At 50.1% G+C, this 52,784-nt stretch overlaps 1 protein-coding gene across 1 annotated transcript; it reads right to left on the reverse strand.

The window, feature by feature from the left end:
- Positions 1–23,721: 23,721 nt before the first annotated feature.
- LOC129052687 (small ribosomal subunit protein uS8-like) lies at positions 23,722–24,134 on the reverse strand (the record flags this gene model as incomplete). The annotated part of the gene is made up of 1 exon (XM_054543578.2): positions 23,722–24,134. A coding segment is annotated over one exon (372 nt), but the record flags the coding sequence as incomplete, so codon positions are not given.
- Positions 24,135–52,784: the final 28,650 nt, after the last annotated feature.

The raw sequence follows: 52,784 nt of genomic DNA on the forward strand, positions 1-52,784 counted from the left end.
ATTTTTGAGATGGAGTCTTGCTCTGTCGCCCAGGCTGGAGGGCAGTGGCACCATCTCGGCTCACTGCAAGCTCCGCCTCCTGGGTTCACACCATTCTCCTGCCTCAGCCTCCCGAGTAGCTGGGACTACAGGTGCCCACCACCACACTTGGCTAATTTTTTGTATTTTTAGTAGAGACAGGGTTTCACCATGTTAACCAGGATGGTCTCGATCTCCTGACCTCATGATCCGCCTGCCTCGGCCTCCCAAAGTGCTGGGATTACATGCATGAGCCACCCTGCCCAGCCACACCTGGCCAATTTTTATATTTTTAGTAGAGACGGGGTTTCACCATGTTGGTCAGGCTGGTCTCGAACTCCTGACCTCGTGATCCTCCCACCTTGGCCTCCCAAAGTGCTGGGATTACAGGCGTGAGCCACCGCACCCAGCCATCATTGCATATTTTGTTCACCTTACATTGCTGAAGTGGGAGTTTCAGTTTCCACTGGGAAGCTTTAACAGAAAATGGGTAAATCAAAACGGTGGAGATATTGGAACACTCATATATTGCTGGTGGGATTGTAAAAAAGTGCAGCCACTTTGGAAAACACTGTGGCAGTTCCTGAAAATATTAAACATAGAGGCCAGCTGGGCGTGGTGGCTCACACCTATAATCCCAGCACTTTGGGAGGCCGAGGTGGGTGGATCACTTGAGGTCAGGAGTTCAAGACTAGCCGGGCCAACATTGTGAAACCCTGTCTCTACTAAAAATAGAAAAATTAGCCAGGCGCGATGGTGCAACCTCAGCTACTCGAGAGGCTGAGGTGGGAGGATCACCTGAACCCAGGTCATGGAGGTTGCAGTGAGCTGAGATCCTGCTGCTACGCTCCAGCGTGGGCGACAGAGCAAGACTCTATCTAAAAAACAAACAAACAAACATACACAAAAAAAAAACCCTTAAACATAGAGTTACCTTATCACCTAGAAATTTTTTTTTTTGAAACGGAGTTTCGCTCTTGTTGCCCAGGCTGGAGTGTGGCTCACTGCAACCACTGCCTCCTGGGTTCAAACGATTCTCCTGCCTCAGCCTCCCGAGTAGCACCCGCCACTATGCCCAGCTAATTTTTTGTATTTTTAGTAGAGATAAGGTTTCACTATGTTGGCCAGACTGGTCTTGAACTACTGACCTCAGGTGATCCACCCACCTTGGCCTCTCAAAGGGCTGGGATTACAGGCATGAGCCACTGTGCCATGCTGACCTTTTTTTTTTTTTTCTTTTTTTGAGCCAGAGTGGGCTCTGTCGCTCAGGCTGGAGTGCAGTTGTACAATCTTGGTTCACTGCAACCTCTGCCTCCAGGGTTCATGCCATTCTCCTGCCTCCAGAGTAGCTGGGACTACAGGCACCCACCACCTCACCTGGCCGTGCCTGGCTAATGTTTGTATTTTTAGTAGAGATGGGGTTTCCCCATACTGGCCAGGCTGGTCTCGAACTCCTGATCTTGTGATCCTCCCAGCTCAGCCTCCAAAGTGGTGGGATTACAGGCATCAGCCACCACACACGGCAGCACCCAGCTAATTTTTTGTGTGTTTTTTGTAGAGACGAGGTTTCTCTATGTTGGCCAGGCTGGTCTCGAACTCTTCGCCCTCCCAAAGTGCTGGGATTACAGGCATGAACCACCGCACCCAGCCTTATCACCTAGAAATTCCTACTCCGAGGTAGAAGAATCTGCCAAAGAGAGATGGAACCATATGCCTACAAAAAACTTGTATATAAATGTATATGAATGAGTGTTCACAGCAGTGCTATTCATAATAGTGAAAACATGGAAAACAATGTCCATGAACTGAAGAATGGATAAACAAAATGTGTCATATCCATATAATGGAGTATTATTTGACAATAAAAAAGAATGAAGTGATTATACATGGTAATACACACATGAACCTTGAAAGCGTCATGCTAAGTGGAAGAAGTCAGGCCGGGTGCGGTGGCTCCGGCCTGTAATTCCAGCACTTTGGGAGACCAAGGCAGGCAGATCACCTGAGGTCAGGAGTTCGAGACCACCCGGGCCAACACGGTGAAATCCTGTCTCTACTATAAATACAAAAATCAGCCAGGCGTGGTGGTGCGTGCCTGTAGTTCCAGCTACTCGGGAGCCTGAGGCGCTGAGCAGCGCTTGAACTGGGGAGGCGGAGATTGCAGTGAGCTGAGATCATACCACTGCACTACAGCCTAGGCAACAGAGTGAGACACTGTCTCAAAAAAAAAAAAAAAGAAGTGGAAGAAGTCAACCACAAAAGGCCACGTATTGTATAATTCAATTTATTTATTTATTTATTACTATTATCATTATCATTTTTTGAGATGGAGTCTCCCTCTGTCGCCCAGGCTGGAGTGCAGTGGTGCAATCTCAGCTCACTGCAACCTCCACCTCCTGGGTCCAAAAAAAAAGAAGTGGAAGAAGTTAACCACAAAAGGCCACGTATTGTATAATTCAATTTATTTATTAATTAATTATTATTATCATTATCATTTTTTGAGATGGAGTCTCCCTCTGTCACCCAGGCTGGAGTGCAGTGGTGCAATCTCAGCTCACTGCAACCTCCACCTCCTGGGTCCAAGCGATTCTCCTGCTTTAGCCTTATGAGTAGCTGGGATTACAGGCACTCACCACCATGTCCAGCTAATTTTTGTAATTTTAGTAGAGACAGGGTTTCACCATGTTGGCCAGGCTAGTCTCAAACTCCTGACTTCAGGTGATCCACCCGCCTCTGCATCCCAAAGTACTGGGATAAAGGAGTGAGCCACCGTGCCCGGCCTGAGCACAGCCTCATCTCAGTGTGGCCCAGCACAGCACCCGAAGCCAAGCTTGGCATGTTTGACTTGGTGTGGGAGTGTCTCTCAGACTCTTCTCTTCAAGGTTGCATTTTTAACATTTGGCCTTATATTACTTCTGTGTGGCAAAGGACTTCATGGTCATAATATACGCCTTGCTGGGCGGTCAGGCCATGTATGTGGTGTTAAATTCATTCCAAGATAGGGAAGCCAACATCCAAAGCTGTTTCAGCAGCCCAGCCGAGCTGAGTGCTAATGGAATCAGGTGACATCACAGGATTTCAGCAATTTAGAGCAAATGCAATTTGACCCCCCAGTGCAAAGCAGTTGGGATAGAAGGGTATGCATCCTGGGTCTGGTACCCAAACACCTGGGTTTGAATCTTAGTTCCACTACCTACTAGCTGAGTGAAAATTAAATAAGGTTATGTCTTTTAAAACCTAGCACAGTGGCCAGGCACAGTGGCTCACGCCTGTAATCCTAGCACTTTGGGAGGCCGAGTGGGCGGATCATAAGGTCAGGAGATGGAGAACATCTTGGCCAACATGATGAAACCCCATCTCTACTAAAAATACAAAAATTAGCCGGGTGTGGTGGCGTGCACCTGTAGTCCCAGCTATTCGGGAGGCTGAGGCAGGAGAATTGCTTGAACCTGGGAGGTGGAGGTTGCAGTGAGCCAAGATTGCGCCACTGCACTCTACCCTGGGCAACAAAGGCAAAACTCCATCTCAAAAAACAAAACAAAACAAAAACCCTAGCACAAAATCAGTGCCATACATACTGATATTATTGGGGTAGGGGGGGCAGTTGTTTGGTTGGTGTTTTGGTTTTGCAATGGGGTCTCACTCTGTCGCCCAGGCTGGAGTGCAGTGGTGTGATCACAGTTCATTGCAGCCTCAACCTCCTGGGCTCAAGCAATCTTCCCACCTCAGCTTCCTGAGTAGCTGGGACTAGAGGTGCATGTCACCATGCCCAGCTTACTTTATTTTATCGTTGTAGTGACAGGGTCTCCCTGTGTTGCTCAGGCTGGATGGTGTTTTATTGTTGGGTAGAAAAGAGTGCTGGACTGGGGTCTCAGCTTTGCTATTTCCCTGCTGTGTGATCTTAAACTAGTCATTTCTCAACTCTGGGCCTGTTTCTTCATCTGTCAAAAGACCATAATGTGATAGGCCCCATCTAACTAACAAGGTTGGTTTGATGAGGCTTATCTGGCAAAATGTGTGGGGAAAACACTAGAGAAACTCAACGGGCTTACACGGTTATGTTGGGCAACGTGGCAAGAGAGTGACTTGCAAGATTCTGGAGATGAGGGAAGGCTCTGAGCAATGCTGAGGCTCCCGACAGAGGGGCAAAGACCCCAGCAGGCAGAGTGATTGAGGAAGTACTGCTCTTGCCCAAGAGAAACCCCTCCACCTCAAAGTCATTCAACCAAAGGAAATGGAGACAAAACCACAAAGCACCGTTGGGCAAGACAGGGAGGTGCCAGCAAGTGGGGCAAGAGGCTCACAGCTGAGTGCCTCCTGGTAAACAGGCTGCAAAGGGGTCATGCTGCTGGAGGCAAGATGCAGGGGATAGAGGTAGCCCTACTGTCATTGCTGATGCCCAGGTTTAAGGTGGCTCCCAGGGGCTGGGGATTCCTCCTGTGCTTACAGTCCCTCCCCCCTTCAGTGGCTTCCCACGGTCTTCAAGAACGACAATAGCAGCTAACATTTATATAGCACATAGGATGTCCCAGGCACTTTCTGAAAACACTTCCATGTATTCACTCCTGTAATCCTTGCAACAACCCTATGAGGTAGGACTTAGATTCTCCATGTTACAAATGAGGTCACTGACACACAGGCTGAGTGACTTGCACAAGATCACAGAGCTTGTAAGTGGCAGAGCCAGGCTTCAAGCCATGGCCATCTGCCTCTAGGACCCACTTTTATTTATTTATTTATTTTTTGGAGATGGACTCTCACTCTGTTGCCCAGGCTAGAGTGCATGATCTCGGCTCTCTGCAACCTCTACCTCCTGCGCTCCAACGATTCTCGCACCTCAGCCTGCCAAGTAGCTGAGATGACAAGCGCCCACCGCCACACCTGGTTAATTTTTGTATTTTTAGTAGAGACGAGGTTTCACTCTGTTGGCCAGGCTGGTCCCGAACTCCTGACCACAGGTAATCCACCCACCTTGGCTTCCCAAAGTGCTGGGATTACAGGCCTGAGCCACCGCACCCAGCCCCCAGGACCCACTTTCTTGGCAACTCCTCTGCTTTTTAGCCTTGAGATGGGGATGGCTGGTCAGAGCCTGGCCTGAGAGCCAAGTAGCAAAGGGATTAGGGATAGGTGTGGTTTTTAGGACCTTCATAATAATAATAATAGTAATAGTCATAAGAACTACTAATCCAGCTGTCCTTGTTGATGGCATCAGTCCAGCATGGGCACTGGAGGTCTGAGGGCTCAGGGCCACCCAGCGATTCCATGTGTGTGGCCTAATTACTTACATTCGAATAGCAACCCTCAGGGCAAACCACTCGTGCCAGACTCTGTAGTGGGTGCTTTACCCATAGCAGCGTCAAAAACAGCATTTTGGCTGGGCATGGTGGTTCAAGCCTGTAATCCCAGCACTTTAGGAGGCTGAGGCTGGCAGATCACTTGAGGTCAGGAATTCGAGACCAGCCTGGCAGATGTGGTAAAACCCCATCTCTACTAAAAATACAAAAATTAGCCGGGCGTGTTGGTGCACACCTGTAATCCCAACAATTTGAGAGGCTGAGGCAGTCAGATCACCTGAGGTCAGGAGTTTGAGACCAGCCTGGCCAACATGGTGAAACCCTGTCTCTACTAAAAATACAAAAATTAGCTGGGCATGGTAGTCTGTGCCTGTAATTCCAGCTACTCAGGAGGTTGAGGCACAAGAATCACTTGAACCTAGAGGAGGCAGAGGCTGCAGTGAGCTGAGATCATGCCACTGCACTCCAGCCCAGGCAACAGAGTGAGACTCTGCCTCAAATAATAATAATAATAATAATAATAGGCTGGGCATAGTGGCTCATGCCTATAATTCCAGCACTTTGGGAGGCTGAGGCAGGCAGATCATCTGAGGTCAGGAGTTCGAGACCAGCCTGACAAACATGGTGAAACCCTGTTTCTATTAAAAATACAAAAATTAGCCGGGCATGGTGGTGTATGCCTGTAATCCCAGCTACTTGGGAGGCTGAGGCAGGAGAATTGCTTGAACCTGGGAGGTGGAGGTTGCAGTGAGCTGAGTTCACACCACTGCACTCCAGCCTGGGCAACAAGAGTGAAACTCTGTCTCAAAAAAAAAAAAGAAAGAAAAATGGTGGCTCTTAATATCATTGTCCCTACAATACACCAGCAAGCTGGGCTTTATAACCCTACTAAAAGGGTAGAAACTGAGATTCAGGGAGACGAAGTGGCTCCTAAAGTCACAATGACAGGGACCAAAACCGGGACCAGAACCCACAGCCAGGTTCTCTTTCCTGAAATCCCCCGCTGCCTCCCTAGAGAACTCTAGCTCACTGGATGTGGCTTCTAAACCCTTTGCTAACTGGTTACAGCTCAGTCATCTGGGTAGAGACCAGGCTGGCCGCTCCTAGAGAATCTAAGACGTCTGGACCAGTGACCACCTCCTCTCCCCTCCTCCACTGTCCAATTTAATTTCATGTCCATTTTCTGGGCACTGAGTAGGCACATGGCTATTCCTCCTGCTCTCCCTCAAGCAGGAGCACAGTTGTCCCAGATACTATATGGCACCCTCCCTTATTTCACTGAGGACACTTTTAAAATGTCACCTCCACAAAGACGCCATCGCTAAAGCCCTATTCCAAATGAAAACCAATGTCACTCACTAGAGCTGACCTTTTTCCCTGTTTTGTTGTTGTTGTTGTTTTTGTTTTGTTTTGTTTTTTTCAGTTGGAGTCTCACTCTTGTTGCCCAGGCTAGAGTGCAGTGGCGAGATCTCGGCTCACTGCAACCTCTGCCTCCTGGGTCCAGGCGATTCTCCTGGCTCAGCCTCCTGAGTAGCTGGGATTACAGGCGCCTGCCACTAGGCCTGGCTAATTTTTGTATTTTAGTAAAGACAAGGTTTCACCATGTTGGCCAGGCTGGTCTCAAACTCCTGACCTCAGGTGATCTGCCTCCTCAGTGTCCCAAAATGCTGGGATTACATGTGTGAGCCAACGCACCCAGCCCCTTCCCCTGCTTTAGTTTTCTTCATGTCCTTGCCACGGCCTGACAAATTGCACACTGTGTTGCTTTATCCGTTTACTCTTTGTCTTCACTAAAACATAAACTCCAGGAGGGCAGGAACTTTTAAGGTTAGTCCCCTGCCCTATCTCCAGTGCCTAGAACAGCCCTGCATTTAATAAATGTTTGTTGATGGGCCGGGCGTGGTGGCTCACGCCTGTAATCCCAGCACTTTGGGAAGCCGAGGCAGGCAGATCACAAGGTCAGATCGAGACCATCCTGGCTAACATAGTGAAACCCTGTCTCTACTAAAAATTACAAAAATAATAATACTTTTAAAAATAAAAACAAAAAATGTTTGTTGAATCAATAAATGACACTGAGCCAAGGCTGTGAAGCTGTGCTGACGAACCATCTGGGACTGTAGGGGACTGTCTTGGTGACATTCTAAGAAGTACTCTTACACAAGTACAAACTAATTGTCCTGGAAGTACAGGGAAGGCAGAGATCAGTTCTGACCTCCGGGCAAGGACAAGGAGGCCTCTGAGTGATCCCTTTAGGCTGGGTGAAACTTCAAAGGTGGCACTATAATGAGAGAGAGAATCTCATGTGGAAGGAATGGCAAGGGCAGTCAAGGGCAAAGCTGTTTCCAGGGGCAGGAAACCGGGTTAGGGAGACCAACCCATGTGGCTTTGGGTTTAGGTTTGATGAGCAAGTGAGGAGAAGGCTAGGGCAGGTTGCAGAGGGCTTTGAATGCCAGGCTGTTTGGAGTTTACAAATCTCTGATAGTGTCCTAAGAAGAGCAATCTGTATCTATGCATCATCAATATCTATATCTATCCATATACACATAATAAAAACACACGTGTGTTTATTTATTTGAGACAAGGTCTCACTCTATTGCCCAGGCTGGAGTGCAGTGGTGCAATCTCAGCTCACTGCAACCTCCGCCTCCCAGGTTCAAGCGATTCTCTTGCCTCAGCCGCCCAAGCAGCTGGGATTAGAGGCGCATGCCACCACGCCTGGCTAATTTTTTTTTAGTAGAGACGGGGGTTTGCCATGTTGGCCAGGCTGCTCTCGAACTCCTGGCCTCAAGTGATCCGCCAGCCTCGGCCTCCCACAGTGCTGGGATTACAGGCGTGAGCCACCGCGCCCGGCCTTTTAATGTATTATAGCCTTTTAATAGGCTCCCATGATTCAGTTGGGGCATAAAAGGTTTTACATTGAATATCTCCTTTCCACTTGTATTCTCACGGCCCCCGCCAGGGAAATTTGCCCACCCAGAGAAGTAACCAGCGTCGTTATGTTTTGCGTCCTGCTCCAGCCGATTCATGTTTACAGCGAGTCCCTCACACCCGCCGTTTCAGGTTACACGGGCGGTGCGGCGGAGAGCGCGGCGGCGCGGTGAGCGCGGTGGCCCCTGCCCAGCCCCACTCGCCACAGCCAGGTAGCCCCTCCACCCTTCCTGCCCGGAAGTCCTGCGTGCTCCACCCAAGGACAGGTGGGTTCGCCAGGGCTCGCCCACTTCCGTCTCATTAGCCTATCGAATACGTTATGCAAATTGACACCCGTCCCCGCGCCTCACGACAACCAATGATTACGGAGGCGCCACAGGTCGCCCAGGTTCCAGTTCTCAGGATGCTCCCGGAGCTCTGCCACGTTTCTGCTGCGGCAGGAAGAACTGAAATTGCAGGAGCCGGAGAAACAAGCAGCCATCAAGACTGCTGAAGCGAGGCCTACGGCCCTGTAATCACACAGGCTCAGGCTTCACGGAAGCTGGAGGCCATGTCGCCTGATCCCCGGGCTGACCCCTTCCCTCCCTCCGCGTAATTCCTGCCAAGCTCCAGGTGCCCGGTGCCCACGTAGTCTCGGTGAACGCAGAGAAATCACTGCAGATGTAGCCACGCTTCTATGAGTTAAGGACGCGGCGTCCGCAGGAGAGCCAAGGCCTCGCTGCTGGGGGTCAGAGCCTCTCAGAGAACAAGAGGCAAATTCATGTTCTGCCTCCACCACTTGTTAGCTATGCGACTTTGGGCAATCCGCGTCACCTTTCTAAGCCTCATTTTCCTCATCTGGAAAACAGGAGTAATAACACTGCCCTCCCAGCTGCGATATGAGGACCAATGGCTAGTCAAATGGAAAACACGAGGGTCTTTGCAAGCCATTGTGCTTGGTGGTTGGTTAAGAGTATCACTTGGATTAGACAGATTTGAATTCAAATCCTGCTTTTCCCAGTTACTTGTGTTCCAACCTTAGGCAAATCACTTACTTTATCCTCTGATTCTCATTTTCTTCAACTGTAAAGAATTCCATGGGCTGTTGTTAGGATTAAATGAGTTACGGTTTATTGATTGAGACAGGATCTCTGTCACCCAGGCTGGAGTGCAGTGGCACAAACACAGCTCACTGCAGCCTCAACCTCCCAAGCTCAAGTGATCCCCAAGTAGCTGGAACTACAGGCATGCACCACCACACCTGGCTAATTTTTTTCTTATTTTTGTAGAAATTGGGTCTTACTAGCCGGGCACAGTGGCTCACGCCTGTAATCCCAGCACTTTAGGAGGCCAAGGCGGGCAGATCACGAGGTCAGGAGATTGAGACCATCCTGGCTAACACGGTGAAACCCCGTCTCTACTAAAAATACAAAAAAAAGAAAAAAAAATTAGCTGGGTGTGGTGGTGGGCACCTGTAGTCCCAGCTACTGGGGAGGCTGAGGCAGGAGAAAGGCGTGAACCCGGGAGGCAGAGCTTGCAGTGAGCCGAGATCGAACCACTGCACTCCAGCCTGGGAGACAGAGCGAGACTCCGTCTCAAAAAAAAAAAAAAAAGAAAAACAAAGAGAAATTGGGTTCTTACTGTGTTCCCCAGGCTGGTGTTGAACTCCTGGGTTGAAGCAATCCTCCCACCTAAGCCCCACAAAGTACTGGGATTACAAGTATGAGCCACTGTGCCCAGCCTGAGTTAAGGTTTTCAAGGCACTTGGCACAAAGCCAGGCCACGTGTGATAGCAGAACCATGGCACCTCCTGGAACCTGGTTTCATCTCATCAGCTGTCTTCTGGATACAATATTGTTTGCCCTGCCTGCCACATAGGATTGTCATGAGTTGTAAATGACTTATGACACGTTTATAAACAGAAAAACATTACACCAATGTTAGTTAGTGGTATGGTGAGGCAGCCAGCACACTAGAAAAAGCATGACCTTGGCCCCGGCTGGGCCTTTTATTTACTGTGTGACCTTGGACGGATGATTTCACCTGCTGAATTGGTATTATGAGAATATATTCTTTTTTACCTAGCCTGGGCAACAAAGCAAGACCTTGTCTCTACCAAAAAATTTTTAAAAAATTAGCTGGGCATGGTGGCATGCACCTGTAGTCCCAGCTACTTGGGAGACTGAGGTGGGAGGATCGCTTGAGCCTGGGAGTTGGCGGCTGCAGTGAGCTATAATCACACCTCCACACACTAGTCTGAGTGAGAGTGAGACCTTGTCTCAAAATACATATATACACACACACACACACACACATCACATATATACATACATATATACATATATATTCTTTTTAGAGACATAAAATTTAAATTTAAATATAATACATTATTTAAAACATAATAAGTAACAAAAAGGCTGGGCACAGTGGCTCACACCTGTAATCCCAGCACTTTGGGAGGCCGAGGTGGGTGGATCACAAGGTCAGGAGATTGAGACCATCCTGGACAACAGGGTGAAACCCCATCTCTATTAAAAATACAAAAATTAGCTGGGCATGGTGGTGTGTGCTTTGTAGTCCCAACTACTCGGGAGGCTGAGGCAGGGGAATCGCTTGAACCCGGGAGGCGGAGGTTGCAGTGAGCTGATATCGTGCCACCACACTCCAGCCTAGTGACAGAGGAAGACTCCATCTCAAAAAAAAAAAAAAGCAATAAAAATATATAATCTGAAATAATTTTTCAACTTCATAGGTCGAGGCCTCCTCTCCTGGGGTAAGGAGAAGCCCAAATGCGAAGTTTACCCTGTTGTCTACATGCTAGAATTTACCATGGAAAACCAGAGTCATGGTTTTTCCTAAGATCAATGGGGAAAATGTCCAAACCCTAACAAGGGTCACCTCTGAATGGAGTGGCCACTCATTGCTGTCAGCATTCTCAAAGCTGCTCTGAAGTCATGATCCATGGAGGGAAATGACCTCGGTTTGGAAGCCCTCGGGCTGGAGTTCCTCAGCATCAGAGGTATCCGGGGACTCTGGGTGAGTCACTCCTCCCCCGTGGACTTGCCCTTCAATCTTGATGAGGATGCACACCTCATTAAGGAGCAATAGCTCTCCCCTCACCTTAATGCCTTACATGGGGATGGAGTAGCCCCGGGCCATCCTGCCAATCCACTGTGAGACTTCTCCAGCTGTCCTAGGATGCCTCTGGCCTCGGACAGCCTTCCTGTTCTTCCTACTCTGGGGCCCACAGTCTGATCCTGACCCCCACCATTCTTCACTGCAGACTCTCATCCAGCTGGAGAAAGGAGGGGTGGGAGAATGCCAAGGCCCAAGCCCACTTTCTCTGCTGTGCCCACCGTCACATCTTCGCTGTGTGTGGCAAATGCCCCTGTAGTACAGGGCCTGCTGTACAAATCATTCATCAAGGCAGGAGAGAGAGAGACTGACATCTGGGGTATAGGCTTTTAACTACCTCATCCTGGAAGTGACATATGTCACTTTCACTGCCATATCATTAGCCAGACCTAGCCACAGGCCCACCCATGAAAGGATACAGGGGCCAGGCACAGTGCCTCATGCCCGTAATGCCAGCACTTTTGGAGGCAGAGGCTGGCAGATCACCTGAGGTCAGGAGTTCAAAACCAGCCTGGCCAACATGGCAAAAAACCATCTCTACTAAATATACAAAAATCAGCTGGGGTGGTGGCAGGCGCCTGTAGTCCCAGCTACTTGGGAGGCTGAGGCAGGAGAATCACTTGAACCTGGGAAGGGGAGGTTGCAGTGAGCGGAGATCATGCCATTGCACTCCAGCCTGGTGACAGAGTGAGACTCTGTCTCAAAAAAAAAAAAAAAAAAAAAAAAGCTGGGCTCAGTGGCTCACGCCTGTAATCCCAGCACTTTGGGAGGCTGAGGCAGGCAGATCATGAGGTCAGGAGATCGAGACTATCCTGGCTAACACAGTGAAACCCCATCTCTACTGAAAATACAAAAAATTAGCCGGGCGTGGTGGCGGGCGCCTGTAGTCCCAGCTACTACTCGGGGAGGCTGAGGCAGGAGAATGGCATGAACCCGGGAGGCAGAGCTTGCAGTGAGCCAAGATCGCGCCACTGCACTCCAGCCTGGGTGACAGAGCGAGACTCCGCCTCAAAAAAAGAAAAAAAAGAAAGGATACAGGGCAGGGCTGGGCATTTCGTGAGCACTGTTGTCTGGTTGTCTCAGCTGAGATCTTTTTTTTTTTTTTTCGAGATGGAGTCTCGCTCTGTCGCCCAGGCTGGAGTGCAGTGACGTGATCTCAGCTCACTGCAACCTCCGCCTCCTTAGTTAAGTGATCCTCTTATCTCAGCCTCCTAAGTAGCTGGGATTACAGGCAAGTACCACCACGCCCAGTGATTTTTTTTATTTTTAGTAGAGACAGGGTTTTGCCATGATAGCCATGGTTGGTCTCAAACTTCTGACGTCAAGTGATCCACCCGCCTCGGCCTCCTAAAGTGCTGGGATTACAGGCCACCGCACCCGGCCAACAGTCAGGATCTTTCTGCTCAGCCTTTCACCCAACATTAATTGACTCCAAAATTAGAGGCCATTAGAGTGGGAAGGACCTTGGGAACCATCTCAGCCAGTGAACTCCAAAATTAAAATCACATCAGGCTAGGCACTGTGGTTTATGCCTGTAATGCCAGCACTTTGGGAGGCCGAGGTGGGCAGATCACCTGAGGTCAGGAGTTCGAGACCAGCCTGGCCAACATGGTGAAACCCCGTCTCTACTAAAAATACAAAAAATTAGCCAGCCATGGTGGCAGGCGCCTGTAATCCCAGCTACTCGGGAGGCTGAGGCAGGAGAATAGCTTGAGTCCAGGAAGCGGAGGTTGCAGTGAGCCGAGGTCGCGCTACTGCACTCCAGCTTGGGCGATGGAGTGATCATCTTAAAAAAAAAAAAAAAAAAAAGAAAAAAGAAACACAACAACAAACAAACACATCAGAATCCTCTGGGGTTGTTGTCAAAAATGCAGAGTCCTTGGTTCTACCTCAGACCAGCTGAATAAAAATGTCTAGGATGGGACCAGGGCCTCCCAGAGTGCTAGGATTACAGATGTGAGCCACCACACCCGGCTGAATTTACATTTTAAAAAGCTCACCAGACGATTTTAGCAACAGCTTGGTTTGGGACCCAGCGATAGAGTCAAACCCTCTTTTACAGATGAGAAAACCAAAGCTCAGAAAGGGTCAGTGACTTCCTTAAGGCCACGAAGAGAGTAAATGATAGAGCTTGGATCACAATCCCAGCTTCCTGGCCAGGGCTCAGAACACCTGTAGCTGTCACCTGTTGCCTCTGCCCACCCAGTGTCATACCCGTCTCCTGACAATAGCATGTCCCCTTTCCCTTTGGGGAGTCACCAGCCTCCCATACTCAACCCCCGTGAGTCAAGTTGGGCCGATCCTTTTTCTCAAGTCTGGAGTGGGCACATGACTTCGACCTAACCAATCAGGATCCCGGGAGTATGTTCCAGGATGGTCTTGAGATCAAGTCCAGAGACGGAAGTAGCCCCAGGCTGTTTGCTGGAACAAGTTAGAGAAAGAAGCTCTCTTTCTTTTTTTATTTTCTTTCTTTTTTTTTCTTTTCTTTTTTTTTTTTTTTTGAGACAGAGTTTCACTCTTGTTGCCCAGGCTGGAGTGCAATGGTGCGATCTCTGCTCACTGCAACCTCCGCCTCCCGGGTTCAAGAGATTCTCCTGCCTCAGCCTCCTGAGTAGCCGGGCTTACAGGCATGCGCTACCACGCCCGGCTAATTTTGTATTTTTAGTAGAGACAGGGTTTCTCCATGTTGGTCAGGCTGGTCTCAAGCTCCCGACCTTAGGTGATCCACTCTCCTCAGCTTCCCAAAGTGCTAGGACTATAGGCATGAGCCACCAAGCCAGGTCTTTTTTCTTTTTTTTCTTTTCTTTTCTTTTCTTTTTTTTTTTTTTTGATACAGAGTTTCACACTGTTTCCTGGGCTGGAGTGCAGTGGCGCGATCTTGGCTCACTGCAACCTGCGCCTCCCAGGTTCAAGCGATTCTCCTGCCTCAGCCTCCGGAGTAGCTGAGATTACAGGTGCCCAACACCACGCCCAGCTAATTTTTTGTATTTTTAGTAGAGATGTGGTTTCACTACGTTGGCCAGGCTGGTCTTGAACTCCTGACCTCGTGATTTGCTCACCTCAGCCTCCCAAAGTGCTGGGATTACAGGCGTGAGCCACTGTGCCTGGCCAAGATTTCTTTTTTTTTCTTTTGAGATGGAGCCTTGCTCTGTCACCCAGGCTGGAGTGCAATGGCACGATCTCAGCCTCACTGCAACCTCTGCCTCCTGGGTTCAAGCAATTCTTCCACCTCAGGCTCCCAAGTATCTGGGATTACAGGCATCCACCATCATGCCCGACTAATTTTTGTATTTTTGTAGAGATGGGGTTTCACCATGTTGGCCAGGCTGTTCTTGAACTCCTCACCTGGTCTTGAACAGGTGATCTGCCCGCCTCAGCTTCCCAAATACTGGGATTACAGTAGTGGGCCACCTCGACTGGCCAGATGCTCTCTTTCCCCTAAGGTTGCTAATTGGCCTGATGTGAGCCTGGATGGAGCAGCTGGTGGTCTTTACCTTCATGCTGGGAGAATCTGCCTGAAAATAAATCCTGCACAGAGGAGAGCAGGGCTGAGGGACAGAGTCCTGACAATATCATCTGGACTCCTGCACCCAGCTCCACCTGGACTTTTATTTATTATTATTATTTATTGCCAACCAATAAATTCCCTTTCAGTTCCCCCATGTTGGGGTTCTGCCTTTGCAACATCAAACAGCTGGGGACAGAGTGCTGGGGTTCAGAGCAGCACCGGTCAGACGCCAAGTGTCCGTTGAGGGGCTGCAGGGAAAAGTTGAGTGCAAAATGCTGATTCTGCCTTTCACAAGCCAGGGACACAGGCAGCAAGGGGTGCCTAGGACAATGTTCTAGAGCAGCATCGTAGACATCCGGGCTCTCATTTGATCTCCTCCCCAAAAAATAAGCAAAGGAAGCATAATCATCTCAGAATGATGAGGAGTCCATGGCTCAGAGAGATGAGGTCACTTGCCCAAGGCCACACAGGAAGTAGCAGAGCTGAGGTTTAGCCCAGGTGTTTTCAAGTCTCAGCCAGGGCGCTTGGTGTTCCTTTGACCACTCCCCATGGGGCTGGGTTCTGCCTGGAATCACAGCCAATGTCTGCTGAGTGCCTGCCATGTGCCGGGAACTACTGTAAGCACTTTACATGTTTTTGTCTTTGTTAGAGACAGAGTCTCACTCTGTTGTCCAGGCTGGAGTACAATGGCACGATCTCGGCTCACTACAACCTCTGCCTCCCGGATTCAAGCAGTTCTCTGTCTCAGCCTCCCCAGTAGCTGGAATTATAAGCACCCACCACCACGCCCGACTAATTTTTGTATTTTTAGGAGAGGCAGGGTTTCATCATGTTGGCCAGGCGGGTCTCAAACTCCTGACCTCAGGTGATCTGCCCGCTTTGGCCTTACAAAGTGCTGGAATTTCAGGCATGAACCACCGCACCTGGCCACTTTACCTGTTTTATTTTTTAATTTTAATTTAATTTTTTTTTTTTTTGAGACAGTGTCTCACTCTGTCACTCAGGCTGGAGTGCAGTGTCATGATCAAGACTCACTGCAGCCTTGGCCTCCCAGGCTCAGGTGATCCTCCCACCTCAGCCTCCTGAGTAGCTGGGACCATGGGTGTGCACCACCATGCCCACTAATTTTTGTATTTCTTGTAGAGACAGGGTTTTGCCATGTTGCCCAGGCTGGTACTTTATTTTATTTTATTTTATTTTATATATTTATTTATTTATTTTTTGAGAAGGAGTCTTTCTCTGTCACCAGGCTGGAGTGCAGTGGCGCGATCTCATCTCACTGCAACCTCTGCCTCCTGGGTTCAAGCGATTCTCCTGCCTCAGCCTCCCGATTAGCTGGGACTACAGGCACCTGCCACCATGCCCGGCTAATTTTTGTATTTTTAGTAGAGAGAGGGTTTCACCATGTTGGCCAGGCTGGTCTCGATCTCTTGACCTTGTGATCCACCCGCCTCAGCCTCCCAAAGTGCTGGGATTACAGGCATGAGCCACCGCGCCCCACCTGGTACTTTTATTTTTTAATAGCGACTGGGGGCCGGGCGCGGTGGCTCATGCCTGTAATCCCAGCACTTTGGGAGGCTGAGGCAGGCAGATCACGAGGTCAGGAGATGGAGACCATCCTGGCTAACACGGTGAAACCCCGTCTCTGCTAAAAATACAAAAAAAATTAGCCGGGTGTGGTGGCAGGCACCTGTAGTCCCAGCTACTCAGGAGGCTGAGGCAGGAGAATGGTGTGAACCGGGAGGCGGAGATCGCGCCACTGCACACCAGCCTGGGCGACAGAGTGAGACTCCATCTCAAAAAAAAAAAATAGCGACCGGGTGTCACTATGTTGCCTCCATTGGTCTCAAACTCCTCGGCCTCCCAAAGTGCTGGGATTGATGTAGGAGGTGGGACTCAACTCTGGAGGCGGGGCTCACACATTGAACCAAATCAAGGACTAGCTGGGCTGGGTGCTGTGGCTCAAGCCTGTAATTAATCCCAGCACTTTGGGAGGCCGAGGCGGGTGGATCACGAGATCAGAAGTTCAAGACCAGCCTGGCCAACATGGTGACACCCCATCTCTACTAAAAATACAAAAATTAGCCGGGCACGGTGGCACAGGCCTATAGTCCCAGCTACTTGGGAGGCTGAGGCAGGAGAATTGCTTGAACCCAGGAGGCAGAGCTTGCAGTGAGCTGAGATCACGCCACTGCACTCCAGCCTGGATGACAGAGCAAAACTCTGTCTCAAAAAAAAAAAAAAAAACTAGCTAAAACAGGTCCTGGCCTCCTGGCCTAAGCAGCTTTCCATAAAACATGTTTGCCAGGCTGCCATGTCAGTTTACCATTGCCACGGCAACACTAGGACGTTACCTCCCCTTTCCACGGCAACCATTTGACAACTGGGAAGTTACCACCCTCATCCTATAAATTTCTGCATAAACTGCCCCCTGGTTTGCATACAATTAATATTGGGTATAAATACCAGTGCAGGGCTGAGCGCAGTGGCTCGTGTCTATAATCCCAGCACTTTAGGAGGCTGAGGCAGGTGGATCACCTGAGGTCAGGAGTTCGAGACCAGTCTGGCCAACACGGTGAAACCCCATCTCTACTAAAAATACAAAAATTAGCAGGGCATAGTGGCACATGCCTATAGTCCCAGCTACTCGGGAGGCTGAGGCAGGAGAATCACTTGAACCCAGGAGGCAGAGGTGGCAGTGAGCAGAGATCATGCCACTGCACTCCAGCATGGGCAACAGAGTGAGACTCCATCTCAAAAAAAATAAATAAATAAAACCAATACATAAATACCAGTGCAGAACTGCCTCTGTGCTGCTATTCTGGGTGCCCTGCCTAGAGGGTAGCCCTGCTTCTCAAGAACCAGTACCTCTGCCTCTGCTGTACACTCCCACTGCAATAAAAGTTGCTGTTTAACACCACTGGCTCACCCTTGAATTCTTTCCTGGGCGAAGCCAAGAACCGTCCTGGGCTAACTCCCAGAGTCAGGGCTTGCTAGTCCTGCATTAGGATTACAGGCTTGAGGCACCACTCCCGGCCTACTGCCATCTTACAGTTGAGCAAATAAGATACGAGGGGCTAGGTTCTTAGCCAAAGCCACAAAGCCAGGCAGCATGAAGGCCAGATTTGAGCCCAGAAAGTCTGGCTTCCAAGACTCCTGTGGCTGGAAGTTCACTCACTCATGTTCCTTACTACATCACATCAAGGCAGATGGAGCCCTGTGCTTCTACTTGCCTTGATGAGTGTGGCTTATTGGAAACCAGCCTCTGTGTGTATATGTGTGGGGTGGGGTTTGGATGGGAGCTCTTTCTCTGATCACACCCGGCTTCCCCAAAATGGCCCCTGCCCAAGTCACAATGGAGAGTCCTCACTGAACTGCTCACAAAGCACCGTGGGGCGTCTGCTAAGAGGCAGGAAGTGTGGGGCTAAGACATTTTCGTAGATACCCAAAGAACTGAAAGGAGGGTCTCAAGAGATATTTGTACACCAATGTTCTTTTTTTTTTTCTTTTCAGACAAAGTCTTTTTTTTCTTGAAACGGAGTCTTGCTCTGTTGCGCAGGCTGGAGTGCAGTGGCGCCATCTTGGCTCACTGCAACCTCCGCCTCCCAGGTTCAAGCAATTCTCCTGTCTCAGCCTCCCAAGTAGCTAGGATTACAGGCACATGCTACCATGCTCGGCTAATTTTTGTACTTTTTTTAGTAGAGACGGGGATTCACCATGTTGGCCAGGCTGGTCTCGAACTCCTGACCTTGTGATCTGCCCGCCTTGGCCTCCCAAAGTGCTGGGATTACAGGCATGAGCCACTGCACCCAGCCCAGGTAGAGTCTTGTTCTGTCACACAGGCTGGAGTGCAGTGGTGCAATCTTGGCTCACTGTAACCTCCACCTCCCAGGTTCAAACAATTATCTTGTGTCAGCCTCCCGAGCAGCTAGGATGACAAGCGTGCATCACAATACCCAGATAATTTTTTCTGTATTTTCAGTAGAGACGGAGTTTCGCTATATTGGCCAGGCTGGTCTCAAACTCCTAGCCTCAAGTGATCCACCTGCCTTGGCCTCTCAAAGTGCTAGGATTACAGGCACGAGCCACTGCAGCCAGCCCACCAATGTTCATAGCAGCATTGCTCACAACAGCCAAAGGTAGAAGCAATGCATGTGTTCATTGACAGATGAATGGATAAACAAAATGTGCTACATCCAAACAATAAAATATTGTTCAGCATGAGCAGTGGCTCATGCCTGTAATCGCAGCACTTTGGGAGTTCGAGGCAGGTGGATCACGAGGTCAGGAGTTCGAGACCAGCCTGACCAACATGGTGAAACCCTGTCTCTACTAAAAATACAAAAATTAGCCGGGCGTGGTGGCGGGCGCCTGTAATCCCAGCTACTCGGGAGGCTGAGGCAGGAGAATCGTGTGAACCCAGGAGGCAGAGGTTGCAGTGAGCCGAGATCATGCCATTGCACTCCAGCCTGGGCGACAGGGCGAGACTCTGTGTCAGAAAAAAAAAAAAGGGAAGAACACTCCACCAGGCGCAGTGGCTCACATCTGTAATCCCTAGTGCTTTGAGGGACCAAGGCTGGAGGATTACTTGAGGCCAGGAGTTTGAGACCATCCTGGGCAGCATGGTGAGACACCACCTCTACAAGAGAATGAAAAAAAAAAAAGTGGGGGCCGGGTGCAGTGGCTCACGCCTGTAATCTCAGCACTTTAGGAGGCTGAGGCGGGCGGATCACGAGGTCAGGAGATCGAGACCATCCTGGATAACACTGTGAAACCCCGTCTCTACTAAAAATACAAAAAATTAGCCGGGTGTGGTGATGGGCGCCTGTAGTCCCAGCTACTCGGGAGGCTGAGGCAGGAGAATGGCGTGAACCCAGGAGGCGGAGCTTGCAGTGAGCCGAGATGGCGCCACTGCACTCCAGCCTGGGTGACAGAGCGAAACTCCGTCTCAAAAAAAAAAAAAAGAAACCTGCTCTCCACTAAAAATACAAAAAAATTAGCCAGGCATGGTGGCGGGCACCTGCAGTCCCAGCTACTCAGGAGGCTGAGGCAGGAGAATGGTGTGAACCCGGGAGGCAGAGGTTGCAGTGAGCCGAGATCGTGCCACTGCACTCCAGCCTGGGCGACAGAGTGAGACTCCATCGAAAAAAAAAAATTAGCTGGGCATGGTGGTGTGTGTCTACAGTGCCAGCTACTCGGGAGGCTGAGGCATGAGAATTGCTTGAACCTGGAAGGCAGAGGTTGCAGTGAACAGAGATCATACCACTGCCCTCCAGCCTGGGCGATGGAGAAAGACTCCATCTCAATAATAATAATAATAATAATAATAATTTTTTTTTTAATTTTGAGACAGAGTCTCTCTCTGTCACTCAGGCTGGAGTGCAGCAGTGTGATCTCGGCTCACTGCAACCTCCACCTCCTGGGTTCAAGCGATTCTCCTGCCTCAGCCTCCGAGTAGCTGGGACTACAGGTGCACGCCACCACACCTAGCTAATTTTTGTAATTTTAGTAGAGGCAACGTTTCACCATATTGGTCAGGCTGGTGTTGAACTCCTGACCTCAGGTAATCCAGCCGCCTCGGCCTCCCAAAGTGCTGGGATTACAGGCGTGAGCCACCACGCCCAGCCAATAATAATTTTTTTTTTTAGGCCGGGCGTGGTGGCTCACGCCTGTAATCCCAGCACTTTGGGAGGCCGAGGCGGGCGGATCACAAGGTCAGGAGATCAAGCCCATCCTGGCTAACACGGTGAAACCCAGTCTCTACTAAAAATACAAAAAATTAGCTGGGCGTGGTGGCGGGCGCCTGTAGTCCCAGCCACTCAGGAGGCTGAGGCAGGAGAATGGCGTGAACCCGGGAGGCGGAGGTCGCAGTGAGCCGAGATCGCGCCACTGAGCTCCAGCCTGGGTGAAAGAGCAAGACTCCATCTCACCAAAAAAAAAAAAAATTTCTTTTAGAGAGTGGTCCTTGGGGACTACCTACTCTCAAATCCTGACTCTGCTACTCAGGAGCTGTGTGACCTTGGGCAGGTTGCTTTCCTTCTCTGTGCCTCATTTCCTCACTTGTAAAATGAGAATAATAATAGCACCTACCTCAATAGAATCGTGGTGAGGCTTTAACAACTTCATGCCAATAAAGCACTCAAAACAGTGCCTGGACCAAAGTAAGCACTCAGTAAAGTTAGCTATTATTATTTTCATACTGGTCCCTTTGGAGCAAGATTGGATGGGAGAAGGAAAATAATGACCCCTTCTTCTCTGGGTTCTCAATCTCTTTCCCCAAGTTCCACCAACCTAAAGCCACTGGATTGTCCGTGCTTCCATCCACAGGGTGGACTAGTGGAAAGGACAAGAGAGCCACAGTCAGCCCGGGGTTTCAACCCAGCCCCTCCACGAGCTGCTGTGTTTGGGCCAATTAGCTTCCCTCTCTGTGTCAGAGTATCCTCATCTGTGAAATGAATAAACTACTGCCTCACAGGTGGAAGTGAGGCATAAGAGCAAGAACAGGGTCAGGTGCGGTGGCTCACACCTGTAATCACAACACTTTGGGAGGCCGAGGTGAGTGGATCATGAGGTCAGGAGTTTGAGACCAGCCTGGCCAACTGGTGAAACTCTGTCTCTACTAAAAAATAAAAAATTAGCCAGGCATGGTGGCGGGTGCCTGTAGTCCCAGCTACTCAGGAGGCTGAGGCAGGAGAATAGCTTGAACTCGGGAGGCGGAGGTTGCAGTGAGCCGAGATCATAGCACTGCACTTCAGCCTGGGCGACAGAGCGAGACTCTGTCTCAAAAAAACGAAAAAGAAAAGGAAGAACAGAAGGGAAAGGGCACCCCACACATATCCATTCCTCTCTTCCTCCGTTAAATTGGAGCCAGGGACTGGGGCTGGGTGTGTGTGCTCCTCCCTTCCCAGGCTCTTGCTGGTTTTCAAAGGACCAAAGAAATGTCTTGAGGACTGCCGCTTCAGTCCACGTGACCAGGATGAAAGTCATTAACAAAAGGCCAATGTTTGGGGAAGAGCCTTTGCCCTCCTTTCAGGGCCTCAGCTGGGGGTCAGGGAGATAAGGCGGGAGCAAAAATAAAACTGAAAATGTGTTTACTCTGAGATGAAAGTGCATTGCTAAATGCTAACCGCAAGGACTTGTATACAAAAACCACATGTCTGGGGGTGTTCTGGAATGTCACAAACTGCAATGGCAAGAAAAGGCAGCAGGCAGGACCAGGACTCCGCTCCGTGGGAGCCCCCTCTGGTGCCCTGGCTCTGTCACCTCCTCGGGTCTGTGATCTCTCAAACCGGACCTCAGACAGCCTGAGCAGCCCACCCAGCCACATGAGCCACCGTGCCCAGCCTAATTTCTTTCTTTCTTTTATTTTCTTTCACTTTTTAAACAGAGACCAGCAGGCCAGGTGTGGTGGCTCACGCCTGTAATCCCAGCACTTTGGGAGGCTGAGGCAGGTGGATCACCTGAGGTCAGGAGTTTGAGACCAGCCTGGCCAAGATGGTGAAACCCCATCTCTACTAAAAATACAAAAAATCAGCTGGGCGTGGTGGCGGGCGCCTGTAGTCCCAGCTACTCAGGAGGCTGAGCTGAGATCGCGCCACTGCACTCCAGCCTGGGAGACAGAATGAGACTCCGCCTCAAAAAAAAAAAAAATTAGCCAGGCATGGTGGCCGGTGCCTATAATCCCAGCTACTCGAGAGTCTGGGGCAGGAGAATTGCTTGAACCCGGGAGGCAGAGGTGGCAGTGAGCTGAGATAGTGCCATTGCACTCCAGCCTGGGCAACAGAGCGATACTCCGTCTCAAAAAAAAAAAAAAAAAAAAAGCCATGAATGAGTTACTCTTGTGAGCAGCCCTCTCGAGCTGGAGTTTGACTCCTGAGAGATGAGATGCCACTGTGACTGAGCAAACATAGGAATAGCTGTTCCACTAAAGTCTCACAAAGCCACTGGCCGGAGGAATTTCTCTAGGGACTCCCAGGAGCAGCTGAGGAAACATGAAGGGGTGGACATTCCCAGAAGCCAAAGAAAAGTCGTTTGGTTACAGAGACCGGTGTCTGTGTTCTTCTAGAAAACATGGGCTCTGCTGAGATCAGGGAAGACTCTGACAGGAGCCACCAGGCAGAATCCTCCAGACAGACTAGAATGAGTACAAAGGAGAACAGAACAGCTGTTGCTGGGCGGTTGGACTGAACAGACCTTTCTCACGTGTTGTTATTATTTTTATTTATTTATTTGGAGATAGTCTTGCTCTGTTGCCCAGGCTGTAGTGCAGTGGTGAGAACCTGGTTCACTGCAACTTCCACCTCCTGAGTTCAAGCTATTCTCCTGCCTCAGCTTCCTGAGTAGCTGGTATTACAGGAGCGAGCTACCATACCTGGCTAATTTTTGTATTTTTAGCAGAGACGAGGTTTCAGCATGTTGGCCAGGCAGGTCTCAAGCTCCTGGCCTCAAGGGATCCACCCACCTCGGCCTCCCAAAGTGCTGGAATTATAGGCATGAGCCACCACACCCAGCCTGTTATTATTATTTTTTAATTTGAGATAAAACAGAAGCCATGTACCTTTGAATTATTCTATCCAAAAGTCTCCTGTTGGGACTTACACAGAACCACTAACTGTCAAGTGTCTGAAAGATGTTTTTCTGCTGGAAGCCTCAGGTTCCTCATGTGTAAAGTGAGGAAAATAATAGTGCCTGCCTCCTAGGACTTAAAGTTGTCTATGAGGAATGCTTAGTGCTGGGCATGGTGGCTCATGCCTCTAATGCCAGGGCTTTGGGAGGCCAAGGTGGACGGATTACTTGAGACCAGGATTTTGAGACCAGCCTGAGAAACATAATGAGACCCTATCTCTACAATTTTTTTTCCATGAGGCATTTTATTTGTAAATATATGTATTACATCCCTAGAAAAAGAATCCCAGGATTTTCCCTCCTGTGTGGTTTCGTCTTGCTTCTTCATGCTCCATGATGCCAGCTGAGGTTGTCAGTACAGTGAAACCAAACTGGCGGGATGGAAGCAGATTATTCTGCCATTTTTCTAGATCTTTGAGTTGCACATCAAATCTGGGGCTGATCACTCTACACTTGTTTAGCCTGCCTGTGAGAGTCACAGCAATTTTCCCAGCTCTGTGATCATCAATGATTTCAAATTCACCAGTGTAATCATGCTTTATCATCACAGTGAGAAATCGGACGATGACTTTGGAGCACGGCCTAATAAGCACCTGGCGTTTGCCTCTCTTTTTGGCATCGTTGATGCTCTTGAGAGCATCAACCAGAGGCCGGGCGCAGTGGCTCACGCCTGTAATCCCAGCACTTTGGGAGGCCGAGGCAGGCGGATCACAAGGTCAGGAGATGGAGACCATCCTGGCTAACACAGTGAAACCGCGTCTCTACTAAAAATACAAAAAATTAGCTGGGCGTGGTGGCAGGTGCCTGTAGTCCCAGCTACTCGGGACGCTGAGGCAGGAGAAAGGCGTGAACCCAGGAGGTGGAGTTTGCAGTGCCACTGAGCTCCAGCCTGGGCGACAGAGTGAGATTCCGTCTCAAAAAATAATAATAATAATAATAATAATAATTTTTTTTTCCTCCAAAAAGCACTTTGCAGAACCTCAGCAAGGCTGAAAAAAATAAAAATAAAATAAAAATAGGCCGGGCGCAGTGGCTCACGCCTGTAATCCCAACACTTTGGGAGGCCGAGGTGGGCGGATCACCTGAGGCTGGGCGTTCAAGTCCAGCCTGACCAACATGGAGAAACCCCTTCTCTTCTAAAAATACAAAATTAGCCGGGCGTGGTGGCTCATGCCTGTAATCCCAGCTACTTGAGAGGCTGAGGCAGAAGAATCGCTTGAACCTGGGAGGCGGAGGTTGCAGTGAGCCGAGATTGTGCCACTGCACTCCAGCCTGGGCAACAAGAGCAAAACTCTGTCTCAAAAAATAAATAGATAAATAAATAATACAAAATAAAAAAGTGCTGGACACCCAGACTGCAGACCTAGTTTCTGGCTTCTACTCTTGATTCTTTTCTTAACTTCCTGGCAGGCCTGAGGCAAATCCCTTGTCACCTCTAGGATTCTACCAGCACATCTGCGAAATGGGGGTTGTTGCCTTACGACATAGGTTTTCAAGCATGTATGTTTCACAGTGAAACCCTCTGTGCAAAAAAAAATCTTACGATAGAAGCTGGCACTGTTAGGACTCCAGTATTGTGAATCCCGGTGGGACTTACATCTGCCAGCACCTGTGACACTTTGCTGAAGGGCTCGACCTGAGCTCAGGAGGCTGCAAGTGCTGAGGACGTAATGCCCTTTGGGAGCAGCTCTCAACTTCGCCTGTGCTTCCTCAACGCTTGGGCAAATAACTGGGAGGTCCTGTTCACTTGCTAGATAGCTCCTGCTTCCCTTCTCTGCCTCACTCTCCCACTCCCTTAGCTAAGTTGCCTGGGATCACAATCCAAATCAACCATGTGTACTCAAATTTTTGTCTCCGATCTGCTTCTGCTTCAAACCAAGTTAGGATCCCCAAATGCAAAGCCAGTACCAGCTATGGTCCCAGGAGGCAGGCGGGTCAGTGAGGGCTGAGCTGTGCAAGGCGGGTCAGTGAGGGCTGAGCTGTGCAGGGGCCTTCCCCAGGGGTGGGCCTGCACATGGGCCTTGAGCGATAGATTACTTTATTATTTATTTGTTTATTTATTTTTATTTATTTATTTATTGAGATGGAGTTTTGCTCTTGTTGCCCAGGCTGAAGTGCAATGCTGCGATCTTGGCTCACTGCAACCTCCACCTCCCAGAGTCAGGCAATTCTCCTGCCTCAGTCTCCCAAGTAGGTGGGATTACAGGCATGTGCCACCACACCCAGCTAATTTTGTATTTTTAGTAGAGACAAGGTTTCACCATGTTGGTCATGGCTGGTCTCGAACTCCTGACCTCAGGTGATCCACCCGCCTCAGCCTCCCAAAGTGCTGGGATTACAGCCATGAGCCACGGTGCCTGGCCTCAATAGGATACTTTAACAAGGAAGGGATTGACCAAAACATGGTTAGGTTGGGCGAGCGGGGTGGGGAAGGAAGGGACTAAATAGAAAAGCCCAATTAGAGAGGGAAGCTCATGAGCTGAGACACCCGGTGGTGGGACCCTGACGTGACAGCACTCTGTCCCATCCTCCATGGTGACCAAGTTGCTCAGTGGCAGTTCTCTCCGTATCTTCCCTTTTCAGCCAAGACTATGTTCCTCTTTTGACCAAGAAAGTAGCCCAAAAGGGATTGTGGTCACTTTCTTATCAGGCCTGTGGTGGAGGCAGAGGATACACGTCAGGCCCTTCCCAGGCCCACGGCCCCAAGCAACTCCTCCAAGGATGACATCCCAGCTCGGCCAGGGCCACTGCAGGACACCTTCCAAACTCTGAGCCGGACGAGGGAAGGAGCTCCATGCAGTGTCCTGCGATTCGGGCCCGATGCACAGTGGGCAGCCTGTTCCTAGGGAGTGGGCACTGGGAAGGGAGTCCAGCTGCTGACTTATGGCATGGCCTCACTCAAGAGTCTTTATCCTGAACTTCTTCAGAATTTCCTCCTAAATTTCTTCAACAACATCCACACACCAAGATCATGGGACAGGATATGTGAAAGAGCTTCATGAACCACAAACCATAAACAATCGTGCAATTCAGCTGCAAGTTATTATTCCAGTGGCTTCTGGGGGGCAAAGCCCTGTCCTTATTCCACATTGTGTCCCAGAGCCTGGCACAGGGCCTGATGACTGGCAGGAGCTCAGTCATTGCTTGTTGAATGAATGAATGAGGGAATGAATGACAGAGTGGATATGTCATCCAGTTTGACAATTCAATCCAACCAACTATCGCTGAGGGCCTACTATGTGCAGGAGCTGGGCTGGGCACTGAGGAAAATCACAAATAACAGATGGGGTTTTTTTTTTTTTTTGAGACGGAGTTTCGCTCTTGTTGCCCAGGCTGGAGTGCAGTGACGCGATCTCGGCTCACCGCAACCTCCGTGTCCTGGGTTCAAGTGATTCTCCTGCCTCAGCCTCCCCAGTAGCTGGGATTATAGGCTCTCACCACCATGCCTGGCTAATTTTTGTATTTTTAGTAGAGACGAGGTTTCTCCATGTTGGCCAGGCTGGTCTCGAACTCCTGACCTCAGGTGATCCACCCACCTTGGTCTCCCAAAGTGCTGGGATACAGGCGTGAGTCATCGTGCCCAGCTTAAATTTCAGTTTCTTTAAGCCAACTGAGTCAAGTTTCCGTCATTTGCAAAAGATAAAGTCCTGATTAATACACTTAAGTTTACAGATGTAATTCAGTAACACCCCTTCTCAGGGATAGCTGTCCTGAACACCATGTGGTTCCTCCCTGCTCCAGCACTCTCTCCTCCTAGCATTTGGTTTTATCCTTTCCTTGTTGTTCCTTAGCATCTTGCGTGTGAATTGTGCGACTCAATAAGATTTGAGGCACTGTTTAAAAACTTTCTTTTTGACCATGTGCAGTGGCTCACTCCTGTAAACTCAGCGCATTGGGAGGCCAAAGCAGCAGGATCTCTTCAACCCAGGAGTTTGATACCAGCCTGGGCAACATGGCGAGACCCTGTCTCTACAAAAAATAGAAAAAAAACAATTAGCTGGCTGTGGTGGAGCATGCCTGTGGTCCCAGCTATTCAGGAAGTTGAGGTGAGAGAATTGCTTCAGCCCAGGAGGTTGAGGCTAGGCTACAGTGAGCTATGATCACACCACTGCACTTCAGCCTGGGCGGCAGAGCAAGACTCTATCTAAAAAAGAAAGAAAAAAAGGAAGAAAGGAGGGAGGGAGGGAGAGAGAAATTGATTCATAAGGCAAAGAAAAGAAGAAAGAAAGAAAAGAAAGAAAAAGAAAGAAAGAAAGAAAGAAAAGAAAGAAAGAAGAAGAGAGAAAGAAAAAGAAAGGAAGGAAGGAGAGGGAGAGAGAGGAAGAAAGAGAAAGAAAGAGAGAAAGAAAGATTTCAGAAGACTCTAACATAAAAAAAGAAGAAAGAAAAACAGAGAGAAAGAGACAAAAAGAGAAAGAAAGCGAGAGAAAGAAAAAGAAAAAAAGAGAGAAAGAAAGGTAGTTAAAGAAAGCTCAGGTGTGGGGCCAGGTGTGGGGGCTCACACCTGTAATCCCAGCACTTTGGGAGGCAGAGGTGGGCAGATGGCAAGGTCAGGAGTTCAAGAGCAGTCTGGCCAATATAGTGAAACCCTGTCTCTACTAAAAATACAAAAAATTAGCCGGGCGTGGTGGCACGAGCCTGTAGTCCCAGCTACTCCGGAGGCTGGGGCAGGAGAATCGCTTAAACCCGGGAGGCAGAGGTTGCAGTGAGCCGTGATCGTACCACTGTGCTCCAGCCTGGGTGACAGAACGAGACTCCGTCTCAACAAAACAAAACAAACAACAAAAAAAGAAAGCTCAGGTGATTTTTTCAATTTCTTCTTCTTTTTTTTTTTTTTTCCCCAGGGACAGTGTCTCACGCTGTTGCCCAGGCTGGTCTTGAACTCCTGGCCTTAAGCGATCCTCCTGCCTCGGCCTCTCAAAGTGCTGGGATTACAGGAGAGGCACTGCACCGGCCTCAGGTGTTTTCTGGGCTTCTGTGCATTTCTGCTCCTCCCTGGGTTTCTGTCTATCTCTGACTCTCCCTGTGTCTCTCTCTTCCTCCCACACTCTTGCCATCTTTCTCTGTGTAGTAACTTACTTTCCCCTTCTTGTTTCCTTTTGTCCTGTCTCTGCTCTATGCCTCTGACCGCTCATCTTCTGTTACCTTCTGTCTTTGGTTCTCTCCTTTCTGTCTCTCATTGTTTTTTTTTTTTTGGTCTCTCCCAGGTTCTTCCAACTCCTTCTGCCCTTTTCCCTTCCTCCTTCTCCTCTCCCTGTCCCACTTCCTCCCTCCCTCTCCTCCTCTTTCCTCCCACCTCTTTCCCTGCCCTGTCCCCCCCTGGAGCTCCCACACAGGGACCCAGCTGGCCTCTCAGAGAGAAGAGGCTCCCTGGAGGCCCAGCAGGAAGTGCAGTTTCCCCTTTGACCTGTCAGCTGGTCACTGGGGACGCAGCTTCCCTCCCACTCCTGTCCACCCAGGCAGCCTGTGCAGGCTCCCTGGAGCTCGGGATAGAGTTTTGAATCTCACCATTTGAGGGGCTCTGAAGACAGGCTTTACCCGGAGTGGGAGAGAAGGGGACCAGGCTCCAGGGGAGGAGAACCCCTTTTTCACGGGGCACTTCCTGGGTGCTGGCTCTCCACCAGGTCCTGGGGAGAGAGACTGTCAAAGGCCACAGTCCCTTTCTGGGAGACAGAAAGACACAAAAGGGAAAGAGCTGGGGGATGGGGGACAAGAGAGGTCTCCGTGGAGGCAGAGCTTCCGGGCCAGCCTGGATGAAAAGAACCACCCCCACACATTGCAGGGCTCCTAAGATATTTTTACAGGGACTGATGACCCTTAGGAGGGGCGGTGTGGTGTCAGAAAGCGTCCGGGAGTCGGAGTCAGAGGTCCGGCTTCCGAGTGCATTTCCACCATGCTGTGTGCAACCTTAGACATCTGGGGTAACCTCTCCCTGCCTGTTTGTGTCAGAGGCATCGGAACCACAGCAACTCCATCTTGAATAGGGGCTGGGTAAAATGAGGCTGAGACCTCCTGGGCTGCATTCCCAGACGGTTAAAACATTCTAAGTCATAGGATGAGAAGATAGGAGGTCAGCACAAGACACAGGTCATAAACACTTTGCTGATAAAACAGGTTGCAGTAAAGAAGCTGGCCCGAGGCCAGACGCAGTGGCTCACGCCTGTAATCCCAGCACTTTGGGAGGCCAAGGCGGGCAAATCACCTGAGGTCGGGAGTTGGAGACCAGCCTGACCAACATGGAGAAACCCTGTCTCTACTAAAAATACAAAATTAGCCAGGCACGGTGGCACATGCCTGTAATCCCAGCTACTCGGGAGGCTGAGGCAGGAGAATCACTTGAACCTGGGAGGCGGAGGTTGCAGTAAGCCGAGATGGAGCCATTGCACTCCAGCCTGGGCAACAAGAGTGAAACTCCATCTCAAACAAACAAACAAACAAAAAAAGCTGGCCCAAACCCACCAAAACCAAGATAGCAATGACAGTGACCTCTGGCCGTCCTCACTACTACACTCCCATCAGCACTATGACAATTTATAAATGCCATGGCAATGTCAGGAAGTCACCCTATATGATCTAAAAAGGGGAGGTATGAATAATCTACTCCTTGCTTAGCATATAATCAAGAAATAACTTTAAAAATGGGCAACCAGTGACCCTTCGGGCTGCTCTGTCTATGGAGTAGCCATTCTTATATTTCTTTACTTTCCTGATAAACTTGCTTTCACTTTACTCTATGGACTCACCCTGAATTATTTCTTGCCTGAGATCCAAGAATCCTCTCTTGGGGTCTGGATCAGGACCCCTTTCCGGTAACATTTCTTCATGTATAAAATAGGCGTAAGTGACCTGCTTATTATAAAGGGGTACAGAGTCAAGGGAGGGAGGCGTTAAAGGAGCCAGAGGGAACCCACACTGACTGACCTGCAGTGGCTATAAAAACTGCCATAACAGGTGGATCACCTGAGGTCGGGAGTTTGAGACCAGCGTGGCCAACATGGTGAAACCCCGTCTTCACTAAAAATACAAAAATTAGCTGGGCGTGGTGGTATGCGCCTGTAATCTCAGCTACTTGGGAGGCTGAGGCAAGAGAATTGCTTAAGCCTGGAAGGCGTAGGTTGCAGTGAGCCGATATCACTCCACTGCATTCCAGCCTGGGTGACAAACAAGAGTGAAACTCCGTCTCCAAAAAAAAAAAAAAAAAACGCCATAAACTTGGTGGCATCAAACAACACAAATGTATCCTCTTATGGTTCTGGAGGCGAGAAGTCCATCCGGAACCTCACCAGGCCCGAGTCAAGTCAGCAGGGCCTTAATTCCTTCTGGAGGCTCTGGAGAGAATCCACTTCCTGGCCATTTCCAGCTTCTGGGGCCATCCACTTTCCTTGTCTCCTATCTCCTTCCTCCCGGCTTCAAAGCCAGATGCCATGCTCCCTCTCCCTCTCTTTTCCTCCCTCTTCCATATTTAAGGACCCTATGATTACATTGGGCCCACCCACGTAATCTAGGAAAATTTTCCTATTTAAGGTCAGCAACCTTAATTTCACCTACAGCCCTAATTTCCCTCTGCTATGCAATCTAATCACAGTTTCCAGGGACCAGAACCTGGACAATTTTCTGCCTACCACGCCTTTCAAAGGAAGAAGGTTTTATGGGCCTGACTCAGTTTAATCTTCCCAACAAGCAGAGGTGTGTGTGGGGGTGGTAGATGCAGTGTTTAGAGCTGTTAACCCATATTACAGATGAGGAGATTAAGGTTAAGATCACACCATCATTAAGCGTTGGAGCTGAGATTCAAATCCAGGTCTGACCTCACATCCCATGCTCTTCCCACCTGCAGGTTTTCTTTGAAACTTCAGGACTGTAGAAAAGCAACACATTGCCGGGCGCGGTGGCTCACGCCTGTAATCCTAGCACTTTGGAAGGCCAAGGTGGGCAGATCACTTGAGGTCCAGAGTTCAAGACCAGCCTGACCAACATGGAGAAATCCCATCTCTACTAAAAATACAAAATTAGCCGAGCGTGGTGGCACATGCCTGTAATCCCAGCTACTCGGGAGGCTGAGGCAGGAGAATCGCTTGAACCTGGGAGGCGGAGGTTGCTGTGAGCCGAGATGGTGCCATTGCACTCCAGCCTGGGCAACAAGAGTGAAACTCCCTCTCCAAAAAAAAAAAAAACATAAAAAAAGGAAAGGGACACATTATTTAATTCACTTAATAAATTTGTGGGCTGGGCGCTGTGGCTCATGCCTGTAATCCCAGCACTTTGGAGCCGAGACGGGTGGATCACCTGATGTTGGGAGTTTGAGACCAGCCTGACCAACACAGAGAAACCCCGTCTCTACTAAACATACAAAATTAGCCGGGCATAGTGGTGCATGCCTGTAATCCCAGCTACTTGGGAGGCTGAGGCAGGAGAATTGCTTGAACCAGGGAGGCAGAGGTTGTGGTGAGCTGAGATGGCGCCATTGCACTCCAGCCTGGGCAACAAGAGCGAAACTCCGTCTCAAAACATAAAATAAAATAAAATAAAATAAAAAAATAAATAAATTTGTGGAGCCCTCATACTGTTCGTAAAGCAAAATGCTGAGTGCCATAGAGGGATACACAGAGACTGAAAATGTGGGCTCTTAGGCTGAGCGCAGTGGCTCACGCCTGTAATCCCAGCACTTTGGGAGCCTGAGATCATCTGAGGTCAGGAGTTCAAGACCAGCCTGGCCAAAATGGTGAAACCTTGTCTTTGCTAAACAACAAAAAAACCCCAGCTCAGTGAAGGTAGCTATTGTCATTACTACTATTTTAATTCTTTTAAAAAAAATTTTTCCCATGTTTTAAAATCCTCCATTCATGGCAAACTATTAGAATTCTCTTTTTTTTTTTTCTTTTTTTTTCTTTTTTTTTTTTTTTAGCTGGAGTCTTGGTCTGTTGCCCAGGCTGGAGTGCAGTGGTGCAATCTTGGTTCACTGCAACATCTGTCTCCCGGTTCAAGCAATTCTCCTGCTTCAGCCTCCAAAGTAGCTGAGATCACAGGCGCGCACCACCACATCCAGCTTATTTTTGTATTTTTTAGTAGAGACGGGTTTTGCCGTGTTGGCCAGGCTGGTCTGAAACTCCTGACCTTAGGCAATCCACCCGCCTCGGCCTCCCAAAGTGCTGGGATTACAGGTGTGAACCACTGCACCCGGCCGGCAAACTATCTGAATTCTGATCAGGATTCTGGGATAAGACAGCAAGATGAATGGTGTTGGATGCTTATAAAAGTATCCTTTTTTGCCGGGGGGCGGGGGGTAAAAAAAAGTACTGAACAGGGAGTCAAAAAGCCCAGATTGAAGGTCTTTTTTGTTCCCTAATGATCAATGAATCTTGAGCAAGCCACTTCTTTGCTTACCTTGGTTTCTTCATCTTTAAAAAAATTATTATTTTTATTTATTTATTTTAGTTTATTTATTTTATTTTTTGAGACAGAATTTTGCTCTTGTTGCCCAGGCTGGAGTGCAATGGCACGATCTTGGCTCACCTCCCGGGTTCAAGCAATTCTCCTGCCTCAGCCTCCCGAGGAGCTAGGATTACAGGCATGCACCACCACGGCCGGCTAATTTTGTATTTTTAGTAGAGACAGGGTTTCTCCATGTTGGTCAGGCTGGTCTCGAACTTCCGACCTCAGGTGAACCGCCTGTCTCGGCCTCCCAAAGTGCTGGGATTACAGGCATAAGCCACTGTGCCTGACCTATTTTTATTTTTATTTTTTTGTAGAGACAGGGTCTTGCCATGTTGCTCCTAGCCTCAAGCAACTCTCCTTCCTCAGCCTCCCAAAGAGCTGAGAGCGACCGTGCCCAGCCAGTTTCTTCATCTTTAAACGGAACGATGAAGCGTGCACACCTGGCTTCTGGATTTGTGTGAAGATCAAATTGAATTAGGTCCGAAAGTGCCTTTGCAGGTTGTAAAGAGCCATTTGGACATAAAGGCTCAGTTTGTCTTCACCGTCTTCCCAGGAAGCATCTGCTGAATGGGGTGACCAGTAGGTCACTGGAATGAGTCACCGAGGTAACACACTAGCAGTGCCGAATAAACAGCCGCTGTCATATTGACCCACTAAAACGCCAGGTGGACAGGGGATTATCACCGGAGGCCCAGAGTGCTTAGGTGACGTGCCCAGGGTCTCACTGTTGCAGAGGGGGCTTAGGGTCTGGGATAGGCCCAGGACTTCCCAACTCCTGGCCCTGTCCTTGCTGCTCCCTGACCCTGCCCATTCCAAAGGTAAACTGAGCCAGTGGTCCTCCATCTCAGAGCAGGCCTGAGTGTCTGCTGACCCCAGGCCAAATGCAAGAGTCACCCTAAAATCTTCCTGCCCTAAGGGCTTTACAAGTTGGTTAGTCCTGGGGTCTTTCCATGTAGCTATACATAGCAAACCATGCCTCCCAAGGACGTCCTACCTGGAACGCCAATGGGCAGGACAGAGAAAGTGGAGTCCTGGGTCCCACCCTTACCCACTGCATCAGCTCCGCAGCCTTGGGGTTTTTTGTTTGTTTGTTTTTGAGACGGGGTCTCACTCTGTCACCTAGGCTGGAGTGCAGTGGCATGATCATGGCTCACTGCAGCCTCAACCTCCCAGACTCAAGTGATCCTCCTGTCTCAGCCTCCTGAGTAGCTGGGCCATAGGCACATGCCACCATGCCCTGCTAATTTTTTCTATTTTTTGATAGAGATGGGGGTCTCATTGTGTTGCCCTGGCTGGTCCCAAACTTCTGGGCTCAAGTGATCCTCTTGCCTCAGTCTCCCAAAGTGCTGGGATTATAGATGTGAGCCATCGGTGATACCTGGCCCCTCGGGCCTTCTTATTTTTCTCAAATATCTCATGTTCACTGCCCCTTACCCAGGCCTTTACTTCTCCTCTCCCTCTCCAGAGGCAGTAGGCCTAGCACTTCAAAGCAGGGACTTCAGGCTGGGTGCAGTAGCCATGCATCTAGTCCCGGCAACTCAAGAGGCTGATGCAGGAGGATTGCTTTAGGCCAGGAGTTGGAAACCAGCCTGGGCAACATAGTGAGACTCATCTCTACAAAACAAAAAAGCAGGAACTCTGGAGTCCAAATACTGGTCCCTGCACTTATCTGCTGTGTGTCCTTGGACAAGTTACTTACGCTTTCCGGGCTCTGGCCCCTTCATCTGTGATATGGGGGTATCGTGGTAGCACAATCACAGGGCTGTGTGAGGAATAAATGGGAGTCCTCACATCCAGCCTGCAGCAGCACCTGACCCCCGGCACACACCCCCCAGGCTCACTGTTTACTTCACACAGCATAGATGTGCGCCCTCCTGGAGGCCATTTCTAATACCCTACATCCTACTCCTCTGCCCTGCATCCATTCCATAAACCCTCATGGAGTGCTCCCCAGTGCCAGGCTGGACTAGGCATGACGGGGAGACTAGCAGGAACCAGGCAGGGCCTCCTCTGGGAGCTCTGAGACAGGAGCCCAGAACCCTGTGTGGGAAGCCCCAGGAACTTGCTCTTGAACATTCTCGGGCTCCCCAACGCCTCCTTCCCTGGGAGCTGAATGAATTGGCCTCACCTGCCAGTCCCTAGGTGACCCCCAGGAAGGAGCTGAGAGCCTGGGATGGGTGCTGGGTTCCTTCTTCATTTTGTTCCTCTGGGTCTGTCGCTGTGCTGAGAAGAATGGCCCCTGGCCCTCTTAACCCAGGAATGCTGAGCATTTCTTAACACCACTAAGGAGAAAGGGGCGGAGGCTTCCTCCCCCAAGCTCTAGAAGGATCCAAATTATTTGCTAAAACCACAGTCCAGGCGAGGTCTGGGCAGACAGGGGGGGTCTCAGAAACCAGGTAGAGATTCTGGCTCTGATTACTCTGCGGGGAGCAGAAAGGGCAGCTGTCCCTAAAAAGGAAAATTAGCCATGCATGGGGGTGGATGGATGGAGGTGAGACAGGAAAAGAACTCTTCTCCTGCAGGGCTGTGGGGCTGCCCTGGACACGCATGGGCAGCTGGTCCTCCCAGCCCAGGCCCCTTCTCATCCCACTCCCTACTCCAGGTCTCCACCAGGTCATCCTTTTCTCTCTTCCCAGGCCTTATTTGTCAAATGCCTCTTTCTAGGGCCTCTGTTGGCTGGAGTCTGGTCTCAGATCATTCATTCCATAGCTATTTACTACGCGCCAGGAGCTGCACTTACTGGGGGTCCAGGCAGCTCAGGGAGGGGGACAGTGTGCTCCATGCGGGCAGGGGCTATGTCGTGTCTTCCGTGGTGTCCCCAGGGCCTGGCTCAGCCTGGCCACAGGCTAGACACAGGAGCAGGACTTGGCAGGGTTGGCCCGGCTTTCCCAGCACCTCCAGGCCCACTCTTTGTCCTCACCTGCACCCCACAGCTCCTTCCTCTCCCCGTCCCTTCCCCAGCTCTGCTCCCCCAGCCCCCACTCCCCTGTTTGCTCAGCTGCCTGTGGGGGCCTGCACTCCACCTCCACTGGGCCCACAGCCAAGGTCAACAGGACCAGCCTCCTGGCCCTGGAGATGTGGGTGCAACACAGGCTCCAACTGAGGGGCACCAGACCCCCCGGACTATTCCTAGGCCGGCTCTCCCCTACCCACCTTGGCCATATCCTGAGTGGTCTCCCAAATACAGACCCAGGAGGCCAATCTCCTGGGCTGCTGTGTCAGTCAGAGCTTAACCAGAGAAACAGAACCTGGAGGAAATATAGAGGCGGAGATAAAGATGGACAGATAGATTGCAAGGAATTGGCACATGTGATTGTGGGGCTGGCTGGGAAAGGCTGACAGGTGCAGGCAGGCCGGCGAGAGAGGCGGGCTGGGGCTCAGGCAGGGACTGAAGCCTCTGGCCGTAGGTGGAATTTCTTCCCATCTCCAGATTCCTAACTCCATCACATCTGCAAAGTCCCTTTTGTCTTGTAGGGTAACACATTTGCAGGTTTGGGGGATCAGGACGTGGACATCTTTGGGTCATTATCCAGCTCACTGCAGTCCCCGAGGGCCTACTGCCCTTCCATTTATTCATTCACTCATTTCTTTTTTTTTTTTTTTTGAAATGGAGTCTCGCTCTGTCGCCCAGGCTGGAGTGCAGTGGTGCGATCTCGGCTCACTGCAAACTCCGCCTCCCGGGTTCAAGCGATTCTCCTGCCTCAGCCTCCCGAGCAGCTGGAGTTACAAACGTGAGCCACCACGCCCAACTAGTTTTTGTATTTTTAGCAGAGATGGGATTTCACCATGTTGGCCAGGCTGGTCTCGAACTCCTGGCCTCAAGGGATCTGCCTGCCTCGACCTCCCAAAGTGCTGGGATTACAGGCGTGAGCCACCGTGCCCCGCCTCATTCACTCATTTCTTTTCCCAGGGTCCACCTACCCAGGCTAGGCCTGCTGTGCTGAGGACACCGAGGGAGGCAGACTGTGGCCCTGCCCACCATAATTAAGTGTTGGAGGCCACTGTCTAGTGGCAGAAGCAGCCACAGGAAGAGATAGAGATACAGAGAAACAGGTGACTCAGTGAGGTCAGGGCACAGGACCTTTATGACATATGGGGGGGTGAGGTCTGAGAATGGAGGAGGGAAAGACCGGCTGTGTGGAGGGAAGGGGGTGCCTGTGGGGCCTCGCCCCTGGAGCCCTGGGACCCTGCTGTGCTAGGGGTGCAGAGTCCACACCTAGCACCCCTGGGACCCTGCTGTGCTAGGGACAGTGCACAGTTAGGCAGGCTGTGCAGTCAGTTTTACTCCAACCCTTTGTTGGCAAGAGGGGAGGGAATCGGTTATATTAAAACAAACACAGACAGAGCAGGGAGTGCGAAGGCCACATTGACAAGGTTCCTTCAATAAACAACAAAGACCTGGAGAACTGTCGAGTGAGCCTCTAGTTCAGTTCCTTGACCCGCTTTTTCCCTCCCCACTTTCTCCTGTATCCCACCAGCTCCTCTTGCAATGAGGCACTGCTGTGGGTTTGAGAAGCGCTGAATGGCCCAGAGCTCAGCCCGGACTAGAAAGACTCAGGTGCGCCGGTAGAAAGACTCAGGTGTGCCGGGCGTAGTGGCTCACGCCTGTAATCCCAGCACTTTAGGAGGCCGAGGCAGGCGGATCACCTAAGACTGGGAGTTCAACACCAGGCTGACCAACATGGAGAAACCCTGTTTCTACTAAACATACAAAATTAGCCGGGCGTGGTGGCGCATGCCTGTAATCCCAGCTACTCAGGAGGCTGAGGCAGGAGAATTGCTTGAACGTGGGAGGGGGAGGTTGCGGTGAGCTGGGATCGCGCCATTGCACTCCAGCCTGGGCAACAAGAGCACAATTCCATCTCAGAAAAAAAAGAAAAAAAGGAAGGCTCAGGTGCTCCTTCATTCATCCACAGACAGTCACAGAGATGCCCAGCCAGGTTCTTCCTGCCAACATGCACATCTGAGGAAGGGACCTGGCCAAGGGCTGGCTGGTCAATAAAAGGCCCCTCCCTTCACGGCCTTCCCTGTCCCCACCCCCCAACCTCTGGCTTTCACCAGCTTCCTCTAGCTTCTTTTCAACACAGCTTTCACTGCTGGCGGCCTCTGTGTCTTTGATATCCCACTAGGTGCCGGGCCATCTGCTCAGCAGTGTGGATGCAAGAGGAAACCAGGGTGGCCTATCAAAGCAGCCCCTGGGTTTTAATCCTGGCCCCACCACTTAAAGCCGAGTGGGGGAGGTTTCCTTTCCTCTTCTGTCAAATTATGGTATTTCCCCACCCTCACACCTGGCTTAAGGCGCTCATCTTCAGCTCAGGAGGAATCCTGCCCACAGTTACAAAGGCCCAGTTACTCAACCTCCTGCTGCAATAGACCACACCCTCCACTTCAAGAACAGTCCCCAGAAAAGCAGCCACTGTGACTGCCGGGTTCACCACAGCGTCGCCAGTGTCTCTCACTGGGTCTGGCACGTGGCAGGGGCACAATAAATACCCCCCTTCATTCCTTCAGCTAATGCATATTAACCAGCAGGCAGGTGCTAAGCTAAGACTTAGGCATATCTTTTCTCATTTTCCAACTGAGCAAAGTGAGACTCAGAGAGGTCAAGTGGCTTGCCCATGGCCACACAGCAAGTAAGTGACTAAGCTGATATTTAGAACTAGTTCTTCCACCGACTTTTTCCACTTGACCCAAAGTGTCAAAGTGTAGAAATGTGGAGGCAAGGAAAGCGGTGGTCTTTTGGGGAGATGACCAGAACAGCAGATGAGAAATGGGCTGGGGCAGGTTCCCTATGGGCATTGAAGGTCAAGTCGGGGATAGGAAGGCTTAGGCTGTCATCTTATAAGCCACAGGACTGGAGGTTTGTTCCTGCTTTGGGCCCTTGTAAAACTAAAGTGGAGGCCGGGCATGGTGGCTCACGCCTGTAATCCCAACACTCTGGGAGGCAAAGGTGGGCAGATCACCTGAGGTCAGGAGTTCGAGACCAGCCTGACCAACATGGAGAAACCCCGTCTCTACTAAAAATACAAAATTAGCCAGGTGTGGTGGCGCATGCCTGTAATCCCAGCTACTCGGGAGGTTGAGGCAGGAGAATCGCTTGAACCCGGGAGGCAGAGTTTGCGGTGAACCAAGATCATGCCATTGCACTCCGGCCTGGGCAACAAGAGCGAAACTCCGTCTCAAACAAACAAAAAATAAAGTGTCACAGGCAGATGGCTTATCACACTACTCAGTTTTCTTACCTGAAAACATGGCACAGATGTACTGATAAGGGTTAATAATCCCAGTGGAAAGAGTTTGAGCCTTGGCGTCAAATATATCTGGGTTAAAATTCCAGCACTACCACTTCCTGGTTGGGGGATCTCGGCAAACAATAAAATGATTCACCCGACTGCCTCTCAGTGTCCAGCTCAGGAGAATAGGTCTGATCTTTTTTTTTTTTTTGAGACGGAGTCTTGCTCTGTTGTCCAGGCTGGAGTGCAGTGGAGTGATCTCGGCTCACTGCAACCTCCACCTCCCGGGTTCAAGTGATTCTCCTGCCTCAGCTTCATGAGTAGCTGGTACTACAGGCGTGTGCCACCATGCCCAGCTAATTTTTGTATTTATTTATTTATTTTTTTTAGTAGAGATGAGGTTTCACCATGTTGGCCAGGCTGGTCTCGAACTCCTGACCTCAAGTGATCCACCCGCCTCAGCCTCCCAAAGTGCTGGGATTACAGGCGTGAGCCATTGTGCCCTGCCTGATCTTTTTTTTTTTTTTTTCCAAGATGGGAGTCTTGCTCTGTCACCCAGGCTGGAGTGTAGTGGCTCAATCTTGGCCCACTGCAACTTCCACCTCCCAAGTTCAAGCGATTCTCCTGACCCATCCTCCTGAGTAGCTGGGATTACAGGCACGTGCCACCATGCCCAGCTAATGTTTGTATTTTTATTAGAGATGGAGTTTCACTATGTTGGCCAGGCTGTCTCAAACTCCTGATCTCAGGTGATCCACCCACCTCGGCCTCCCAAAGTGCTGGGACTACAGGTGTGAGCCACTGCGCCCGGCCACTCTACAGGCTTTTCATTTCTTTCTTTCTTTTTTTTTTTTTTTTTTGAGACAAGGTCTCACTCTGTCACCCAGGCTAGACTGCAGTGGTACAATCACAGCTCACTGTAGCCTCGACCTTCCAGGCTTGAGCCATCCTGCCACCTCAGCCTCCCAAGTAGCTGGGACCTCAGGCTTATGCCACCATGCCTGGCTAGTTTTGATTTATTTTTTGTAGAGATGAGGTCTCACTTTGTTACCCAGGCTGATCTCGAACTCCTGGACTCAAGCATCATCCAGCCTCAGCCATCCAAAGTGCTGGGATTACAGGTGTGAGCGGCAGTGCCTGGCCTCTTTCTCTTTTTGTTTCTTTTTTTTTATTATTATTTTTAAGAGTCAGGGTCTCAGGCCAGGCGCGCTGTAATCCCAGCACTTTGGGAGGCTGAAGTGTGTGGATCACTTGAGGTCAGGAGTTCGAGACCAACCTGGTCAACATGGCAAAACTCCATCTCTACTAAAAATGCAAAAATTAGCCAGGTGTGGTGGTGCACGCCTGTAATCCCAGCTACCGGGAGGCTGAGGCAGGAGAATTGCTTGAACCTGGGAGGCGGAGGTTGCAGTGAGCCGAGACTGAGCCACTGCACTCCAGCCTGGGCGATAGGGCGAGGTTGTGTCTTAATTAAAAAAAAAAAAAAAGTCAGGGTCTCACTCTGTCACCCAGGCTAGAGTGCAGTGGCATGATCATACCTCATTGCATCCTCCAATTCCTGGGTTCAAACGATCCTCCCACCTCACCCTCCCAAACTGCTGAGATTACTAGTGTGAACCACCACAACTGGAAAATTTTAAAAAAATTTTTGTAGAGATGAGAATCTCACTATATTGCCTGGCCTGGTCTCGAACTCCTGGCCTCAAGGGATCCTCCCACCTCCCAAATTACAAAGATTACATGCATGAGCCACCACACCCAGCTAATTTCTTATTTCAGTAAATGGGGCCTGGAGGTGGAAATTCAGCACTGGACGCAAACCCTGGAGCCTCTAGAGCCTAATTCAGAATACAGTCAGAGAGTGGACACCCACCAAGTCCAGGCACCTGGTTCCTGAAGCCCCCAGTGATTTAAAATAAGGAGCTCCCATATAAGGTAACAAGGGTGGTCAGATTTAACAAATACAAATACAGAACAGCTGGCTTGAATTTCAGATAAATAAATAACTTTCTAGCATAAGTACATCCCAAATATTGCATGGGACAAACTTACACTAAAAAGTTCTTTTTCTGTATTGGAAATGCAAATAATTCAAATTTAAGTAGGCATCTTTTATTTTATCTGGCAACCCTAAACACAGTGAAAGAAAAAAATGAGATAGTTCTGTATGTGCTGATATGAAATGCTGTCTGTTTGGGCTGTGGTAACAAAATACCTTAGACATGGGTAATTTATAGATGATAGAAATTATTAGCCAGGTGCTGTGTCTCACACCTGTAATCGTAGCACTTTGGGAGGCCAAGGCAGGTGGATCACCTGAGGTCAGGAGTTTGAGACCCACCTGGCCAACATGGTGAAACCCTGCCTCTACTAAAAATACAAATAAAAAAATTAGCCAGCCCTGGTGGCACGCGTCTGTAATCCCAGCTACTCGGGAGACTGAAGTGGCAGAATCGCTTGAACCCGGGAGGCAGAGGTTGCAGTAAGTGGAGATTGTGTCATTACACTACAGCCCAGGCAACAAGAGCGAAACTCCATCTTAAAAAAAAAAAAAAATTGCCTGGCACGGTGGCTCACACCTGTAATCCCATCACTTTGGGAGGCCGAGGCAGGCGGATCACGAGGTCAAGAGATTGAGACCATCCTGGCCAACATGGTGAAACCTCGTCTCTACTAAAAATACTGGGCGTGGTGGCGTGTGCCTGTAATCTCAGCTACTAGGGAGGCTGAGGCAAGACAATCGCTTGAACCAGGGAGTTGGAGGTTGCAAAGCGAGACTGTCTCCAAAAAAAATAAAAAAAGGAAAATAGTGTAGGAAGTATGTTAAGTATAAGCAACTGGAAACGTGGGCTGCTTCTTGGAAGAGGACCTAGGTGGCAGGAACAAGACAGGGTAGAAGACTTTGTCTTACTGTGCCCGCTTTGTACCTTTTGAATTTTGTACCACGTAACTATTTCATGCAGGGAAAAAAAAAAATAACATAATTAGGCTGTTTTGTCCTGACCCCACCTCCCTGAATCCTTTACCTCCTGCATTTTAGAAATACTCCAGAGCTTGTCTTATTCTTACCAAAATTCCTGTAGGCCTTTGACTCCTGACTCACGCTGTCTGCAGTGTCCCCCAGCCTGCAGGGGTGGGTGAGTCACAGCCACCCTCAGCCACCAGCTGTTTTCCATCTGCCGGCCTTCCTGGGGAAGAGTCCCTTCCAGCTGTAGCCCCTGTCTATGAAAAAAGTCTCATGTCCTTTTCATCTCTCCCCACTGCACACTGTCTCTCACCCTAGACTATAATTCAAGTGAATTTGACCTCCATTTATTGGACAAGCCAGGCACTGTGCTAGGAATAATGAAAACCATCAGACAAATCTGAAAGGGAGGGATCACTAGACTAAGGGGGAGAAATGTGGAGATGGGAGTAGCTTTCTGCGTGTCTTTGCAGGAGGTGGCATGTGGGAAGGCTTCTTGGAAGAGGTGGCACCTGAGCTGTGGAGGGAACAGCACTCCAAAGGGTAGTCCAGAGGGACCAGCGTGAGCAAGAGCCTAGAGTAAAAAAGATGAGGTTGGGGCTGGGTGCGGTGGCTCATGCCTGTAATCCTAGCACTTTGGGAGTCTGAGGCGGATGGATCACTTGAGGTCAGGAGTTCGAGACCAGTCTGCCAAAATGGTGAAACCTCATATCTACTAAAAATACAAAATTAGCCAGGTGTGGTTGTGCATGCCTGTAATCCCAGCTACTCGGGAGGCTGAGGTAGGAGAATCGCTTGAACCCGGGAGGCGGAGGTTGTGGTGAGCGGAGATCACGCCATTGCACTCCAACCTGGGCAACAAGAGCGAAACTCCATCTCAAAAAAAAAGGCTTAGGGAAATGAAGTGACTTGCCCACAGTCCTGTAGGCAGTGATGTCAGGGCCTTAGCAGCAGCACCCTGGGCTGTTTCCATAACACCATTTTGCCAGCACTCAGGAAATCCACAGCCCTCCCAAAATGGACATTCCTGACAAGGTGTTGAAATCTTGCCATGAACTGCCTTCCTTTCTAGTTACCAAGAATGTCCCCTTAAAAGGAGCAGGTGGCTGGGCGCAGTGGCTCACGCCTGTAATCCCAGCACTTTGGGAGACCGAGGTGGGTGGATCACCTGAGGTTGGATGTTCGAGACCAGCCTGGTCAACATGGTGAAATCCCATCTCTACTAAATATACAAAATTAGCTGGGTGTGGTGGCACACGCCTGTAATTCCAGCTACTCGGGAGGCTGAGGCAGGAGAATCGCTTGAACCCGGGAGGCAGAGGTTGCACTGAGCCGAATTCGCACCACTGCACTCCAGCCTGGGTGACAGAGTGAGACTGTTTCCAAATAAATTAATAAATAAGTGGAGAGGTAACCCTGAAGGCATAATCAGCCATTGATACTTCAGTGTAAATTAGTTATCAGACCCTGAGTCTGCCAGCTGAATGCTGGGCCCTGCCCAGAATGACACAGGACAAGTGAGGAGGGAGCGGTCCGAGGGCTTTGGCTGTGCCCTGGGAGCGGCTGGGTGGAGCTTCTTCAGTTGCACCTGGCCCTGGGCCCCATGTCAAGGTGGCACCGAGAAGGGAGGTGCCCACAGTGGAAGCTTATGGTGATGTGGAAAGTGCACCAGGCCCAGGCTCGCCACCCACTACCTACGTGGCCTTAGGCAAGCTGCTTACCTCCCTGAGCCTTAGCAACCTCATCTGGGAAATGGCGATAATGCCACTGTATCTACGTTGCAGGTGGGGTGGGTGTGCTTCAGAGGTTGCTCCAGGGAGCTTTAGAATCCTCTGGGTGACTCCTTTAAACCCAGCTCGCTGGGCCCCACCCCCAGTTCCTGCTTCAGTCTGCAGAAGGGCTGAGAATGTGTATTTCCAACAGGCTCCCCAACAAGCTCCCGGCGGTTCTGATAAGAGGATCTCTACAAAAAGCTAGGAGATGGGGAGGGAGGGTTGCATAACACAAACTGGAAAGGACTAAATGCAAACTTCACACTCTCATCACCACAGCTAGACACAGGGTGCCCAGAAGGGGACGAGATGACATGGCATACAGGGTGGATCAGGGCTCTGAGCTCTCTCCAACAACTGCTCCCATTAATGCTGAAGTATCCCATAAAATGCAAGATATCAAATCATTTTCTCTCCCTCCCTCCCTCCCTCCGTCCCTCCCTCCCAAAGTTCTCCTTCCTCCCTCCCTCCTTCCTTCCCTCCTTCCCTCTTTCCCTCCCTCCCTCCTTCCTTCCTTCCTTCCTTCCTTTGAGACAGTCTTGCTCTGTCACCCAGACTGGAGTGCAATGGTGTGATCACGGCTCACTGCAGCCTTGAAGGTCGCACCTCCCACCTCAGCCCCCAAGCAGCTGTGACCACAGGCATGCACCACCATGCCTGGCTATTTTATTTTATTTTTTTTTGGTAGAGATCAGGTCTCACTATATTGTCCAGGCTGGTCTCAAACTCCTGCGCTCAAGAGCTCCTCCTGCCTCGGCCTCCCAAAGTGCTAGGATTTGTCAAGTCATTTTCTTATGCCAGCACTCTGCTAAATGCTAAATGCTTCACATGAATCACAGTACATCAACTTCCCCCCCCGCCACCAAGTCTATGAAGAAGGTTATCAATACCCCCATTTGACAGGTAAGGAACCTGTGGTGCATGGAATGATGGCCCCCAAAGATGTCTACAGTCCAATCCCCAGAACATGTGAATATTACCTTACATGGCAAAAGGAACTTTGCTGAGAGGATTTTGTTAAGAATCTTGATATAAAGAGATTATCCTGGATTATCTGGGAAGAGGTGATATAATTTCGAAGACCCTAGAAAGGGGAAAGCAGAAGGCCAGCAAGTCGGGAGGTAGAGGATAGAAGCAGAGGTTTCAAAGATGGAGGATGGGGACACCAGTCAAGAAAAGTGGGCAGCCTTGGCTGGGTGCGGTGGCTCACTCCTGTAATCCCAGCACTTTGGGAGGCCAAGGCAGGCAGATCACCTGAGGTCGGGAGTTCGAGACCAGCCTGACCAACATGGTGAAACCCCGTCTCTACTTAAAATACAAAAATTAGCCGGGCGTGGTGGCACATGCCTGTAATCCCAGCTACTCAGGAGGCTGAGGCAGGATAATCGCTTGAACCTGGGAGGCGGAGGTTGCGGTGAGCCAAGATCGCACCACTGCACTCCAGCCTGGGCAACAACAGTGAAACTCCATTGCAAAAAAAAAAAAAAGGAACATCACCCTGCTGACGTCTTGATTTCAGGCCTGTAAGATTCATTTTGGGCCAGGCGTGGTGGCTTATGCCTATAATTTCAGCACTTTGGGAGGCTGAGGCACTAGAATCCCTTGAACCCGGGAGGTGGAGGTTGCAGTGAGCCAAGATCGTGCCACTGCACTCCAGCCTGGGCGACAGAGTGAGACTCTGTCTCAAAAAAAAAGGAAAATTAAAAAATAAAACTAAATTAAAAAATTTTTAAAGATTCATTTTGGACTTTTAATCTCTGGAATTGTAAGCTAATGGATTTGTTTTATTTTAAGCCGCTAAGTTTGCAGTAATTTGTTACAGTGACTACAAAATTCATCCTAAACCTGAGACTCAGAAACGCAAATGTGGTCTTTCTGTCTGCAGAAATGGGGCTCAGACTCAACCACAAGTTGACTCAACAGCTGACCAGGGTCAGGAGTTGAAAGTACCAATAATGCCAAATTTCTTTTCCCGGGGATGAGTGTTGGGGAATTCTGCTGTTTTTAAATGTCAGAATTGTTATGGGAAAGAGGAATGGTTTGGGTCAGGCAGAGCAAAGAGTTTCCATATTTTGGACCAACTCCAATTGATGAGAACTGGCTGTGCAGAGCTCTGTGAAGCAGGAGCAAAGTCTTGAGGCTGAGCCCAGGCTCCCGGAGAAAGGGTGCTGGGATTGACTGGCAATGTCTACTCTGGGTGTTCCATGGGAGAGGAGCTGTGTCTGCTGTTCTGGATTAGATGAGTTTCCCCTGCACTGGCACTGGGTCTGACTCTTCTTCCCTGGGCTTATTAGTATACCTGAAACAGAGCAAACAATTAATTTGTGAAGGAGGGAGGAAAGAGGAAGGAAGGGAGGAGGAACACAGTAAAAGAGAAGTTTGTATTCAGGGAGGCCAGGACCAGAACAGACAGGTGGCCTTCTGGGGTGCGGAGCTTCTGATTGGCCTTCCCAGCATCTCTCACCTCCCTCTTCTGGTCATAGCAACCCCTGTCTTTGAGGATCATCTTAATCTATTCAGGATCCTTATAAACAACAGAAATTTACTTCTCACGATTCACAGTTCTGGAGGCTGGAAGTCCAAAGTCAAGGTGCTGGCAGATTCGGGGTCTTATAGATGGCACTTTCCTCACTGTGTCCTCACATAGCGCAAGAGGCAAGAGAGCTTTCTTGGGTCTCTTTTATTTTTCTTATTTTATTTGTATTTATTTATTTTATTTTATTTTTATTTAAATAGAGATGGGGGTCTCTCCATGTTGCCCAGGCTGGTCTCAAATTCCTGAACTCAAGCGATCCCCCCAACCTTGGCCTCCCAAAGTGCTGGGATTACAGAGGTGAGTCACCGCACCCAGCCAATTTATTTTACATGCCTGTTTGTGCATTGAGTGTCTTTTATTTTTATTTATTTGTTTATTTATTTTTGAGACAGTCTTACTCTGTCACCCAGGCTGGAGTGCAGTGGCACGATTTCTGCTCACTATAACCTTGGCCTCCTGGGTTTAAGTGATTCTCCTGCCTCAGTCTCCTGAGTCGCTGGGACTACAGGCGTGTGCTACCATGTCTGGCTAATTTTTGTATTTTTGTAAAGACGGGGTCTCACTATGTTGCCCAAGCTGGTCTCAAACTCCTGGGCTCAAGGGATCTGCCCACGTTGGCTTCCCAAAGTGCTGGGATTACAGGCATGAGCCACGGTGCCCAGCCTGAGTCTTTTTTATAAGGGCACTAATCTGGCCGGGTGCCGTGGCTCACGCCTGTAATCCCAGCACTTTGGGAGGCTGAGGTGGGTGGATCAACTGAAGTCAGGAGTTTGAGACCAGCCTGGCCAACATGGTGAAACACCATCTCTACTAAAAACACAAAAATTAGCTGGGCATGGTGGTGGGCACCTGTAATCCCAGCTACTCGGGAGGCTGAGGCAGGAGAATCGCTTGAACCCGGGAGGCAGAGGTTGCAGTGAGGCAAGATTGCACCATTGCACTCCAGCCTGGGCGTCTAGAGCAAAACTCCATCTCAAAAAAATAAACAAATAAATAAAATAAGGGCACTAATCCCACTCATGAGAGCTCCACCCTCATGACCTAATCACAACACAAGGCCCCACTTCCTAACACCATCACCTTGGGGGTTAGGATTTCAATCTACAAACTTGGGGGGCAGTGAGCACAAACTCTGTTCATGGCAAGGATCTGCCCCTCCCCCATCCATCTGATGATGGTGAAACTGCCAAACACAGGTTCCTGCTCCCTCTTCTCAGAGGCAGGCCTGTGACCCGAGCTAGGCAACCTGGCTCTCTTTCCCAGAAATTGTCCCTTTTTTTTTTTTTTTTTTTTTTTTTTTTTTTTTGGAGATAGGGTCTCGCCCTGTCACCCAGGCTGGAGTGCAGTGGTGCAATCATGGCTCACTGCAACCTCTAACCTCTGCCTCCTGGGCTTCAAGTGATCCTCCTACCTCAGCCTCCTGAGTAGCTGAGACTACAGGTGCACGCCACCACAACCAGCCAATCTCTAACAACTTTTTTGTAGAGATGGGGATCTCAGCTGGGTGCGGTGGTTCATGCCTGTAATCCCAGCCCTTTGGGAGGCTGAGGCTGGTGGATCACTTGAGGTCACAAGTTTGAGACCAGCCTGGCCAACATGATAAAACCCCATCTCTACTAAAAATACAAAAATTAGCCAAGCATTGTGGTGAGCGCCTATAATCCCAGCTACTCGGGAAGCTAAGGCAGGAGAATCACTTGAACCTGGGAGGCAGAGGTTGCAGTGAACCGAGATCATGCCACTGCACTCCAGCCTGGGTACCAGAGAGAGACTCCATCTCAAAAAAAAGAGAGATGGGGATCTCACTTTGTTGCCCAGGCTGGTCTTGAACTGCTGCATTCAAGCGATCATCCTGCCTCAGCCTCCTGAAGTGCTGGGATCACAGGTGTGAGACACCACACCCAGCCAGAAATTGAACCTTGATGAGAGACACTCAGTGGGGAAGGGGAGAGACTGGGAGTTAGGAGTTACAGCATCTGAAGGCCACATCCTGGAAAGATGGCTACAGACTCAGCCAGTGAAGAGGAAGTGCTGGGGCTGGGGCCAGAACCCTGTCTGTGTGACCCCTGAGACTGAGCTCAGATACCCCTAACCCTGAAGCCACCTCTCTTTCAGGACCAACAGCCAAAGGCACAGAAGCCACCGGCCTGGGAGGGACTGTCCCTGGGAATGTCCCTGCTCTCTGAGGGCTGGGCATCTGGATTCCCTCCGCTCCAGCTCCTCTGTGGTTGTATTCCAATCAAAACCTCCACCTCCATTTCTATTCTAATTAATCAGTTTCCATGGCTGGAAACCAAAAAACCCCATTGATATTAAACCGTCTCAGTAGAAGGAAGAACAGGCCAACTATCAGAGCTGTTCAATTTCAGAAAATCTCTTTTTGTTGGTGGGGACAGAGTCTCACTATGTCACCCAGGCTGGAGTGCAGTGGTGCGATCTCAGCTCACTGGAACCTCTGCCTCCTGGGTTCAAGCGATTCTCCTGCCTCAGCCTCCTGAGTAGCTGGGATTGCAGGTGCGCACCACCTCGCCTGGCCAATTTTTGTATTTTTAGTAGAGGGGGGGTTTTACCATGTTGGCCAGGCTGGTCTCGAACTCCTAACCTCAGGTGATCCACCCACCTCAGTCTCCCAAAGTGTTTGGATTACAGGTGTCAGCCACCACACCCGGCCCAGAAAATCTCTTTAGTCGGGACTTGAGAAAGGGACTGGGGTCCATCTGGTGGGAATGGGAGGGAGGTTCAGGGCCTGCTGCCAGTGAGACCTGGGTTTGTTCCCTCCCCCCTGGCTGTGTGATAGAGGCAAGACCCTTCATTCTTTGAGCCTCAGTGTCCTGTCTGTGAAACAGGCAATGAGCACATTTATCTCACAGGGTCCCGGTGAGGCACATTGGGATAACATAGGTGAAGCCCTTAACACAGTTCTGGGCAAAGCAATGTGACTTCTCTCCTCCCCAGGGGCACTTGCACCATGTGGAGAGAAACTAGGTTAATACATCCCTGCCACACATAACTACCAGGTGCCTGCTGTGTGCTGGCCACAACACTAAGAGCCTTACATGTAGTCCTTCATTTAATTTTCAAAGTGATGATGATGATTCTCAGTGCACAGTTGGAGACTCTGAGCCCAGAGGGGCTAAATAAACTGCTCTCAAGGACACCAGCACTTTCTGCAAAGAGCCCCAGATCCTAACTAGGACTTAACATTGCCTGCGCTGGGAAGAGACCCAAATGCCTCCCGGCTGTAGGAGTCCCTGATTGCAGACGTAGGGTCTCAGTCCCCGCCCCAAGAAGCTGTAGGTCCAGTTGAAGAAGAGACACCCACAAGGAAAAGGAAATTGAATTGAGAAGGCAAAGCGTGACTGTGGGGCCTCTGCTATATCCAGGGTCTCCAGAGAAAGGACTAGAAGCCACTATCCCAATTCTGAGGCCTCAGGGAAGCAGCAAGTTCCTGGGAGGAAACAGGATCCCACGGGTTTCATCCTCCTCCTGTCACTCTTCTAGGTGGGGAGGGAGGCCTCCCCCACGTCCCACATAAGCACACAGAAAGGAGAGGCCAGGGCAGCACAGGATCAGAACCTGAAGGACTTGGGGACATCGCCAGCCCCATATCCTCGTTTTATACACAAGGTAGGGCAGAAACTATGGCAGGTCCACAGAAAGGGGCCGGCAGAAGCACAGCCACGATACAGGCCCCTGGGCTGTCCAGTTTCTCCCAGACAGAACATTTCCCTTCCCTAGCAGCCCCCAACGTGGAGCACTGGATTTGGAGTCAGGAGACCTGTGTCTTCCGCACTCACTCTGAGACCAACTCCTGTGTAACCGTGAGTGAGCGCCTCCCCATCTCTGGGCCTCAGCTTCCACCTCTCTAAAATGAGGGGGCTGGATTCCATCCAATGTTATAAGAGCCAAAGGTAATGAGTTGGTAGCGTCCCCACCACTCCGGGTTTCTCCAATCTCTCCAGGGTCCTCAGAGACTCCTGAGGGTGGGGATTCTGAGCCTTGGATCCACCCTCTGCTGAGTGCCAGGCCTACAGGCAGGCAGTCAGAGCAGGCAAGAGCCGTCCCCTACACAGAGGGAATTGGCCCCTCATGGTAGGACAGAGGTCAGAACCCAGCTGGGCCCTCAACCACCCTTCTTTCCTCCACAACCCCCTCCCAGGGATGGTGGCATCTGAAGCCAGCCTGGCAAGGGAACTGGTTGCCAAGTGGGGACTTCCCGGAGCTGGGGGTGATGGGAAACAGGGTGACGGGAAACGTCCTGAGGTTGCTTCCTCCCCTTTTGTTTGGATCTCAGACTGACCTGGGAACCAACTGGGCAGCCATGGGGTATTCTGATGGTGGGGAGTTGGAGGGGGAGAAGGGACCCGTCCCATCCTCTTAGGCTGCTTTGCAAGTTAAAATAGCTGTGAAGATCTATCTCCCAGAATTCTAAAAGCTAAAATACCTTATGAACCACCACCAGACCATTATGCCTGGAGTGGAAGGATGCTTAAGGAATCCTCTTTTTTTTTTTTGAGACGGAGTCTCGCTCCATCACCCAGGCTGGAGTGCAGTGGCGCTATCTTGGCTCACTGCAACCTCCACTTCCCGGGGTTCAAGCAATTCTCCTGCTTTAGCCTCTCAATTAGCTGGGATTACAGGCGTGCACCACCACGCCCGGCTAATTTTTCTATTTTTCAGAAGAGACAAGGTTTCACCATGTTGGCCAGGCTGGTCTCGAACTCATGACCTCAATTGATCCACCCGCCTCGGCCTCCCAACATGCTGGGATTACAGGCGTGAGCCACTGCGCTCATCTCGAATCCCTTTTTAAAACTTCAGGTATGGCTGGGTGCGGTGGCTCATGTCTGTAATCCCAGCACTATGGGAGGCTGAGTCGTGAAGATCATGTGAGCCCAGGAGTTCGAGACCAGCCTGGGCAACACAGGAGACCTCGTCTCTATTCAAAAAAATACCAAAAACCAAAAACCAAAAAATTGTAAGTCATGACTCACTGGTGGATCTCGAAATTAATTAAGTCAGTACTCTGAGTAAATCAGAATTTTTCTTTGAGATGGAGTCTCGCTCTGTCACCCAGGCTGGAGTGCAGTGGTGTGATCTTGGCTCACTGCAACCTCTGCCTCCCGGGATCAAGCAATTCTCCTGCCTCAGCCTCCCAAGTAGCTGTGACTACAGGCATACGCCGCCAGGCCTGGCTAATTTTTCGTATTTTTGTACAGACGGGGTTTCACCATGTTGCCCAGGGTGGTCTTGAACTCCTGAGCTCTGGCAATCTGCCCACTTCGGCCTCCCAAACTGCTGGGATTATAGGCGTGAGCCACTGCGCCTGGCCGTAAATAAGGATTTAATAATGATGATGATAAAACAGAAGAGAAAATAGCAGAGCACATCCTGGATAGTAATAGTAAATAAATTGTCTTGGCTGTGCGGTGGCTCATGCCTCTAATCCCAGCATTTTAGGAGGCCAAGGCAGGAGGACTGCTTGAGGCTAGGAGTTAAAATCAGCCTAGGCAACACAGTGAGACCCCATTCCTACATTTGAAAAAAAAAAAAAGGAAGAAAGAAAGAAAAAATTAGCCTATAGCCCTAGCTACTCCAGAGGCCTATAGTGCGTGCCTATAGTGTGTGCCTATAGTCCTAGCTACTCCAGAGGCTGAGGCGGGAGGATCGCTCGAACCCAGGAGTTCAAGGCTGCAGTGAGCCATGATCGTGCTGTGGTACTGCAGCCTGGGTGACAGAGCAAGGCCCCAACTCTGAAAAACAAAATAAATACAATAAAATAAAATGGTCAAAATGGCCTGGTGCAGTGGCTGGTGCCTGCAATCAGAGCTACTTGAGAGGCTGAGGCAGGAGAATCACTGGAGCCCAAGAGGTCGAGGCACCACTGAACTCCAGCCTGGGTGACAGAGTGAGATCCTGTCTCTTTAAAAAAGAAAAAAAAAAAAGCAAACTGTTGCACGAAACTCTTGTTTCCATGTTGCACGCTCTGCCAGGTTGTGATGTAATGTATTTCTTACTCTGGGTCAGTCACAAAACCTTGAAATGTCACTCACTGGCTTGGCTCATGCGTCGTAAGCCTTTGTTCCCCAACGGGGGAAGTGAACCAGCACACAAGGCCCTTCCGTCCTGCGGAGCTCACCGCCTTCCTCAGCTCCTGGCCCGAACTTCCGACCACACACTGGGGCCACACCCTCGGGAGGCCCCACCCCAGCAGCTGCCCATGTTCACACCTCTTCAGTTATTTCAAATTCCGCCTCTCTCGGCCTGATGCCCAACACTTCCTTCACCCAAGGAGGTTCTGTTCAAATATCACTTCTGGCCGGGCGCGGTGGCTCACGTCTGTAATCCCAGCA

Source organism: Pongo abelii, chromosome 23 (assembly GCF_028885655.2).
Source record: "Pongo abelii isolate AG06213 chromosome 23, NHGRI_mPonAbe1-v2.0_pri, whole genome shotgun sequence".
Taxonomy (NCBI): Eukaryota; Metazoa; Chordata; class Mammalia; order Primates; family Hominidae; genus Pongo; species Pongo abelii.